At 45.7% G+C, this 72,089-nt stretch overlaps 1 long non-coding RNA gene across 1 annotated transcript; it reads left to right on the top strand.

Moving 5' to 3' along the window:
* Positions 1-24,254: 24,254 nt before the first annotated feature.
* Positions 24,255-70,026, top strand: LOC149447450 (uncharacterized). Its single transcript, XR_016305877.1, has 2 exons — positions 24,255-24,403; positions 69,468-70,026. It is a non-coding gene; the product is annotated as an uncharacterized LOC149447450 (long non-coding RNA).
* Positions 70,027-72,089: the final 2,063 nt, after the last annotated feature.

Raw genomic sequence — 72,089 nt, 5'->3', positions numbered from 1 at the left:
AATTTCATTTGAGTGCAGCGTTGCATGACCGTGCAATTGTCAGTTAAAGTAACAACACTGTATCGCATAAAACGGCCTGGTCAGGAAGGGGGGGTAAATCCTCTGGAGGGCAAGAGGTTAAAAAAAAACAACAGAGTGAAGGCAGTTTTTGGTTTTCCTGGGCTGGGCATGCTCAGTAATGTCACTACTGAGATGTCTGAACTAGGTGAAGTCAATGCCTGTTTTGATTTTTTTGAAATATATATATATATATTTATACAGACAAATCTAGAATTGTTTTAAAGCAGTTATTCTTAAACATGTCCAACAGATGTATAAGAAGTATAAATTGCTTGAGATCATGTCATTAAAAAGATTTTTCTCTGCTGTTCACCTAGTTCTTAGAGGTGAACTCGTTTAGACGGAGTGGAGGAAAGGACATCAGAGGAAAACACACATACCTGGATATTTGAACATCACAGAATCTGAAGTGCACTTGACTTGCATTTATTTGGTGAGTGTGGGCACAAGAGGGGAGCACGATAGCGTGTCTACACTGCACAGGAGTCGTTCATTTCAGCACAAGAGATTGCACTTTAAAGTCATATTGAAAAGTAATATGGATGGACTGGTTGTGAAAGATCATCTGTTTTGCATGTATTGATATGGTATTTCAAACAATACTGAATAGAAGGAGAGCTGTTTATGATATTGTCAATTATATACAGTATGCTGTTTGACCTTGTGCATATTTAAAGGGGTAATGTCACGAGTGACACACATGGTATTTAAATATATCACATGAATGAGGTGTATATATAATAACACTCAAATTTAGTAGATAAGGAGTTTAGAGGGGTAGCACTGTGAACATTTTTTTGTATATCTTACAAACCACTCCTGTGTCTGTGATACGTAGGGCACAGATGAAGAAATTCAGAGAGTTAGCCTGGGTCACACTGATGCGGTGCAGAATTCTCAGCGTTTTCTGTGCAAATTCCTCACCGCATCACAATCGCACCCCGTTCATGCGAACCGCTGTTGGTGTGTAAGTTAACAAAACCCCGAAATAGGTCCACAAAATGCAGTGCGATGTGCAGAATCAGATCACATAGGTGTGAATACTCATGCAATCCGATTCTAGTGCGGACCAAAAAAAGGGTCCTGCACCTTTTTGGTGCGGGTGTGGTGCGATTTGAGCCATACAAAATGTATGGTTCCAATTGCACCGCACACAAATCGCATGTGATTTGTACAGGAATGCGGTGCGGTTCCTGTGCGAATCACACGTGATATACCGCACCGCACGAGTGTGAACCCAGCCTTCCTGTTAGCTTGTATATGCAATGTAATCTAACTTTTGTATTGCTGTGTTTTTTATCAGTTTGTACAAACTTGACATTTTGTACCCAAAAAAATTGTTAGTTCATCTTTACCAAACAAATTGTCCATGCAGATAAGGGGTGTCTGTAGATAAAAACAAGCTGTGCAGCTTTGACCAAAGTTGATTAACGGCTTCTGCGTCACCCCGCAACAGATATACTGCTACAGGATGGCACAAATGCACAAAATCACGTGTGTGTGTGTATATATATATATATATATAGATAGATAGATAGATAGATTTTGCAGTTCCAGGTAGGGGGCGTGCCACCATTAGTGGCTTCAGCTGTCAGTCATCGGGTCCTGGCCTGTGATTCCCCACCAACACCCTGCGATCTCTGAGAATTTCAGATGGGGGAGAGACCTGTATGTAAACAATACAGATCTTGCCCCTGTCAGCTCCTGCACACTGCATAGCAGAGCCATACACACAGCCCACATAGTAAAACAGCATACAGTTAACCCTTTGATCGCCCCAGATGTTAACCCCTTCCTGCCCAGTGCCATTAGTACAGTGTCAATGCTTTTATTAGCACTGATCACTGTATTGGTGTCACTGGGAATGTCAGTGACACCAAGTCAGTTCCCCCCAGTGTCAGAATGCCCGCCGCAGTCCCACTAGAAGTTGCTGATTGCCGCCATTACTAGTAGAAATAGAAAAAATTCCATTATATATACCGCCATTTGTAAATGCTATAACTTGCATGTAAACCAATTAATTTACACGTATTGGGATTTTATTTTAGCAAAGACATGTAGCAGAATACATTTTGGCCTAAATTTATGATGAAATTAGATTTTTTTTTTTTTAACTTTATTGGACATGTTTAATAGCAAAAAGTCAAAAATATAGTTTTGGGTTTTTGTTCAAAATTTTCGGTCTTTTTTTGTTTATAGCACAAAAAATAAAAAACACAGAAATGATCAAATACCACCGAAAGAAAACTCTATTTGTGGGGAAAAAGGACATAAATTTCATTTGGGTGCAGCGTTGCATGACTGCGCAATTTTCATCTAAAGTAACACAGCGCCGTATCGCATAAAATGGGCTGGTCAGGAAGGGGGGTAAATCCTCTGGAGAGCAAGTGGTTAATGCTATAGATGTAGGCCATTTTATGTACCTCATAAAGCATGACTGGAGAACTCCCACGCTCAGGATATTGCTAGAACGTTGCTAAGGTAGGTCCAACTATAAATATTCACTATCACAGGAGTGAGCTCTCAAACTCTTGGTTGCATTAGGGGAGAGAAAGTGCATGTGAGGGAGTTTGATTCAGAGAAAGAGATCACTCATAGGATCATACTAAACAGTCTATAGGTTCAAAGATATCAGGGGCAGCTCCTCAATGAGACTGAATTAATCCTCGCAATATAAAAAGGAATCATTGGAGGGCATGCTGTTATCTTCATGCATCTTGTGAGTTGCCACTTGCATCTTCTGCTGTTTCCTTTTCATTTCTGTAAAGGTGAATTTTCCACTCTGAGAACATTTTGCATTCATTCAGATAATGGAAAATTTCAAATGTATAAATTATACCATACCTGGAATTTATCTTTAACCACATGCTGACCACACTATAGCCGAATGACTGTACAGATCGTTCATTCAGTTCTGGGAGGGCGTCATATGACATCCTCCCAAAACCACACCCGTCGCATGCCAGCCGTGGTGTGCTCTCTGTGATCACCTGTCACTGTAAATGGCCAATCACAGCGGCCTTTTACCACATGATCAGCTGTGTCCGATCACAGCTGATCACGATGTAAACACACTTGCCGGTTATCGGAAGCACTTTCCTCACACTGTCACAGAGTGAGGAAAGTACTGTCGATAACTGGCAAGCATGAAAGGAGACATCTACACTGATAATCAGAGCGCTGATTATCAATGCCCTGGTTATCGGTGCAGCCCCAACTGGGTGCAGCAGTGCTGCCCATCAGTGCCCAGCAGTGCTTCCAGTCAGTACCCATCAGTGTCGCCAGTCAGTGCCACCTATCAGTGCCTTTCAGTGCTGCCTATCAGTGCCCATCATTGCCACCTATCAGTGCTGAATATTAGTGCCCATCAGTGCTGCATATTAATACAGGCTCATCTGTACTTCCTCATCAATGCCCATCAGTGCCACCTCATCAGGGCCCATCAGTGCAGCCTATCAGTGCCCACCAGTGCTGCCAATCAGTTACCTTCAGTGCAGCCTCATCAATGCACATCAGTGAAGGAGACAAATTACCTGTTTGCAAAATTTTATAATAGAAACTAAGAAAAACATTTTGTTTCCCAAAATTGTTGGTCTTTTTTAATTTTTTTAGCAAGAAATAAAACACCAAGTGGTAATTAAATACACCAAAAGAAAGCTGTTTGTGTGAAAAAATTATAAACATTTAATATGGGTACAGTGTTGCATGACAGCGCAATTGTCATTCAAAATGCGACAGAGCTGGAAGCTGAAAATTGGCCTGGGCAGGAAGGGGGTATAAGTACCAGGTAGGCAAGTGGTTAAAGGAGAACTAAAGTCAAAAGTTTTTTTTTTTTAATTTTGGATAGAAGGTGGCTTATAACCCCCGTCAGTTTTTTCTGCCATCTGAGCACCAATAAGATTTCTATTCACTTCCTGTCCCATAGCCACAGCAGGAAGTACATACAAAGTGAGGAAAATCCTTGTTTGTTAGCAAAGTCACCAGAATTATGTCCCTATTGGAAGATTTCTCCTCTGTTTCTGTTCTGGCGATTTGGAATTTCCCTCACTTGAAAGTGAGGGAACTCAGTGGTTATGGTCACCAGGACAAAATGAGAAGGTGAATCTCCCTATAGGGACAAGGACAGCAATAAAAACGTGACAGGCGCTTTAATCCAGCTTAGTCCATAAGAAATAACAACCCTCTGGACAAGGATCCTAATAATATTTCCATGGGTTGGGTTGTCTTACTATAGAGCCATCAGGTCTCCAAGTGGCCACTGAATAGCTGCGACTTGGCTGTCCATCCTTCATCACCACCACCTGGTCTTTGTGAATGGCTCAGCCTTTGCTCCATTCTCTTTTTATGTCCTGAAAGCTGGCACAGGGTCCTTCCAAGTGTGGCCCTCTCAGGTGTCTGGGGACATGCATATGGTCCCAGATCAAGACCTCCTCCCATTGTGTTCGGGACTTTTTGACTAGGTCCATAATGTCTTGGGGGACATAGGATTAATCCAGCCCCCACACTTACGCTATACTCCTCTGTATTTCCTATTGCAGATGGAAGAAGAGTAGCAGGCTTCTCTTGTCCCCCAACCCAGGTTGTATGCAGGATTGTGGCAAACAGATAACCCACTCCTGCACATCAGTGTCTCCAGCCCTGGTACTAGGCCAAGGTGAAGTAAAAGATTTAGATTGTGGGGCTTGGGAGAAAATTCTGACAGGCTCTGACTGACAGGATTGTCCAGCAGGATCTGGTGTGTATGGGGGTTCTGACGGTCCTGTCAGTGAATCCAGCTCTACTGTGGTTGTAATGGAACCAACCCAGACTGCGCTTGAATACTTCCATTAGAATACCGCTTCCCCGTCCGGACACCGACAACAGACACCACAGCCGACCATATAAGACTACTTTATTTGAACACAGATACAAAATATATACACTCAGGGGATAATCCCCCCTCCCTGCATAATGACACAGGGCGGGGCAATCTACATTTAGTAACAAGAGACACACAGGTATTCAAACTTCACACCAGCAGACAGTCCCATCAGGAGGGAGGGCTGCTGGAGACACCCCCACCACTAAGCTAACACACATACATCCCATAATAGTTTGCTCCCAAGCCAGACAAACAATAGAACAATGGGATGCAGCCACCTAACATTAAACAATCAACAACCCCACCCCACCTATCTCCTAAACATGTCTACACCGTTTGAGACAAAGCCCACACAATATTAGGACAGATCACCCTTTACCCCTAACAGGCACAGGGTGATTTACACATAAGAGGGATATGGGGAGCTGAGACAGGGGGTCTCCCCACCTCTCCAAAGTGAGCTGGGTTCCATGGGCCCCCCACCTAAAGTGACTCCCATCACAGTGGTATCTCCCCAGTCCCATTCTTCCTCTATCTCTTCCAGGGACCACCCCTTCTGCTCAATCTCCAGGGGCCTGAACCTCGCTAGCAGCCTTGGCGACTCCCTATCTACCTCTCCGCCACTAACACTCTCCATTGGCTCACCAGAAGACTGGTCATCCCCAGAGCTAGGCTCCTTCTAAGTAGAGAGCTCAGGGCAGGGTGGTCCGAAGCGTTGTCTGATTCCTGGTGTACAGTACTTGTAGACACCGGCCCTCCTGCATCTTCAGGCAGGCAGAGAGCGATGGTGTGATACCCTTCTCTGTTGTGAGGGTCCACAACGGTGGTGGGGGATTCGTGGTCCCAGGACATGACTCCGCTTGGTATAACAGGCTCTATACATACTTCAGCTTTCCAGCTTTTCTGTACAGTCCCATCTGCAAATACACAGTGTAACTACAAGGTGCCATTTCACTAGGCAGAAGTCAGTTCAAAGGTTTGCACCTGGCCTAAGTTCAGATCAATGCAGTCGGCCTCCTGCACTCAGGAAAACTAAGCATAGCTTCTCAGTGCCCTCGGTCATTCAACTGTGCTCAAAGCATACTCCCATGTTCACCAAAGTCAGTTTAAGTTGATATACTTTGGAGTATACCGGCAAGATGCCCTCCATCTGTCTCCACTTGTGCTTTCTCTCCACATGGTGGGTGTAGAGGGCAGCCTTCAGGGCAGGTGTATGGGCGTATACTTGATCGTGCTGGTGGGCATTGCCAGGCCACTTCTCATGATCTCTTGCTGCCAGCCAGACTGCCGTACAGGGATTTTCCTGCCTCTGGATTAACCCCCAATTCTCTGGCTCGAACTGTGTATACTGGACTGCAGATACGGTTGTGGCTGTATCCTGCTGGCAGGGCATAGACAGTTTGCTGGCTGGCACTGGACATTGATTTCCAGCCATTGTTAAATAGCTGGGTAGTGCTAGCAACATAAGTGTTGGAAATGATACTGCTCTGCAATGGTTACCATGGACAACAGTGGGATGCAAAGCATACCGTGCGCTGAATGCAAAGTCACCATTAAAGTCACTCCGTTCCATCAATACAAAACAGTAACACAATTGTAATCCACTAGTCACACTGGACAAGCAGATTACTGTTAGGACAAAGTCGTTTGTAACCGCCCCCTGTTGAGCAGCACACAGACTGATATGCAGCACTGAACTGTCCGAGTTGCTCCGGGCGATGGCTAGCACATGAACAGTAGATATTACACTGTCCCATACAGTCACATAGTCTCTATTAGTAGCCACCTGGGGAGCAGCAGAGGGACATCTGTGGACTGATGAGCCATCCTGGTTGCTCTGGGCAATGGCAGGCAGGGCAGCAAACATGATGGATGTTGCACATTTGTTCGGAATCACATACAAGGCCCAGTCTTTATTAGGAGCCACCTGGGAAGAAGCACAAATACTCTTAGATGGGTCCGGCATAGCTGACTAAGTTCGATGGCACTTTTCTTCTGCCTTGTTAGTCTCTAGGGGTAGCGGCAGCATGAATGAATGTATTTGGGTCCCCCTATAGTCCTGCACAGCCAGGCATTGCAAAATTGTCCACACAAGCTTGCATTGGTGTCAGAAAATCAGTCCTTGAGCTGCTTTTATTTTGTTGAGGGGATTAGAACTTGGATAGAGTAAAGGAGGTATAGACTGCCCAAGGGAACTGATAACTGAGGACAACTTCCTGAACTATTCACAAGCTTCTCCTCTGTGACACAGTCTCTGCTGCAGTGCTAGTCAGCATCTCCTTGTTGTACCACCCCATATTATTCCTGAGCAGGGGATCTGGCTCCTGTCCCTTTTAATTGAGGTGAACAGTCACTAGTAGGTGGCTAATCTGGTTTCACACCAGAGCAGGGGCTGACTGACAACTCATGGGGCCCCCAGGCAATAGGGGATCATGGGCCCCTGTGTTCTTGCCCAAACTCAAGCCTATGAAAAATGTACCAGGGGCATCTCATGGGGCCCCCTACTAATGGGGCCCTCAGGCAGTGCCCAAGTTTCCAAATGGTCAGTCCGCCCCTGCACCAGAGTGCTCCTTCCGCTATCCACCCAGGTGGTGCAGGCGTATTCACTCAGATTCTCTCCTGTACCACTTGTGGGTTGGCTGCTGCCAATACTGTAATACAGGTGGTCCACACTCAGGGGGCCAGTGAGCTGTGAGTTTTCTGCCTCTCCAGCTCCAGGCTCGCAGGCAGGCCGCGTCCCACTAGGCCTCCTTGCAGCCTTCCTCCTCCAGCCTCACATCTTTCTACTCTTCTTCCAGTCGACTCCTCACACTCCTGCTACTGAACAGGCTTTTACATTTTTAAGGGAGTCCCAGCTCCTTGCCAAGCATTCTGTTGGGGATTGGCTGGGCTTCCTCAAGAGTGCAGCCAGCCACTCCTCAGATCCACCCACTGCCTCCAAGGCCATCCTCCAAGGCCTCGAAGCAGGGGGTAATTCCAGAAGAGCTGACCTGCAGAGTCTTTCAGCCCTGACCACAATTTGACCCTCTGGCTATTACACCTGAGCTGCTAACCAGCTCCAATCTAACCATTAGGATCTAGCTCCCCCTAGCTAAACTAGGAGGGTGCTACACTAATGTACATGCCTTCTCGCTAGTGCTTGTTTGTTTGGTAGGCAGGGGCGGATTCAAGCAGTGTGACTTTGTGCTCAGATAGTCCAGGAGAAGTTCTGTTTTACCGTGTGGCCGGCTTTATACTTTTATCAGCAAAATGTGATTGGTGATCCTCCTGTGCTTGTACATGAAGTATATTTTACAAGAGAAGAGTTTGTAAGTGCAATTTCCATGGTTCTAGCTGCATTATGTTATGTATTCCTTCATTCCTATCATGTTTCCTGGATGATATGCCCACCATGAGAAAGGAGAAGCTGTGTGGTGTTCACTATAGTGAAGTGGCTGAGTCCAGAGCTCTGCATGCCGATCTCAAGAAAGAGAGGCTTTTTTTAACGGTGAGTAGCTGTCTGATTTTTGGCAAAGAGAAACACTGAAAACAGGTGGGCAGAGACACTTTTCAACTTGAGGAACTGTTTATTCGGTTTGAGACCCCATTCACACTTAAACAATTTGAAATCACAGGAAGAACTGGCGCAATTCTGCTCATGATTCCACATCAAGCTAAAGTTTGGAGCAAAACACTCAAAACATCATCTTTAATGGCACCCCAAACACAATTTTGCTGCAAATTGTTGTGCAACAAACCATGCATGTAAAAACACACCTGTCTCAAGGCAACACATACTCAAAGGGCTCTCCATTCAAGTGAATGCTTGACACTCAGAATCATGTGACAATCGCCCACACAAAATCACGCAAGGGAAGCCAAGTTCCTGCTATGCAAAATGTGAGTGGAGCACTGGGAACACTGGGAACAGTATATTTACTTTGGAACACTGGCGATGTGTTTTTATATGCTTTGTCAGAAGATTGGAAGGATTAGTAAAGCTTAGTAAATATGGTGAAGCACTGCTGATTTCCATCATCTTGTACAAGAAAAAATGCTACAGAATGGTATATAAATATTGAGGCGAAATCAATGTGTAATCTTGTGAAAAGAAAGTAGAAAAAAGGATATTAAAAGAGAAGGAGGGTAATAAAAATGAAAACATACATATTAACCTGGATGGCTGCAGCACTGATCTGAACTGTAGCTGTCCCCCGCCAGCTCTAAGACCAAGAACTAAGTGATCACATGACCACTGTCAGTCACCAGCTCTCTGATCTGCCCCTCCACTAGAGCACCAGGCTGTGGAGGTGTCAGGAACAGCTAATTCAGGCTCTCAGCGGCATGCTGGGAGGCACAGCCAACTGTTGTTTAGGCATCTGGGCGGATCCTGACATTATTGCCAGGATCCCTGCAGAGCCTGGACTGGCTCTGTGATGTCAGCTGACTGAATCTGGGTCACAGAAGTGCACAACTAGTTGCACTCCTGTGACCCACAGGAGAAGTATAGACAAAGGAGCATTGGCTATAATTATCCTTTAATTTAGGATTACTTAGTTTTCTTTTTATGAAAGACTAGAATGAGGAAGAGAAATGAGCACAGTGACAGGCAATTTTGGATGCAGAAAACAATAAAAGTTGGAAAAGATATGAAGGATGGCACTATGCTTTAAGTCTGGAAGTCAAAATATGATCCCAGTAGTGACAAATTAAAAACAACCTGCAGCACCTCATTACCCCCTAGAGCAGTGTTTCTCAATCTTTTTTCAGTCGGGGAGCCCCTGTAAAGTATTTTAAGTCTTAAGGCACCCCTGTCCAAGGCTTGGTTCATGTTATTGCTTGTCGTGGAACGCATGCAAAAGTTTGCTCGTTCATGATATGCAGACAAATGCTCTGCTCTTTGTGAGTACCAGTAATTGTTAATGGAACCCCACACATTGGCAAACAGAGGGTGTTTTTGTGTGGCACAATTTTAAAAAAAAAAAGGGTCGGGGACTTCTTTCCCAGCATTCCTGTGGATAGAGCAGCCCATTGAAATGAATGGGCTGCCCTACATGCAGCATGCAGCCACACAGATGTGAACCAAGGGCTTGTTCATATGTGCAGTTGGGGGTGGTAAAAACACGTGGTTGAGCTGTTTTAACCACTCTCAATTGCTCCCCCTTTAGCTACAGAGGCAGCAGCTGGGAGTGTACACATGATGTTGCCATGGCTGGAAGTATACCCCCTGGTGAATGGAGCTGCACTGCAACCACCCTGCAACTGTGTGCATTGCATATGGTTGTGGTGTGGTAATGCTGTATTTATGGGGTTAAAGCAGGTGGTGAGGAAGTAACACATTGCCTTTTTACCACCTGTCAAAAGCCTCTGAAAAGTAATCTGAGCATGGACTGCTTTTCAGACGAGCAGCAGTCCATGTTGCTATTATGAACAAGTCCTAAAAAAGGAGTTCTCTTAGTAAAGGAATAGGGTGTCCGGATTAAAAGTAATGTGCATACACACATACATATATACAAACACATGTACACACAAACATACACAGATATATGTACATACATACATACATACAGACACATGTATACACACATACAGATACACAAGGACACTTGTACACACACACACAGACACATGTACACACCACACACACCCTCACACGTGTACACACGTTTCATAGGAAACCACAGGTACGTGTACAAAAAACAGTTACCCTGTGTTGCACCCACATGGTAGCCAAACTGTAGCAGGGCAATGTGTAAGAAGCATACAAAACAAAAAGATGTGCAGTACAACGTTTAGAAAGTAATGAGAACCACATAGTAAACAAAAAAAAAACATATATATATATATATATATATATATATATATATATATATATATATACACAATATATATTGCCAAAAGTACAAAAGTATTGGGATGCCTGCCTTTACATGCACATGAACTTTAATGGCATCCCAGTCTTATGCAGGCCATAGATGGGTCGAAAATCGGCCGATTTTTCTTTTAAAAAAACGAACAATCGGTCGTTCAAGTGGCCGACGTTACCACCAATGGTAAAAAAAATCGGCCGATTTTCATCCCGTCTACAGCCGGCAAAAAGTGTCCCTGCAGAGAGCTCTGCTATTTCTGACAGTTCTCTGACAGTTCCTTGACATTTACAGCAGTTGCAACATTGTATCTATTTGTTTCCATTTAGGATACAGATGTTTTTATTCGGAAACAAATAGATACAATGTTGCAACCGCTGTAAATGTCAAGGAACTGTCAGAGAACTGTCAAAGAAATAGCGGAGCTCTCTGCAGAGACACTTTTTGCTGGACTGGAATTCCTCTTATTTTCATCCTACTTCTTCTTCATCCTCATCCTCTTCTTCTTCATCCTCTTCTTCTTCATCCTCTTCTTCTTCATCCTCTTCTTCTTCATCATCCTCTTCTTCTTCTTCTTCATCCTCATCCTCTTCTTCATCCTCATCCTCTTCTTCTTCATCATCCTCTTCTTCTTCATCCTCCTCTTCTTCTTCTTCTTCTTCATCCTCTTCTTCTTCTTCTTCTTCTTCTTCTTCTTCATCCTCATCCTCTTCTTCTTCTTCTTCTTCTTCATCCTCATCCTCTTCTTCTTCCTCATCCTCATCCTCTTCTTCTTCATCCTCATCCTCTTCTTCTTCATCCTCATCCTCTTTTTCTTATTATTCATCCTCATCCTCTTCTTCTTCATCATCCTCATCCTCTTCTTCTTCATCATCCTCATCCTCTTCTTCTTCTTCTTCTTCTTCTTCATCCTCTTCTTCTTCATCATCATCATCTTCATCCTCATCTTCTTCATCCTCATCCTCTTCTTCTTCTTCTTCTTCTTATTCATCCTCATCCTCATCCTCTTCATCCTCATCCTCTTCTTCTTCTTCTTCCTCATCCTCTTCTTCTTCTTCTTCCTCATCCTCTTCTTCTTCTTCTTCTTCTTCTTCATCCTCATCTTCTTCTTCTTCTTCATCCTCATCTTCTTCTTCTTCCTCATCCTCCTCTTCTTCTTCTTCTTCTTCTTCATCCTCTTCTTCTTCCTCTTCTTCTTCTTCATCCTCTTCTTCATCCTCTTCCTCTTCTTCTTTTTCTGCTTTTTGTCTTCCTCTTGCAGGTCACTGCTCATGCGCAGATTTTTTATCGGTAAAAAATCGGCCGATTAGCCCATTATTGCCGTGAAAATCGGCCGATCGGCCGATTTTTTTCCAACTTTACCAAAAAAAAAAACGGCCAAAAGCCCGAAAAACGGCCGACCAAATAGCCCACTAACGATCCAAAAATCGGCCGATTTTATTTTCGGCCGAAAAATCGGCCGATTTTCGACCCATCTGTGGCCTGCATTAGTCTATAGGGTTCACTATTGAGTTGGCCCACCCTTTGCAGCTATAACGGCTTCAGCCCTTCTTGAAAGGCTGTCCATAAGGTTTATGAGTGTGTCTATGGGAATGTTTGACCATTCTTCCAGAAGCACATTTGTGAGGTCAGGCACTGATGTTGGATGAGAAGGCCTGGCTCGCAGTCTCCACTCTAATTCATCCTAAAGGTGTTCTATCGGGTTGAGGTCAGGAAATGTGCAGGTCAGTCAAGCTCCTCCACCCCAAATTTGCTCATCCATGTCTTTATGGACCTTGCTTTGTGCACTGGTACTCAATCATGTTGGAACAGGAATGGGCCATCCCCAAACTGTTCCCACAAAGTTGGGAGGATGAAATTGTCCAAAATGTATTGGCATGCTGAAGCCTTAAGAGTTCCCTTCACTAAAACTAAGGGGCCAAACAACCCCACACTATAATCCTCCCTCATCCTAACTTTACACTTGGCATAATGCAGTCAGGCAAGTACCATTCTCCTGGCAACTGGCAAACCCAGGCGTGTCCACTGGATTGCCAGAGAGAGAAGCATTATTTGTCACTCCAGAAAACACGTCTCTACTGCTTTAGAGTCCAGTGGCTGTGTGCTTTACACCACTGTATCCGACACTTTGCATTGCACTTGGTGATACAAGGCTTGGATGCAGCTGCTCGGCCATGGAAACCCATTCCATGAAGCTCTTTATGCACTGTTGTTGTGCTAATCTGAAGGTCACATGAACTTTGGAGGTCTGTAGCTATTGACTCTGAAGACAGTTGGTGACTTCTGCGCAATGTGCGCTTCAGCATGCCCTGACCCCGCTCTGTCATTTTACATGGCCTACCACTTCGTGGCTGAGTTGCTGTTGTTCCCAGTTGCTTCCACTTTGTTATAATACCACTAACAGTTGACCATGGAATATTTAGTAGCAAGAAAATTTCATGAATGGACTTGCACAGATTGCACAGGTGCCAACCTATCACGGTACCACGCTTGAATTCACTGAGCTCTTGAGAGCGACCCATTCTTTCACAAATGTCTGTAGAAGCAGTCTGCATGCCTAGGTGCTTGATTTTATACACCTGCGGCCATGGAGGTAATTGGCACACCTGAATCCAATGATCTGGAGGGGTGTCCCAATACTTTTGGCTATATAGTGTATCTTGACTTGATTACAGGAAAACCAATCACCAAATCTTCAGTCACCATCTCTGCTACTATCACAAATAGTTTGCACCTCCTGATATGCAGCTCAGCGATGAAAAGCCTTCTCCCTGTGTCTTTTTCTGTCCTCTCACATTCCAGCATGTGCTGCCTCAGCTGCCGACATAGGAGTGCTGTCCATCACCGCAGATAGAGCAGACTGCTAGCTGCATGCACTCCCAGAAAGCCACGTGGGACATGATGACATCATCGGTTGGCAGGACACAGGCAGGTTGCCCACAGAGCTTCCTGAGTGCCAGTGATATCTGCATGCGCTATTTACTCAGCGGATCGGCACCGCTGTAAGGAAAATACAGTACTGGTGGCGAGAACAATCTATTTTGCATGGATTGGGGAATTTTTTTGCAATTTTCCTGGAGATTCTTTGTGGCACCCCAGTTGAGAAACTCTGCCCTAGTGGCCAGCCAGGGGTCAGGTGAGCTGACCTTTTACTTCAAGGAAGTGGAGTTGTGGACAGAGGGGCATATTGTTGGGCATATTGTGGTTGTTGACAGATTGACACGAAAGTGTCCAAATTTTTTTTAAATCGTTTTTATGCAACCAGGGTTAAGGCCTTGGGCACCCATAGGACAAACAGAGGACTCCAAAGAAAATTCATACCCATAGTCTTAATAGGTAGAGGAAATTACAGGCAGACTAGAATCCCGTGATTCTTGAGCACCTGGAAGTACAGACACAGCAATAATCTCCCTAGGGAAGGCACTCCCTGCGAGGTCCAAACCCAATTCCAGCCTCTTGAGCACAATAAGCCTAAGTTTCTCCCTGGTGATCTTCCCTAGAATTGGCTCCACTCCCTGCAGCAAGAAAGTGTTAGCTTAGGCTCCAAACTCAGGCCTTGTCTCACAAGCCCATTGTGATGGACTCCCTGGCACCCTTCTTGGATTTCCGTCAGAGTACTGCTTCCTCATTGCTGGGACACAGGAACAAGGTATTATAGCTGGGCATTGCACCCAAGACCCAAAGCAACACTAGCTTAGGTGCAAAACTGGAACTCTTTAGTGAACAGAAATACAAGTTTTTATACATTTCAGAAATAGGGGCAGTCCCCACATGAAGAATAAAAACAAATATTACACATTATGATAAACATCCTACACTGATTAGGTAAGAGCTTGATCATATTATCCTAAACAGTGCAAACAGTAAACCGTATAGCCAACAGCTAATAGTTATCTAATTACTGTTCAGTAATCTAATCAACAGCCAGGAACTTAGGCCATCCAGAAAACCACCCCAGACAGCCCAGCACCTCCAACCCTGAATACACACAGTATATTACACATGCGGTCTGTCAGGGGACTGGCCTCCACCTGTGCAATTTGCCCATCAGGAGACAAAACTCATACAATATTCCAAGAATTTAACTAAAAATTGGCAGCACCTACCTGAATAAATGTGCCTAAAACATAGGATTAATAGATCAAATACCAAATTATTGTAATAAATCAATATATAGTTCATAAACGTGTTCCATAAACAGGATCAGTCCCAGTCTTCAAAGTTGACACTTGTTTTTTTTCAATGCGTTAATTCACCATCAGGGGCAGACTGACAACTGATGGGGCCCCTGGGCAATAGGGGATCCTGAGGCCCCTGTGTCCTTGCCCACACTCAAAAAAAGCCTATAAAAGGTACCAGGGGCATTTCATGGGGCCCCCTACTGACCCCGGGCCCTCGGGCAGTGCCTGAGTGCTCGAATGGTCAGTCCGCCCCTGTTCACCATCATACGTGTTCAAACAAATCATAAATAAATGCAGTGCAGTAATTCCCACCACCATTCGAAGATGTGCTCACCTTCCAATATGACCTGTCCTGAGACCCCTGAGGAAATTATGTGACCATGATGACACGCCTTGGGCGGAGCCAGGTGTGAATGCTAGAAGTGACGTGGGAGCAATGGCCCCACTGTCTGGGATTAAGTTTTTAGCTTGGCAATCAGTCTTTTATGTGAGTGCAATTATATTTTTTATAAAATTGATGTTTACTACTGCACCATGAGATCTTTTGTTCCATATGTTCTGGTTGTAGAGTGGCTACCATGGATTTAAAGGGCCATACACCTGAAAGTGTAGAGGTTCTGAAAGTGACTGGGAGATGATCTATTCATAGAGGAGCATTATCAGAGCCCCACTCGAAGTTGGGAAAGGCATTATTAGACCTGGTTTCTTACAGGTCGTATTGGAAGGTAAGCACATCTTTGAACAGTGGTGGGAATTACTGCACTGCATATATTTATGATAGGTTTGAACACCTATGACAGTGAATTAACACATTGAATGTATTGATGAAGAACAAGTGTCAACATTGAAGACTGGGACTGATTTCTGTTTATGGAACACATTTATGAACTATATATTGACTGTATCACAATAATTTGGTATTTGATCTATCAATCTTTTGTTTTAGGCACATTTATTTATTTGGGTAGGCGCTGCCAATTTGTAGTTAATTTATTGTTCAACATAGTGAATGTGAGCACTTTTATTGGTAGCAGCCACTTGTAGTTCACTCTGTATGAAGGTTCAGCAGGAATTGTCAATTTACATTTTAGAATCACTGTGGTAGCGCGGAATACATTATTTATTAGTTAAATATTCCAAGAATCTGAAAAAGTGTAATTTATTTATCTTCATAGATTTCTTGAGGGAGATTGTTGATAAATATTTCTATCCCAAGTAGAGGAGCTTCTCCAACCCAGTCTGCAGGAGGGCCACCATATTTCCTCTGACCATTTAACCTGTACCAGATTAATATTACACCTTCCCATCCACTCCAGAAGGGAAGCTGGTATTGGCTGTAATCAGAGAAATAATCCAACCCCCCACAGTCCGTGTTCATCATGCTATTATCCATCATCACAGACTTAGTGATGTGATCAGAGGCTGAACTAAGCTCTTTTCCATGCTCTGACCAGGAGAAGCAGACAAATCCCTGGTCTCCTCCATGGGCCATAATCAGTGGGTAGAAGGCTAGACCCTTGTCTCCTCCAAAAGCCCCTAAACCAGTTGGGTCTGTTATACCCATGGTTACTCAGCAGGTCTAGGAGGATGATACATCCAGCACACACCCTGCAACAGACAGGAGTCCAGGTGCTCAACAAGGTCACCCAAAAATGAACTGTACTGTATATCCTTTCCCAACTAGCACCTCTGACTTTAAACATCCTAGTCATTAGCCAGGGGGATGAATATTCCTAACTCAGCATTATTGTATCTTCTTGCACTACCATCAGTATCAGGCAGCAGCAGACAACTCTGGGCTTTAAAGAGTCACTCCTGCCTAAAACAGGGTGGCTATAAACACTAGGATTAGAAAGTCACATGGGAATTTTTTATATCATGTATAAAAAGGCAGACACAAATTATTTGGAAAGAAATACTGTTTTAGGCCTTCCCTGCCAATAACTGGTATACGATATCTATGGGCCACTGCTGGATATAAGATGTGGCTGCAAGGCATGACCATGTAATGTGCCTGGTGGAGGTGTATGCAGCTCCTTAAAGCTGAGCTCCACCCAAAAGTGGAAGTTCCGCTTTAAGGACTGCTCCCCATTAAGGATTGGCACCTTTGGGGGGCGGGTACCTGAATTCGACAGGTACCCTCTCCCACTTCCGGTCCGATCGCCTTGGCAATCAGAAGCGGAAGGTGTCCTCCCTCCCTGTAGTCTTATGGGACATCTGAGAGGTCCCGGAAGACTACAGGACCATTCATGAAGCGCAGCACTACTCGCACATGTGCAGTGGGTACCTGGCTGTGAAGCCGCAAGCTGCACAGCCAGGTGCCCACACTGAAGATGCTGGCCTCCTGGAATACAGGACGGCCAGTGAAAGACTGCGGGGATACACCGCGGGACCGAGGGACAGGTAGGTGGCTGTTTTTTAAAAGTCAGCGGCTACAGTTTTTGTAGCTGCTGACTTATTTCTTTTGACAGGGTGAGTGGAACTCCGCTTTAATGACATTTTTCTACTTTCTCTTATTGTTCCAAAATCTAACAAAAGTTTTTGGTGAACTGACTCCACAAACTTTGCACTTTTCCAAGTGCTTCTGTCTTGCTCCTGGTCAAGTACTCCCAGCTTAAACAATGTTCTCAAGGCCTTAGCTTCTCATTGATTCCAGGTTTAACCCATAGAATCCCATCCAACACCTGAGGCCCATAGCAATGAGGTGCTCGGACAGCGGGCATGTGTGACCGCGGAAACTTCCTGATCATTGCCACTGATGGACTATCACTAAACCACCACTCAATCCCAATCCAAACCAGGTGCTGAGCAAACTGTTGGCACTATATAAATCCGGTATAATAATAATAATAATAATAATAAAAGGTGCTAATCTCCTAGGGTATTGGCTGTGCACTTATATCTGCCAGAGACCTTACTACCAGTCCAGCATATTTAACAGCAGCATCACTCACCAGACCTGGCTGCTGAAAGGATTCTATCCAGACAAGCTTCTAAAATGCTGATTGTCTTCATGTCAACTACATTGTTTATTTTAATGCCTTTTTACCTAGCAATGTTATTGTTATACAAAACAAAGAATGGCTTAGGCCTTAAAAGTCACAGTCCAAAAGTCCAAAAAGTATTACATAACTGAGTCCCAAAAATATTGTAATATATATCTCAAAAGATGAAAATAGTTTTATGTAACTAGACCAGTCCATCAGGGGTCTTAGGAGGAGTGCTCACAGTTCTGTAATGAGAGGAGTACTCCTTGGCCATTTCTCTTCCCTGCTGCAGGCTTGAAGGCTCCTTATGTGCCCCCAAAGAGGAACACACGCTTGAATCACAACCACTGCATCTCCTGGGTGGGAGTTCTTTCTAAAGAACATGGGGTGGTTCTTCCCCCTGGCAGGCAAGAAGGTGGGTGGGATCAGCTGACAGGAAGTAACCGTCCATAACACACAGGAAATGGCATTGATTTACTAAAAAAGAAGAGACTATGCACTTAGAAAAGGAATAAAGTGAAGCTATGATCACTTTTAAATTAGGAGGATTTTTTCCGGCACATATAGCTCCATCTTTTACACTAAGCTAACCTTTCCTAGCAGAATTCTGATGATTTGTTAACTGTAGATGTAAGAATTGTTAAGTACCCAATTGCTTGAGGTGATTGCAGCCATATGTAACTGTTAGGTCTTCCAGAGCCTACAATTCCTGACCCGGAGAAACGGCAAGAAACAAGAGGAAGTCCCTCTAAAGTAAAAGAAATTCTCTCTTCGTCATCACATGAAGAAGTGTCCTCACTGAAAGCTTTCCTTATTCGCTACCAAGCCGACTCAAAACGCTCGTCAGCAAAACACTGGTTATATGCACCATTCCCTGCAGACCCTTGGGATCCCTGACTTCATCCCTGAACCCTTTCCCCTCCTAGTCCTTCTTTCTCTCTTCCTCCCCTCTTCTGTTTCTTCTCTGTTGAAAGGGATAGTTCACCTTTACCAAAAAGCTGCCAATGCAGATAAGGGGAGTTTGTAGATAAAAATAAACTGTATAGCTCTGACTAAAATTGAATAATGCCCTTGCTATAGGTGTAGGCCATTTGCATACCTCCTGAATAGGGTTGCCACCTCATCCCTTTAAAACCAAACACATTAATTACACAGGTTCTGTAGCTGATTAAGGTGTTAGATAAACTCCATTGGTGCCTTATCTACATTAAATTAGCCTCAGAACCTGTGTAATTAATATGTGTTCAGTTTTAAAGGGATGTGGTGGCAACCCTACCCCTGAAGCCTGACTGGGAAACTCCAAGGGCATTGCTAGGTGAGGCCTAGTCATTACCTTGTAAACCTCCACCATCACAGGAGTGAGCTCTCAGATACTGAGCTTAAAGCTACTGTATCAGGGGAGAAAAAGAGCATGTGAGGGGCTTTGATTCAGAGAAAGAGCTCACTCATGTGATGGTGGAGGTGAACTGTAATGACTAGGCCTCACTTAGCAATGTCCTAGCAATGTCCTGGGAGTATTCCAGTCAGGCTTCATGGGGCACATAAATGCATTACGCCTATAGAAAGGCTATTATTCAACTTTAGTCAGAGACACACAGTTTGTTATTATCCACAGACACCCCTTATCTGCATAGGCAGGTTTCTGGTAAAGGTGAACTAACACTTTAACTGTAGGTGGTATGGGTTATCATCTTAGCTATTTAATAATCCTGTGAATTTTTTATTCATGGCCAAAGGCAGACTGACAACTCATGGGGCCCCCGGGCAATAGGGGATCATGGGGCCCCTGTGTCCTTGCCCAAACTTAAAAAAGCCTATGAAAAAGGTACCAGGGGCATCTCATGGGGCCCCCTACTAACCCCGGGCCCTCGGGCAGTGCCCGAGTTTCCAAATGGTCAGTCTACCCCTGTTCATGGCTGACCGCACATATACTCCTGCTACTTATGCTTATACCATTCAGCTCTTAAGCAGGTCCTTTTTGATCTTGAGTTTCCGTCAATGTCTGAAAGCCTACCTATGTCGAGCAACATTGAACACTTCTTTACCTGGTGTTTATTACATGTGTTAATCTTTGTTATCAATCTGACCTTTAAAACTGAGCAGTTGTTCTATACACTTGTAACCCATATGTCTATCAGCTATTGTAATTTGACTAGAATCCAATAAACATTTTGAACAAGAAAGATTTCCTTATTCTTCCTTCTCCTGACAACTTTTGAACTTTCCTTATCTTTTAGTGAAAGACAACTAGACCCAATAATTCTGTAGTATTACTCCCTTGAGGGTTGCTAAGAGATTTGGGTCCCCCTATAGTCCTGCACAACCAGGCAATCTGCATTCTCCACACAAGCTTGCATTCAAAGTCAGAAATCAGTCCTTGAGCTTTTATTTTGTTTTTTATTAAGGGGATTTAGAACTGGGATAGGGTAAAGGGGGTAATGGATGCTCGAGGGAATCAACAACTGAGGACAAACTTCCTAGAACTATTCACAAGTGTTTCCTAGATTGTAAGCTCGAAAGAGCAGGGCCCTCGATCCCCTCATGTTTTGCATTGTATTGGTATTGTTCTGTCACATGTTCTGTCCCCTTTTGTAATGTACAGCGCTGAGCGAACTATTGGCGCTTTAAAAATACTGTATAATAATAATAAAGTGTCTCTTCTGTTGGAGAGCTAGCCAGCATCTCTTTGATGTACCATCTCAGACCCTAGATTAAATTCTCCTCTTTACCCAGCAATCGGGAGGTTTTCCTAAGCAGAGGATCCCCTTTAAATGGGTGAACAGTCAATAGTAGAGGGCTAATCTGGTTTCCCACCAGATTGCTGCTCCCTCCTATCTGCCAAGGGGGTGCAGGTGTACTCACTCTCCTCTCCTGTACTGCTTGCAGGTTGGCTGCTGCTACCAGGCCTATCATTTGGGCTGATCCTTCCCTGCCACACAGGTTGTCCTCTCTCAGGGGGCCAGTGAGTGCCAAGTTTTCCTCCTTTCCAGCTCCAGGCTCGCAGGCAGGCCCCATCCCACTTGACCTACTGGTAGCCTCCTTCCTCACAGACTCACATCTTCCTCTCAACTCCCCCCACTCCACACTCCTGCTACTGAGCAGGCTCCAACACTTTTATGGAAGTCCAAGCCCCTTGCCAAATCTTCTGTTGGGGATTGGCTGCAGTCCTTCGAGAATGCAGCCAGCCACTCCCACCCACTGCCTCTAAGGCATTCCTCCAAAAGCCTCAGAGCAGGGGGAAATTCTTTAGGGGCTGGCCTGCAGAACCTCTCAGCCCTAACCACAATTTGAGTCCCCTCTGGCTATTACACCTGTGCTGCTACTCAGCTCCTGCAGAACCATTAGGATCTAGCCTCCCTAGCTAAACCAAGAGGGTGCCACAATTCTCTTTTTCAGGGACAGAAATAAAAACCTGACAAATGTTCTTAAACATCAATGCTCTATCAAAAAATTATTAATTAAAACAATGCTGGCTTTAAATTCACTTTAAACTGCTGATTTCAGTCCTCCCTCCCCCACACCCAAGGTTGCCATGACTGGCTATGCATGCACAGCTCAGTGTTGTCTCGGCACGATTCTGTGCCAAGACAAAGTAACTCCCATGATCATGCACAGGAGTTAGGGTCACCACCTGTATGGGATTTACCTGGACAGTTTGGGTTTTGAATCATGCGTCCGGGTTTCAAACAATCTGAAACCTGGACACATTATTCAAAGTGTACTTTGGCTCATTGGCTCTCTTAACCTCCCTAGCGGTATGATTCCTTCCGATTTTTTGTGCTGAAAGCGGTACCATTTTTTCGCATGGAAATAGTTTTTTATTGTAGGCTGTAATTTTTAGGAAAATTTCCCCGCAAATCATTATCACTCAATTCTGCAAGTGGCTCTGATTTACTATCGCTGTTCTCTAGCCGGTTTAAAACCGCTTTTGACGTAAAGGGACGCTTTTTGGACGCCATGGACTTTTCTAAGTTTCCAGGCAGAAAGAACAGACAAAATGCAGGCAGGGCACAGGACAAAGCACTAGGGACAATATGTATGTGAAATGGGATGAAACAGCAATGTTTTACTATTTAAAATTGAAAAAAAAAAAATGACATTTTTAAATTTTTTAAATTTCCCGCCGGCGCCGGCGCCCGTACGTCCCGACGTCACGGGGACGCCGGCATCGGCCGGAGGAGATGGCCGGGGACGCTGCAGGGGACACATCGTGGGAACGAAGGACAAGGTAAGTGCTGCAGGGACCCCCAGAGCAGCGCCGCATGGTAAGCCCGAGTGTAGCTCGGGGTTACCGCTTGTGGTATAGAAATTCTACCCCGAGCTACACTCGGGAAAACCGCCAGGGAGGTTAATAACTGAGTACCACAACCGCCAAGTGCATAGGTGTGTGCATGGGATGGGCCTAGGTTGCAAACGGGGGCTGGTTGCAGTTGTCTAAGCTGAGTGTCTGTGACATTCTCTCTCACACTACCCAGAGCCAGCGTAGTTGACCCCCTGCACAGATGGGAGAGATGAGAGGGTGTAGTAGCAATATTTGGAAATTCAGGCAAAACTCAGGACTTCGGACATCTAAAGGAAGCAACTAATTTATTAAAAACAGCACTGTAGTGACCCAGCAGACAGCGAGCCACTTTCATCTGCTAAGTGAGTTGTAGAAAACTTCTTACAAGTGTATATACCAGGGCTTGAAATTTCCACTCGCCTGCTCACCAATGGCGAGTGGAAATTATGGTGGGGGCGAGTGTATCCCCCAGGGACGTCTTGCTGAGCAGGCTCGGAGCTTAGGCCGGATCTGTCATTGGCACTGGGAGCCGTCAGACTGCTCAATAGCTGAGCGCAGTGAAAGCAAAGCAAGGAGTGTGTGCTGTGCTCTCTGCCTCCCCCTAGAGTGCAGTTCCCAGATCTGTGAGTGAACAACGAAGTACTGCAACTTTTTATGGGGGGGTGGTGGTGTGTGTATGTGTGTGTGTCTGTGTATGCATGTACAATTGTATATGTGTCTGTGTGTATGTACATGTGTCTGTGTGTATGTACATGTGCGTATCTGTACATGTGTCTGTGTGTATGTACATGTGTCTTTGTGTGTTTACATGTGTCTGTGTGAATGTACGTGTGTGTGTGTGTATGTATGTACGTACATGTGTATGTGTGTACATGTGTCTGTGTATGTATGTACATGTGTCTGTGTGTGTACCTGTGTCTGTGTGTGTGTGTGTATTTCTGTGTATGTTCATGTATCTGTGTGTAAACATGTCTGTACGTGCCTGTGTGTGTATACATGTGTCTGTATGTGTGTGTGTGTATGTACATGTCTGTGTGTGTGTGTGTGTGTGTGTGTGTACATGTGTCTCTGTTTGTGTGTGTTTGTTGGTGGCGAGTAACTCTAAAGCCTGGCTAGTAGCTCAGGACTTGAAATGTTAAGCCCTGGTATATACCAATGATTACGTCACAAGGCATACATTCCTTTCCTACTTTCTATACACTCAAAAGGCTTCCTAAACTCTACAAAATAACCTTGGCCAGCAACTAGAGATAAGAAAATACCAGCTGCAGACCCCTACACAGGAAATAAGGGAGGGGGGAAGATGAGCCAAAAACCTTGCTTCTACAAACATAGGCTGCTAGAAGTGTTAGAGTTTAAAGGGGAACTCTACAACATCTGGGTCCTACCATAAGGGCTCAATCTACTCCTTCTTCTCCTGCCCCTAGCCCTCTGTCTGCAGGGATGTGTAGGTGGGAAATTTGAAGCACAGCAGCAAGCAGATATATGGTGGACAAAAGGGAAGATGCCTGAGCCTCCATCATCGGGCGAGTGAGCTCACCATCCACTGTCTGTGACTGAAGTCTTCCTCCCTCCCTTCTCTCTCCTGCCTTGGAGCGAGTAAGTACACTAAGGTAAGGGGTACTCAGATGTAAGGGGTGCTGTACGGACTCTGATGTAAGGGTGGCTTTGGGAACACTGATTTAAGGGGGAATGCTGGGAACTCTAATGTAAGTGGGGGCTGTGGTGAGCAGAAAGCCCCTTAAATCCGAGTTCGCCTAGGAGAGGAGAGCATCACTATTGCAGTGCTGGAGACCTTACATTGAGCAGTGCGTGCGCAAGCCGGTATACACTTATAGAAAAAAATGCTGACAGGCAGGTGGAGGCTATGGCAGAAAAAAAAACACACAGTCTCCTCCATCATAAAGGGCAGCCTGTCAAAAAAAAAAAACATTCTTTACTTCCTTTTTAAGTGCAATAACCTTTTACAGCCCCTTGGATTAGTTTGCTTTCATTTTCAAGGTTGTTCATTTTATTGCATTCTGTGTGCACCACCTTCTTCCTGGACTTTATAGACTTTGATTCAAAAGTCAGCAGATTGTGGGCAGTGTTAAACGGCAAGAGTAAAAATAGGTACTTATCAGAAAGTGTATAATATTCAGATATTTGGAATATGCACCTTATACACTAGATTCTTCAGCTGCCTGGTAAGTACCTTGAGTAACATGTGTTCTGTGTATTGAGAAGTAGTTTGTGCAGTAAAGGCAACGTTGTGTCTCTGATACTTAGGATATGACTCAAGATATTTAGAGTTGCAATGAATATTTCACTGTCGTACTTACAACTTGACGTAATGCTTTGTCAGTGACAGTTTCAGCCAACCTAAAATTAAGAATGCATTGTGGAGTCTTAAAATTTAATAATTTTCTTCATTTGCATATCATTGAGTTCTTGATTTATTCTTTTTGGGTCACCTACATTTTAATGAAACATTTGACTTTTAAATTTAGTGAAATATGTATCAAAAAATGGTGACATAATGCTTCCTTCCTGCACCCACAGTTATTAATTGTTATTATAAAGTAGTACAAATGGATTGGGTTATCCAAGGAAAATTTGTAATATTTTGTAACTGGATAAAAGACTGAGTCAAACCAATAACTAGTTACAATTTATGAAGCAATAATAATAACTAAAATGTCCCTCATTCAGCAACATATGATCCCAGTAGTGGAAAAATGAAAAATACATGAAAAAAAGATGAAGTCGTCTATTACTATAGTATCTAATTTTATTATGTATAACCGAACACATCCTCAGTGTGCACAAATGCAAGTACACAGGCTACAGAGAATATGCGCCAAATTTATTAACAAGGCGGGTTCGCTATAAAATTATGCTCCTGGGTCTTACACCAGGTGAGCTGTGGTTGCCTAAAACAAAAGTATGATTTTCACTACAGTTTTTTGTTCTAAGTACTGTTAGCATTCTTAACTCCTTCCTGCCTGCCCTGTTGTCCCTTTTTAAAAGTTCTTAACGGGCAGAGGGGCAGGAAGAATTGGCAATGTGACCACTGTGGTCACATGATTAGAAGCCAGTCCCACCTGCTACCAATATTTTCCAGGACCCAAAACTGTTTTTGGCACCTCGGTCTTGGTGCTGGGAACATGCAGCAAGGCACACCCAACACATAAACATTGCCTGCCCTGCGACACATATACTATATTGCCAAAAGTATTGGGATCTCTGACAGTAAACACACATGAACTTTAATGGTATCCCAGTCTTCAATATTTTATTGGCTCACCCTTTGCAGGTATAACAGCTTCAACTGCTCTGGGAAGGCTGTCCACAAGATTTAGGAGTGTGTCTATGGGAATGTTTGACCATTCTTCCAGAACAGCATTTGTAAGGTCAGGCAGTGATGTCGGATGAGAAGGCCTGGCTCACAGTCTCCACTCTAATTCATCCCAAAGGTGTTCTATCGGGTTGAGGTCAGGACTCTGTGCAGGCCAGTCAAGTTCCTCCACTCCAACCTCACTCATCCATGTCTTTATGGACCTTGCTTTGTGCACTGGTGCGCAGTCATGTTGGAACAGGAAGGGGCCATCCCCAAACTGTTCCCAGAAATTTGGGAGCATGAAATTGTTCAAAATGTCTTGGTATGCTGATGCCTTAAGAGTTCCCTTTACTGGAACTAAGGGACCAAGCCCAACCCCTGAAAAACAACCGCACACTATAATACCCCCTCCACCAAACTTTACATTTGTCACAATGCAGTCAGGCAAGTATTGTTCTCCTGACAACCGCCAAACCCAGACACATCCATCAGATTGCCAGACAGAGAAGCATGATTTGTCACTCCGGGAAATACGTCTCCACTGCTCTAGAGTCCAGTGGCGATTTACACGACTGCGTCCAATGTTTTGCATTGGACTTGGTGATGTAAGGCTTTGATGCAGCTGCTCAGCCATGGAAACCCATTCCATGAATCTCTCTACACACGGTTGCACTAATCTGAAGGCCACATGAAGTTTGGTTATTGAGTCTGCAGACAGTTGCCGACTTTTGCGCACTGTGCTCTTCAGCATGCGCTGACTCCACTCTGTCATTTTACGTGGTCTACCACTTGGTGGCTGAGTTGCTGTTGTTCCCAGGTTCTTCCACCTTGTTATAATACCACTAAAAGTTGACCGTGGAATATTTAGTGGCAAAGAAATTTCACGGATGGACTTTTTGCACAGGTGGCACCTATCACGGTATCACGATTGAATTCACTGAGCTCCTGAGAGCAACCCATTCTTTCACAAATGTTTGCAGAAGCAGCCTGCATGTCTAGGTGCTTGATTTTATACACCTGTGGCCATGGAGGTGATTGTAACACCTGAATCCAATGATTTGGAGGGCTGGCCCAATACTTTTGGCAAAATAATGTATGTGCAGTGTGAGGACATTAATGCCCAGCTTTTGCTGCTGAACATATGGGTTACTAGGGTGTATAAAACTGCATTAAGTGCACACTGCTATCAAAGAAGGAGACCAAAACCCTAATTTTTACAAATAAAAAAATTCAGGAAAACATTTGCTGGGGGGTATTGTGCTGCTCATGCTAACGCTGGCATGCTAAGTTCTACTTTAAATTGTTACTTGCTATGCATAGAAATATTTAGCAGGTTAATGTGTTTTAAAAGTGTATGTAAATAGTAGAAAAAGGTGAGCGTTGGCAATGTTTGGAAAGCAGCTAGCACAAAAGGCAAGTAACAATCCCCACAAATGAATAAGTAAGCAAGTGCAGCGCTGAAATTACTAATAAATAAAGTGGAATAATAAAGTGCATCACATAAAAAATATATCACGAAGGAGAAAACAATAAAAATAAATTGAAATATATAGTGCATCATAAATTATATGTACCAAAATGGAACAATAAAGTGCATCAAATGAGAGTGCAGCAAATCTTCAGTAAATCAAATGTTAAAATGGAACAGTAAATGCATCAAAAACTGAATGGATAAGACTGAACAGCAAAGTGCATCATATAAGATTGCAAAAACCGTTAAGTGAATCAACTTCAATAAATATAAAGTGCCTCATAAATATATAGGTAATGTGATGATGTCCGTAGTAATGTGTAATATCAAATGTAATATAGATAAAAATATTACAGAATTATACGGTTGATAAAACAAATAACATCCGTGATTGGATGTGATCCATGTAAATGTCTGTGAAACAATAAGGTGCAGTGAAATAAAGTGCTGGGTGCAAGTGTGATAATAATCACGCACGCAGGAGAATCCGCCACCTCTAATGGATGTACATTCACCAGAATGAAACTGGTAACAGGCATTTCAAACATAACACATCTTGAGGTAGGGGGCAGCCAAGAGGTTCAGATGGAATGTCATCTAGGGCACTGGATGAAAAGGAAGCCTTTGTCCTGAAGAAAACAGCTCACCACAGGAGCCAGAAAGTTGTATATAGTGTAGTAATTATTGCATGTATTTAAATATAAAAGCATCCACGTGGAGACAATAGTAAAATGTAAAGGAGAAATACCAAAATGGCCGCAGCTCCGTCCTTCGGCAGCAGCGGAGTGACGTCAACAACAGGCTCCACCCGACGCGTTTTGTCTCCCAGGGCGTACCCCTGAAGACGTGTATGCGCACGAAACGCATCAGGGCCTCTTGCTGACGTCATGCTGCCGCTAACCTCTTTGCTGCCCCTACCTCAAGATGTGTTATGTTTGAAATGCCTGTTACCAGTTTCATTCTGCTGAATGTACATCCATTAGAGGTGGTGGATTCTCCTGCGTGATTATTATCATCCTTGCACCCAGCACTTTATTTCACTGCACCTTGTTTCACGGACATTTACGTGGATCACACCCAATCACGGACATTATCAGTTTTATCATCTGTATAATTCTGTAATATTTTTATCTATATTGCATTTGATATTACGCATTACTACGGACATCATCACATGACCTATATATTTATGAGGCATTTTATATTTATTGAAGTTGATTCACTTGACGGTTTTTGCACTCTTATATGATGCACTTTGCTGTTCAGCCTTATCCATTCAGCTTTTGATGCATTTACTGTTCCATTTTATCATTTGATTTACTGAACATTTGCTGCACTCTCTATTTGATTTTTATTGTTTTCTCGTTAGTGATATATTTTTTATGTGATGCACTTTACTGTTCCACTTTATTTATCTGTAACTTCAGCGCTGCACTTGCTTACATATTCATTTGTTTTAAAAGTAGATTTATCTATTTATTTACTAGGAGATTAAGAAATAATGGCACCACAACCATGTTCTGTGTTTTGGTGTGTTTTTTTGCATGTTTGCAGAAACATTGGCAGGAATGCTTGTTTTCTGCTACGCCCAAGTGTGAATAGGGCCTAATAGTTGTATTATAATTCTTGTATGTTTTTGAAGAATTGGTGTCTAAATTATGTTGTTATTATCTTGATATTTAAAGTGGCAGTAAGCTCTGCTTTTTAACTTGTACCTACAGGTAAGCCAATAATAAGTCTTCCCTGTAGGTACAGATATAATCTCCTAAATGTGCACCGTTTATGTGATATTCAGATGTGTAGCTGCCTGTGAATGGATGGCATGTTTGAGTGTGCCATCCATTGAAAGTGCTGTGCCATGACCATGACTCCTGTATGTATGCATGTGAGTGATGTCATCGTGGCTCAGCCACCCAAAAGGCCGGAGCCCGCAAACCCTGAAAGAAAGACCAGGTGAAAATGGAATCCATGTTAGCAATGACAGAGTGCCACTGGAGATATCCCTTTTATAGGTAAGCCTGTCATAATGTGCAAGTATGTGGTGCATACTAGCGCAGTATGGCATTAACCTGAAGAGGGACTAGTTTGCTTTTTTGTTTGTTTTTTTTACAGTTTACTACCACTTATGGCCATAACGCTTCAACAAAAATAATTTTTGTCATCATGTATTATTTATGATGTTTAAGGTTCTGATGTTCAATATCACACCACCCTCTCAGCCCTATCCACGTCACATGTTCTAGCCTTGGCCAAATATAGGTAACTATTAGAGTAAAAGAGTCATATTCTGATAGACCTCTAATTTGCAAGTACAGGAATCTCCAGACTGCAGATTTTCTTTATTTCCCCAATATTGTAATCAATCCATTTTGGAAAATAGTCACACAACTAAGAGTTTAGTCATATTCTAAGCATGATTTTGTTTTTTTAGCCAAGAACAAAAGAAGGCAGCTTTGTTGCACCATTCTGATTATTTTATGATATAGTCAAAGTACGAAGCCATTGAGTCCTGAAGCAGGACTCTTTCCTCCAGTTTGCAGGTACAGTTACTTCCAAAGTTCATCATTTGTTTTAGGGTTTTTTTTGTGTTTTTTTAAAAAGATTTGAATCATTCTATTGTGTGAAATAATCACACAAGAGAATGCTAAAGCCTAGTATGATGAGAAAAGGGAACAGAAAAAATGTTTTCTGAGCAATCGTCCAATAATCCGTTAGTACAGGGTTTTCCAGAGCAGATCACGACAGTTCCTGTGAAATTATCTTTAGGGACAAGCACTAAAAGTTTCTTGTAAGATAAGAAAACAAACAGGCAGAAGAGAGGGGAAGGAGGAGGATTGGGGGAGCAGGGGCGGACTGACAAATCATGGGGCCCCCGGGCAATAGGGGATCATGGGGCCCCTGTGTCCTTGCTCAAACTCAAAAAAGCCTATGAAAAAGGTACCAGGGGCATCTCATGGGGCCCCCTACTGACCCCGGGCCCTCGGTCACTGCCCGAGTTTCCAAATGGTCAGTCTGCCCCTGTGGGGGAGCTTCACATTTTAGGTGAAGGTTAGCTTTAAGGGTCCCAATACCTTTTTTAAATCTGTTGTCTGGCTTAATGGAAGGGCTGAAATGCCGCAATGTTCCACATCCTCCTATGGCATCTGCGCCACTGTAGTCTATGTATGTATTCTTGCTGCCAAGGTATTGAACCAAAACTGCACAGCATGCATACGTCTGCCTTTCCTCCCCACGAGGTCAACTTCTAGCGTCTACCCACAAGGCCCTGGCCCTGCCTGCCTACAGTATTCTAGTCATAGACAGCCATTAATCCCTCCTGCTCTGCACCTGGTCTGTAGGTAACCCTTTCACATATTATCACACTTGCATACTGTTAGTTACCTTCCTAAGCACAAAATAAAGTGGTCCTGCTGGCCTTTCCAGCTCACAATCCACTAACTGTTCTAGGAAAGCTTGAAGAATTTCTAAAGGTCCTGACACAAATAGCCTGATCACTGTTTCCTGCTTAAGCCCACACATTCCCAAAGTGTATGTCCTGTCCCTTCTCTGTGTTTCCTAGGGCTGAATTGTTTGCAGGTATGGCAGAATTCAAGGGCAAAATATCTGTCATGAAAGCTGACTCAGACCACAGGGTTCACAAGCTGCAGAGGCTTCTGCAGTTTTACAGAAAGAGATTTCTTCTGTGAACATAACTCCTATGGGTAGGGATATACTATACTGTAGTTCCTTATCGATGCAGTGCAAATGGTTATAATCATACAGACTGAATTGTCTGAATTCTCTACAATTGTCAGTATGGGCTCCTTTAAAAGCCCCAAACCTGTTCATACTTTTCCAGTGCATCCAGTACTAAAACCTGTTGTGTATGAGATCTGGTCTTCCTCAGGATATATCCTGAGGAAGTCACGTGCTATTAACCGTGACGTAACGCGTAGATACGCCAGTGGGAGGAGCCTAACGGACCGCACGGTGACGTCAGTTCCGGCGTCGGCGCCATCTTGGTCCACCTTTTTTCCTAGTGAGGATCCACACAAGCTAGTACACCCATGGTGTGGTGTAAATGCCTATGTCTAACCACGCAAATGTGAGTAATATTATCAGTGTGGCATCAATAAAGGTGTTGCAGTTTTACACTATGTGGATCTCTTTCTTTGTCTTATGTGGGGTGTTTATGGAGTAAGAGCGTATTAATTATCTGGAGGCACCTAGTGGAAATCAGTACCCACCAGAGGAGGAAGTACCACCACCATTGCTGAAGAGACCCCCAAGGTGTTGTGGGAGGATCACCTAAGAGGCAATTGTCTGGCTCATTTTTCCTGTGGGGCCTAGGCAGGAAGGTGAGGGGGCACCCCTGTCATTGTGGATTCACGCTTGAAGCTGGGAGCACCTGCATGATTTTTTGTGTGTGTGTGTCTCACATTACAAGACGGACTTATATTACTGGGAAGACTCACAGCACTTGTGCCATTTTCTATTTAAGGATGTGGATAGGGCAATTATAGCGCTGCACTGTTTATATATTTTACTCACAAAGAAGGTACCCCCTAACTTCACAAAGTGGGAAGCGTATGTTAGCCTTGTGACTGCATTGACCAAAAGCATCTCAGCTATATGGGTAAATGATGTGATGTCCAAAAGTTACAGATGTGGGAGAATTTGGGTGGAAACGGGGCCTCAAACAAGATTATAGAGCAACTAAAGTATGGAGGACCAATACTCATAGTCTGGATAAAGTTTGTTGTAACTTAAGTGAGCAAGGATAAAATAATATGCACTTGTACAAAATTAAAAGGCATACACACAATTGCTAGAAGTCTGGTTATTTAAAAGGAAGAACTAGAACATCTGACACATGAGGAGGATTCTGATTTCAACTCACATGACTGGCTTGTAACTGTCCTGGAGTACTGTCTCTCTCTATAGAAGAGACAGGGAGACAAAAGGGAGGGAGGGATGTGCCTGTAAGTCAAGAGTGATTTGCTAGTGAATATGAGCAATAACATTGCTAACTGGGGTAGTTAGAAGGTAGTCTTTGTGGCTGAAGCTTCAAAGGGATGAAAAAAGTTGTAAATGATTGTGGGTGTATTAACCACTTGCTGACTGCCCACAATACATTTACTGTGGGTGAGCAACACATACAGGCACCACACAGGGGAAAGTGGATCCTGGACCCATGGATCATGTGATCGCTATGTGATCACATGTTCACAATGTCAACAAAGCTGCTATGAATCAATATGATTCCTAACAGCTTTGCTTCCTTTACTAGTGAGCTGTGATTGGCCCACAGCTATCACATGGTACCTGGGTCAATCACAGCACCTTGGACCATGTGATTAGCTGTAGCCAATCACAGATCACTAATATTCACAGCTGTCATGACCTTAACCCATTAATGGCAGTTTAAAGCATTGCTGGTATAATGATCTTCATTGTACCAGCAATCAAAGTGTAAAAAGAAAAAAAAAATCCCTGATCATCCCCCAGAGTAGCACAATGTTACAATGGTAACATTGAAGTACTCTGATGAAAGTATTTAAAAAAAATAGTATACAAATAAAAAATGTTAAAACATTTTTAAAAATGTAAATATTGTCTACAAATGTTTTAATTTTTTTTTCCAACATGCTGTCACCAGTCAGTATCCCTGATCACCACCACACCAGTCATATCAAGACACTGGACTGTGCTGGTGACAGTTTGCAAAAAAAATTTGAAAAAAAACTAATTTCATTTAATTTCTTCATTTTCCAAAAAAGTTTGACAAAAAATTACCAAATACCTCAGTCTGTCTACTTTCTGAATAGGGGTAATTTTGGGGTGTATGTACTGTCCTGACATTTTAAGGGCCTCAAGAAATGAGATCGGCCCCCAGTACATCAGGATTGATAAATTTTCAAATATATATCCCTTGTTGTGGACACTATAACCTTTTGTTTTTTGTTTTTTTTACCAAAGACATGTAGCAGAATACATTTGGGCCTACATTTATGAAGAACTTAGGTTTTTTTTTATTATTGGATATGTTTTATAACAGAAAATAGAAAATATTGTTATTTTTTCCAAACTTTTTGGTTTATATAATAAAAAAAATCCCAGTGGTGATCAAATACCACCAAAAGAATGCTCTATGTGTGTGAAAAAAGTATATAAGTTTATTTGTATACAGAGACCGCGCAATTGCCAGTTAAAGTAGCGCAGTGTTGAATAGCAAAAAAATGGCCTGGTCATGAAGGGGGTAAAATCTTCTCGAGCTGAAGTGGTTAAACAGCACTTGACACCGCCCTTTGGAACAACAAAAAAAAAAAACACCAAAGTAAGATGACTTAATAAGATATACAAATGAATATATAATATGGAAATAAATTGTGATTTTCTGACTGCAGCCCCCTTAATACAAAACTAATAGAACAAACCAGAAAGTGTTCATAGATTCCAGGGGGCGCAAAACTCTTTTACAGAAACAACATAATAGTCCCAAAAAGTTATCTCATGCAAAAGTCCCAAAAGGGTTCCCCAGATAAGTAGCAGTGCTTCAAACATGTAAGTAGAATTGATAGTGTGAATTCCACAACTTCTTCCATCACCACAAGTGCTTAACCATTCTCACCATGAGTAGCACTCACCAGATGGTTATGCCTCACATAAAAATGATCGTCAAAAATCACTGTATTCCTTCTTACGGTGGTCTTTCAGAAGCTCTGGCATTCAGTAATATTCACTATGGTGGCTCCTCAAATGTTAGGCAGAAAATGAACTGATTACCGTAAAAAACACTTAAAATGTATTAACCACTTGCCCTCCAGAGGATTTACCCGCCCCCCCCCCTTCCTGACGAGGCCATTTTCTGCGATACGGCGCTGTGTTATTTTAACTGACAATTGCGCGGTCATGCAATGCTGCATGCAAATGAAAGTTATGTTCTTTTTTCCCCCTCAAATGGAGCTTTCTTCTGATTGCCTCTGCATTTTTTTTTGCACTATAAACAAAAAAGACAGACAATGTTTAATAACTAGAGATGAGCGAATTATTCAAAAATTCGATTCGACTGATTCGGCGAATTCGTGGAAAAAATTTGATTCGAGTCGAATATATTCGCTGCGAATTTAACTTATAAAAGGGTGTTTCTAGGCTTCAGAGAGCCTTTATATTAGTGCAGAACACTGTACCTTTAATTTAAATGCCCTTGGAGTCTGCTGGGGAAGAGAAATAATACTGTCAGTCAGTATGACATGCAGATGAGTGCCGTCGATCTTAGAATCACCGCACACTTCACTCATTTGGGCAGTCACGGGGCCAAAACCAGAGTGTGGAGCCACAGTGTGGCGGTGGAGGCAGCAGCAATGGGAGGCCATACAGCACCCTATGACAAAATGGAACCCACCAGCAGTGTGAGGAGACCTGAAAGTGGCACATGGCAGAGTGTGGCGATGGAGACAGCAGCAATGGGAGGCCGTACAGGGACCCATGACACACTCTGGACCTGGCAGCAGCATGAGGAGGCGGTACAGGGGCCCATGACAGATTACAGGCCTGGCAGCAGCATGAGGAGTCGGTACGGGGGCCCATGGCAGATTACGGGCCTGGCAGCAGCAATGGGAGGCCGTACAGGGACCCATGACACACTCTGGACCTGGCAGCAGCATGAGGAGGCGGTACAGGGGCCCATGACAGATTACAGGCCTGGCAGCAGCATGAGGAGTCGGTACGGGGGCCCATGACACACTCTGGACCTGGCAGCAGCATGAGGAGGTGGTACAGGGGCCCATGACAGATTACGGGCCTGGCAGCAGCATGAGGAGTCGGTACGGGGGCCCATGGCATATTACGGGCCTGGCAGCAGCAATGGGAGGCCGTACAGGGACCCATGACACACTCTGGACCTGGCAGCAGCATGAGGAGGCGGTACAGGGGCCCATGACAGATTACGGGCCTGGCAGCAGCATGAGGAGTCGGTACGGGGGCCCATGACACACTCTGGACCTGGCAGCAGCATGAGGAGGCGGTACAGGGGCCCATGACAGATTACGGGCCTGGCAGCAGCATGAGGAGTCGGTACGGGGGCCCATGGCAGATTACGGGCCTGGCAGCAGCAATGGGAGGCCGTACAGGGACCCATGACACACTCTGGACCTGGCAGCAGCATGAGAAGGCGGTACAGGGGCCCATGGCAGATTACGGGCCTGGCAGCAGCAATGGGAGGCCGTACAGGGACCCATGACACACTCTGGACCTGGCAGCAGCATGAGGAGGCGGTACAGGGGCCCATGACAGATTACGGGCCTGGCAGCAGCATGAGGAGTCGGTACGGGGGCCCATGACACACTCTGGACCTGGCAGCAGCATGAGGAGGCGGTACAGGGGCCCATGACAGATTACGGGCCTGGCAGCAGCATGAGGAGTCGGTACGGGGGACCATGGCAGATTACGGGCCTGGCAGCAGCAATGGGAGGCCGTACAGGGACCCATGACACACTCTGGACCTGGCAGCAGCATGAGGAGGCGGTACGGGGGCCCATGGCAGATTACGGGCCTGGCAGCAGCAATGGGAGGCCGTACAGCACCCTATGACAAAATGGAACCCACCAGCAGTGTGAGGAGACCTGAAAGTGGCACATGCCAGAGTGTGGCGATGGAGACAGCAGCAATGGGAGGCCATACAGGGACCCATGACACACTGTGGACCTGGCAGCAGCATGAGGAGGCGGTACAGGGGCCCATGACAGATTACGGGCCTGGCAGCAGCATGAGGAGGCGGTACGGGGGCCCATGGCAGATTACGGGCCTGGCAGCAGCAATGGGAGGCCCGTAATCTGCCAGCACCCTATGACAAAATGGAACCCTGGGCTGGGGCAGGCAGAACCGCCGTATCTTTATCACGGTTTTCCCAGGCCACCGAATGGCGACGCTGCATATGCTGACTCAACGCTGTAGTCCCAACATGGGCCCCCTGGCCACGCTTGACTTTCTGGCCACATAGTCGACATACGGCTACGTTTACTTCCTCGGGCGGCTTGACGAAAAATTGCCACACCGCCGAGTAGGAAACTTTGCCCCCGCTACTCCTCACTGGCTGACTGCTACTTCCACCGGCACCACTACTGGCCGTGGTGGTAGGCTGCAGTGGAGCTGGTGCTCTACTCCGTGGCCGTTTGCCTCCACTGACACTGCTGCGACCCTGCTGCCTCCTGGCAGCAGCAATGGGAGGCCGTAGAGGGACCCATGACACACTGTGGACCTGGCAGCAGCATGAGGAGGCGGTACAGGGGCCCATGGCAGATTAGCGGCCTGGCAGCAGCAATGGGAGGCCCGTAATCTGCCAGCACCCTATGACAAAATGGAACCCAGCAGCAGTGTGAGGAGACCTGAAAGTGGCACATGGCAGAGTGTGGCGATGGAGACAGCAGCAATGGGAGGCCGTACAGGGACCCATGACACACTGTGGACCTGGCAGCAGCATGAGGAGGCGGTACAGGGGCCCATGGCAGATTAGCGGCCTGGCAGCAGCAATGGGAGGCCCGTAATCTGCCAGCACCCTATGACAAAATGGAACCCAGCAGCAGTGTGAGGAGGACCTGAAAGTGGCACATGGCAGAGTGTGGCGATGGAGACAGCAGCAATGGGAGGCCGTACAGGGACCCATGAGACACTGTGGACCTGGCAGCAGCATGAGGAGGCGGTACAGGGGCCCATGGCAGATTAGGGGCCTGGCAGCAGCAATAGGAGGCCCGTAATCTGCCAGCACCCTATCACAAAATGGAACCCAGCAGCAGTGTGAGGAGACCTGAAAGTGGCACATGGCAGAGTGTGGCGATGGAGACAGCAGCAATGGGAGGCGCCTGGCAGCAGCAATGGGAGGCCCGTAATCTGCCAGCACCCTATGACAAAATGGAACCCAGCAGCAGTGTGAGGAGACCTGAAAGTGGCACATGGCAGAGTGTGGCGATGGAGACAGCAGCAATGGGAGGCGGTACAGGGACCCATGACACACTGTGGACCTGGAAGCAGCATGAGGAGGCGGTACAGGGGCCCATGGCAGATTAGGGGCCTGGCAGCAGCAATGGGAGGCACGTAATCTGCCAGCACCCTATGACAAAATGGAACCCAGCAGCAGTGTGAGGAGACCTGAAAGTGGCACATGGCAGAGTGTGGCGATGGAGACAGCAGCAATGGGAGGCCGTACAGGGACCCATGACACACTGTGGACCTGGCAGCAGCATGAGGAGGCGGTACAGGGGCCCATGGCAGATTAGGGGCCTGGCAGCAGCAATGGGAGGCCCGTAATCTGCCAGCACCCTATGACAAAATGGAACCCAGCAGCAGTGTGAGGAGACCTGAAAGTGGCACATGGCAGAGTGTGGCGATGGAGACAGCAGCAATGGGAGGCCGTACAGGGACCCATGAGACACTGTGGACCTGGCAGCAGCATGAGGAGGCGGTACAGGGGCCCATGGCAGATTAGGGGCCTGGCAGCAGCAATGGGAGGCCCGTAATCTGCCAGCACCCTATGACAAAATGGAACCCAGCAGCAGTGTGAGGAGACCTGAAAGTGGCACATGGCAGAGTGTGGCGATGGAGACAGCAGCAATGGGAGGCCGTACAGGGACCCATGAGACACTGTGGACCTGGCAGCAGCATGAGGAGGCGTTACAGGGGCCCATGGCAGATTACGGGCCTGGCAGCAGCAATGGGAGGCTCGTAATCTGCCAGCACCCTATGACAAAATGGAACCCACCAGCAATGTGAGGAGACCTGAAAGTGGCACATGGCAGAGTGTGGCGATGGAGACAGCAGCAATGGGAGGCCGTACAGGGACCCATGACACACTCTGGACCTGGCAGCAGCATGAGGAGGCGGTACAGGGGCCCATGACAGATTACGGGCCTGGCAGCAGCATGAGGAGTCGGTACGGGGGCCCATGGCAGATTACTGGCCTGGCAGCAGCAATGGGAGGCCGTACAGCACCCTATGACAAAATGGAACCCACCAGCAGTGTGAGGAGACCTGAAAGTGGCACATGGCAGAGTGTGGCGATGGAGACAGCAGCAATGGGAGGCCGTACAGGGACCCATGACACACTGTGGACCTGGCAGCAGCATGAGGAGGCGGTACAGGGGCCCATGACAGATTACGGGCCTGGCAGCAGCATGAGGAGGCGGTACGGGGGCCCATGGCAGATTACGGGCCTGGCAGCAGCAATGGGAGGCCCGTAATCTGCCAGCACCCTATGACAAAATGGAACCCTGGGCTGGGGCAGGCAGAACCGCCGTATCTTTATCACGGTTTTCCCAGGCCACCGAATGGCGACGCTGCATATGCTGACGCAACGCTGTAGTCCCAACATGGGCCCCCTGGCCACGCTTGACTTTCTGGCCACATAGTCGACATACGGCTACGTTTACTTCCTCGGGCGGCTTGACGAAAAATTGCCACACCGCCGAGTAGGAAACTTTGCCCCCGCTACTCCTCACTGGCTGACTGCTACTTCCTCCGTGCACACCGGCACCACTACTGGCCGTGGTGGTAGGCTGCAGTGGAGCTGGTGCTCTACTCCGTGGCCGTTTGCCTCCACTGACACTGCTGCGACCCTGCTGCCTCCTGGGCAACCCATCGACTGTTTTGCTCGCTGCCAAGCTGGCACCCTCTTCTCCTGATGATGCGGAAGCAATAGCCTGATGACGACGAGGCTGCCAAGTGCGATCAGCCTCCTCATCATCAATTAGGGTCTCCGCCTCACTACTAGCCCCCTCGGCTGCGTGTGGGTCAGGAGACAGACCTGTCTCTAGACCGGCTACCGAGCCACTCTCCTCGCCACTACTTCTTCGCCTGGCTGCTGAAGAGGCGGATGTCTGCCCCCGTTCCTGACCGCCCTCTGTTAGCTCTTCCTCACTGTACAGTGGGGCTGAGCCCACAGCATGCGATACTTCGCTTGGTGAGGGAACACCAAAGGACAGGGGCAGGTAGAGGACACGTGATTTCAGTGGGCTTGCTCCCGGGCCATGCCAACTAACGGTTGTGTCTGACGTACACACCGACCGTTGGCTGTAGGTGTCAGAGGTGACCTGGGAAGAGGAAGACGACCGAGTCAACCAAGTCTGACGGCAGGGTTGTCGGTGGAGACACGACCGCTGGATGACACCGGGAGCACTGGCCTCTGGCTGCGACTAGTGCTGCCTCGACCCCTTCCTCTGCTGCCACGTCTGCTCGCTCCTAAAACATTGCCTCCTCTGCCACTCCTCTGCGTGTTGTCTGACATACTCTTTAATTCAACGATTCTGTGTCCCTGAGTAACGATTCTGTGTCCCTCAGTAACAATTCTGTGTCCCTGAGTAACAATTCTGTGTCCCTGAGTAACAATTCTGTGTCCCTGAGTAACAATTCTGTGTCCCGCAGTAACAATTCTGTGTCTGTCCCTGAGTAACAGTTCTGTGTCCCTGAGTAACAGTTCTGTGTCCCTGAGTTACAGTTCTGTGTCCCTGAGTAACAGTTCTGTGTCCCTGAGTAACAGTTCTGTGTCCCTGAGTAACGATTCTGTGTCCCTAAAGTATCTGTGGCCCTAACTCTGTCCCTAATACAGAGAGGTCTGTCTCTCTTGAATGACCGGAGGCAAATGGAGAATTGTAAGATGGCCGCAATTTATAGCTCCACCATTACACAGTGCTGACTGGCTGGCTGCTGATTGGCTAATGCGATCACATGTCATGAATGAATGCATTATGGGTCAGCGCGCCTTGTCTGCGCGCCTTCCCAGAGATCCCCGCTCCGTCGCCACACATGTCGCCGCCATTTTAGGAAAAATTTCGATTCGCGCATCCGAAGTCTGCTAATTTTCGGATTCGGTGCGAATCGAATTTTTCCTAATATTCGAAACGAATTCCACTTCGCCAAGTTCGATTCGCTCATCTCTATTAATAACAAACAATATTTTTGACTTTTTGCTATAAAACATGTCCAGTAAAAAAATTTTAAAAATCAACTTTCATCAGAAACATAGGCCAAAATGTAATCTGCTACATGTCTTTTGCTAACAAAAATATCCCAATACATGTAAATTAATTGGTATACATGAAAGTTGCAGCGTCTACAAATGGCGGTGTATATATACTGGAATTTTTTTTTTTATACTAGTAATGGCGGCAATCAGCAACTTATAGTGGGACTGCGGCGGGCATTCTGAAACTGGTGGGTACTGTCACTGACATCCCCGGTGTCACTAATACAGTGATTCATGCTAATAAAAAGCACTGACACTGTACTAATGACACTGTGCAGGAAGGGGTTAACATCTGGGGCGATCAAAGGGTTAACTGTGTGTTGTGTGTGTTTTGCTAGGGAGGCATGGTGTTTTGTATTGCTTTCAATACAAAGCAGCATGCTGGAGCTGACAGGGGAGAGATCTGTATTGTTTATATACAGACCTCTCCCCCGTCAGTGATACTCTGCGATTGCCGGGTGCCGGCGGGGAATCTTCGGCTGGGATCTGGTGATTGACAGCTTTAGCCACCTCTACCCGGAAAAACAAAATCACGTATACGGTACAGTATATACATGACTTTGTGCTGCCCTGTAGCAGTATTTGTGCTATAGGGCGGCAGGGAAGTAATTAATCTTCAATTTCACTTGTAGCACTACCCCCTCAGGAGTTGCTGAGTTATTTTTCTGTCTCCCTGTCGCTTTGAACCCCTCTCTGAAAGCCAAACCCCTGCTGACACCACAGTACACTTCTGACCAGATTATCACCAGAAAATAGATTCATACACAGATTAGAGTGAACGGATGTGTTGTTTATATTAAACTTGGCTGTCAACTTGGTAAAACAGCATAAAGCGATATGTGTGCACGTAATGGCAATTACCACTCTTAGGAACTCTAAGCAAAGAAAACAACACATACAGAAAAATCTCAATCAATGCTGGCAGGCCTGTTATTCACAAGTTAACCCAGACCTGTGGTGTTTCTAGTCCCATTAAGCAAGAAAAACTATCAAAGTGTGAACTAGCTCACTTTTGGGCCCTCCAGGTCTGATAGCAGGATTTAAATCTGAGATCGGAAAAGAGCTCTTTAATTAGGGTACTCCATGTCCCTTTAAATGCAGTGAGGAATCTTCTGCACGCTCGGTGGGCCCAGTTGGTGCACTACAACAATCCAGACCTTTTAAGCTGGAAGAGATGAAGGTGACAGCCCATCAAAGGATTATTACAAGGAGAAAGAAAGGAAGAGCAAGTACTATCCCTTTAAGTGACACTTGACTTGGGTGGTGTCCCTTTAATGCACTAAGCAGGATGTCATTTTTAGGCAAAAAGGTGTCAGAAGTTGGCAGAAGCACTTGCTGGCAGAAGGCAACTACTCTCTGGGCTGCAGTAGCCAATGGGTGTATAAAATCAAGCACCTTGGCATGCAGACTGCTTCTGCAAACATTTGTGAAAGAATGGGTCACTCTCAGGAGCTCAGTGATTCAAGCATGGTACCGTGATAGATTGCCACCTGTGCAATAGGTCCATCCATGAAATTTCCTTGCTACTAAATATTCCGCAGTCAACTGTTAGTGGTATTATAACAAAGTGAAAGCAACTGGGAACAACAGCAACTCAGCCACAAAGTGGTAGGCCATGTAAAATGACAGAAAGGGGCCACCGCATGCTAAAGCGCATAGTTCGCAGAAGTCGCCAACTGTCTGCAGAGTCAATAGCTAAAGATCTCCAAACGTCATGTGGCCTTCAGATTAGCACAACAGTGCATAAAGAGCTTCATGGAATGGGTTTCCATGGTTGAGCAGCTGCATCCAAGCCTTACATCACCAAGTCAATACAAAGCATTGGAAGCAGTGGTGTAAAGCACGCCGACACTGGACTCTAGAGCAGTGGAGACGTGTTCTCTGGAGTTATGAATCGCGCTTCTCAATCTGGCAATCCAACAGATGTGTCTGGGTTTGGCAGTTGCCAGGAGAACGGTACTTGCCTGACTGCATTGTGTAAAATTTGGTGGAGGAGGGATTATGGGTGTGCGGTTGTTTTTCAGGGGTTGGGTTTGGCCCTTAGTTCCATTGAAGGGAACTCTTAAAGTGTGAGCATACCAAGACATTTTGGACAATTTCATGCTCCCAACTTTGTGGGAACAGTTTGGGGATGGCCCCTTCCTGTTCCAACATGACTGCGCACCAGTGCACAAAGCAAAGTCCATAAAGACATGGATGAGCGAGTTTGAGGTGGAGGAGCTTGACTGGCCTGACCTCAAGCACTACTAAGCAATTACAGCTCTCTGTTAAGCTGAAAGCCTGATTAGATTTTCCTAACAGTTCTCCTGTTAAGCAGAAGAACCAACTATAGTCTGCTTATCCTAGCACCTATCTAGGAGGGTGATATACACAGAAAGGAGGTATCTAATTAGTTTCCTTGTACATTTTCTGTCTCTTTGATGTCTCTATGCACATTTCTTTTCTCTGAAAAATGATTCTGCTGGAGAGTATATGTATTTTTTTTAACTTGCAGTCCATCTCAAGATTTGTTATTCACTCCCTTGTATCCCACAATGCAATGTGGGGCTATCCTGAGCCATAGAGAAAAGCACACTTTGCATTCTGGGAAGTGACCAGCATGTAATAGACCTTGTGATCTGAAACACACCATTTATGAACAAGGGAGAGTCTCACTGACTTCTGTCCTCCCATTTACAGATGTTGCATTGTTTGATTTACTTCTCTGTTAACATAACAAAATGTGTAAACTGTCTTCTGCTAATGTATCCTGAAAATAGATGCATTGATGTCAGTGAACGCCATAATAATTCCCAGCATTGGCGCCACTGGACACATTAATAATCCCCAGCATTGATGTCAGAGGACACATTAATAACCCCCAGCATTGATGTCAGTGGACGCCGTAATAACCCCCAACACAGATATCAGAGGACGCATTGATAACCCCCACATTGGTGTCAGTGGACGCCATAATAACCCCCCAATACAGATACCAAAGGACACATTAATAACCCCCAGCATTGATGTCAGTGGGCACCATCATAACTCCCAGCATTGGTGCCAGTGGACACATTAATAACTCCCAGCATTGAAGTCAGTGGATGCATTAATAACCCATTGCAGGGGATGGGGGGGTTAAAATTCACTGCCATAAAGATCAATGTAGACGGGGGATGGATTAACTTTCACTGCCACTGACCACCCCATCCTCCACCTAAATTCCAGTTCAAGGATCATTTCCCTACTTTCTGTGCTCTGGCATTGGACAGGGAGCAGGAGAAATGAGATTAAATAGACCCAGTTGAGCTTACCTCAGCACACACTCACTCCTGCTCAGATCACATTTCCCTCTTCCAGGTGGGCGGATGGACAGGCAGGCTGGCGGGGGAGGCAGGTGGGTCAGACAGGCGGGCAAGCAGGCAATTCAGGCAGGTGGGCGGATCGACAGGTGGGTGGGCAGACAATCGGGCGGGATCTCCGAAGCTGGTCACATACCCATCCCACCCATGGAACAAGCAGCCTACAACTGAAACTGCCAAGGAGATGGAGGGAGGAGATCCAGTCCCACAGCAGTAGGGAGTGGGGAGCAAAATCATCCCTCCAGTAGCTATAACAGCCTGCACTGTGCTCTGTTGTGAATGACAGGAGTGACGACAGTGTCACTCCTGTTATTCAGGAATCTAGAGAGCTGAGTGCTCATCTCTCTCAGCAACCCCTCGCCTCTGCTCCCAGAGCATGTGCCCCTTTCACCCATCCCTTGTCCACAAGTACTGAAGCCACTGCAAACAAACAATTAGTAGTCAGCAAAGTAGCTCGCTTTTATGCCACAGCAAGTCTCCTTAAAATAGATCATCTAAAGTTGTCTTTTTTGGCTTTTACCAGGCCTGGAAAAAATCCTGGTTGACATAGTGACTATCTAAGACTCCTGACAATTGATGTATCCTGCCTTTAAACTCCTCTACTCAGATCTTTCCTCATATCATGGGTCAGGCTGGTAAGATGAACCTGGCCTCCTGTGCCTGCTATTTTCATATTTCATATGACCTTCATCTTGCATGACGCAGTAATGTTGAGTGTTGTTGATATTGCAGTTGGAGTATTAAGAGTAATATGCAAAACTGTGCAAAAGTTTTAGGCAGGTGTGAAGAAATGCTGTAAAGTAAAAATGCATTCAAAAATATGTATTTAAATTGTTTATTTTTATCAATTTACAAAATTCAAAGTGAGAGGACAGAAGAAAAAAATCTAAATCAAATCAATACTTGACTATCCTTTGACTTCAAACCAGCATCAGTTCTTACACTTGCACACTTTGTGCACTTGCACAGAGTCAGGGAACTGTAGGATTAGAGTCAGGTGTTTGATTAACCAATTATAACAAGCAGGTGCTAATGATCATTGATTTCATATGTAGTTGTAAACATAGACATTAATTGGGAATGGGAAAAGCTTTGTAAGAGGCTTAAAACTGTTTGAGGAACAGCCAAACTCTGCTACAAAAGTGAGGTTGTGGAAGACCGTTTCATATCACAGGTCATACACCATCGCAAGACTGAGCACAGCAACAAGACTCAAGGTAGTTATTCTGCATCAGCAAGGTCTCTCTCAGGAAAAGATTTAAAAGCAGATGGAATTTCAAGATGTGCTGTTCAATCACAAAGAAATGGGCAATGCTTAGGACTGTTGATGCAGTGGTCTGCCAAGGAAACCGAATGCAGCAGATGGAAGACACATCAGGCTTACTTCCTTTCATCATCAGAAGATTTCCAGCGTTGCCATCAGCACATAACTGATGGAAACCAGTGGGACCCAGGTACGCCCATCTATTGTCTGGAAGAGTCTGGCCAGAAGTGGTCTTCATGGAAGAATTGCAGCCAATAAGCCATACCTCTGACGTGGAAACAAGACTACGCGACTCAACTATTGATGAAAGCATGGGAACTTGGGTGCAGAAAAATGGAAGCAGATGCTCTGGACTTGCAGTTTGTTTGTTGAAGGGCTGGAGAGTAGTACAATAATGAGTGTCTGCAGGCAACTGTGAAGCTTGTAAAGGTTCTTTGCAAGTTTGAGGCTGCAATTCTGCAAAGAGATTTGGAGATTTGGTCCAGATCAATGGTGTCCACAATGCTGAGAAATACATCATGCCATGCCATCAGTGAGGCATGTGATCGGCCCCAAATCTTTTCTGTAGCAGAACAATGACCCCAAACATACAGCCAATGTCATTAAGAGCTGTCTTCAGCCTAAAGAAGAACAAGGAGTCCTGGAAGTAATGTGTGGCCCCTACAAAGCCCTGATCCCACCATCATCAAGTTTGTCTGGGATTACATGAAGAGTCAGAAGGATCTGAGGCAGATTACATCCACAGAAGATCTGTGGTTAGTTCCCCAAGATGTTTGGAACTACCTACCTGCCAAGTTCCTTTAAAAACTGTGTGCAAGTGTACCTAGAAGAATGAATGCAGTTTTAAAGGTGAAAGGTGGTTATACCAAATATTTAATTGATTTGAATTTCTCTTCTGTTCATTTACTTTACATTGTGGTAATTGTTAAAAATAAAATATCACTTCTTTTTCTAAAAGCATTCTTAATTTGCAGTATTTTTCACACCTGCTTAAGGCCTGATGCACACAGGAGTAAAAAATGATGAGTTTTTTACTGATCTGAAATTAGATGCATTGTTGTCTATGGGACATTGCACACAGCTGAGTAAGAGCGATGAGTACAGAGCAGTAAAACAAAAATAAATAGTAAATAATAATAAATTGGATCTGCAGCCCAATATTTCCCTAGTGTCCTATGGAAGGGAAAAGAAATGACCCCCAAGAGAGTAGGCCTTACTCTTACATACTGTCTACCAAAATGCTAGTGTGTTGTATTTGAGATCCTATAGCCTAAAATGGGTCTACCATGGTGTGTTTTGGTTAATAGGTAGAAGGTAGATGTGCGTGGGTGTTAGATAAAATATTCTAAAGTTTCACAATCGATCAAGGCAGTAGTATATACTCTGTTGGTGATCTGCACAAATTCATCCTGAAACGTCATAATTCTTGTTGTGGAATCTTCTTATACCACTCTTTTTTTGTTAATGATTTGATTACACATGTTCTCGTATTGCAAATGCTCACCACATGGTTTTATGAGAATTTCAGGTATTGTTGCAGATTTCTCAGGACTTGACATTGCTCACATGTTAAAGAAGGCATTTTTTACATAATTACATTGTCTAGCATGGACCAACATAACTTTGCATATATCATAACGATGGGATCCCTATAAAAGCTGGAAATCACTGTGCTACACTGGGAACACAGGAGGTCATCTGCTTGGCATGGCACCATTCAGTGAATACTTTGCATCTTCTCAATGAATGCAAAGCATCTTCTGATTGGATGAGCTGGAGAGGGTAACATCACCGCCCTGCTTCCCAAACTCATCCAATCAGAGAGCGCTTTGTATTAATTGAGAAAATGCAAAGCGATCTTTCTATCCAATTCCCTCTTGGGGGATCAGGAAGGATTTTTTTCCCCTGCTGAAGCAAATTGGATTAAGCTTTATTGGGGTTTTTTTTTGCCTTCAACTTTGGGTATAGGATTGAATATATAGGATTGTATATTTTTGTTCCCTTTTATGGGTTGAACTAGATTGACTTGTGTCTTTTTTTTTTTTCTTTCAACCAGACTATGTAACTATGTAATGGCAACCATAAGTAGTGGCCAACCTCCTGTGTTCACAGTGTAGCAAAGCAGGCGCTCAGCAAGGAATCAGAAAGCTGGTGGAGATTACTAGTTTAGCAGTATCTGCTGCAGTGATTTACAGCTTCTAGAGGGATCCAACAGGTATGGTATATGCATAGTTATATTTGTCCAAGCGGGAACAGTGTAGCTATGTAAAAAATACCATAGCTAGAATTTTTCTTTAACCACTTTAAGTCCAGACACTTTTACTCCCTCAGTCCAGGCCAATTGCCAATCTGCTGCAAACAGGTGACTATATCTTTTTTTCTGAAACTAAGAGCTACACACAGTCACTAAGGCCCTGTACTCAGGACATTTACTCATGATGACACAGGATTATCGGTTGCCTCCTTACAATATCCACTGGCGCTTTCCAGCGAGGGAGACCCAGATTTAGACGCTACCAAAGGTCAGCTGGACACTCAGTCGTCCAACTTCTTACTGGTACTTTCCAGTAAGCTTCTCCAGACCCAAACCTGACTCAAGGACCAGACTTAGCAAATAGTCCCCCAGCTTATGATCCAGCTGGGACATCAATGTCTTCTGAAAGGCACCTCCAGCAATCCTTCCCCCCAGGGGCAGAGCCTGTGCACAGGGGTCTCCTCCAGCAGGACTGGACCCAGGAACTCCTCACCCCTGCCTCAGGCTTCCAACTATTTATGGGCGCTCCAGCCACCTACTTAGCAGCCTCCTTAACCCCCCAGGGATTGGCTGGATCTCTATAAATATTCAGGATAATTATTTTATGCTTTCTCCCACTTCAATTCTAGAAACCTCTAGAATACAGGGGAAAAGCAATCGGAGCAGCAGCCTGTGAAACATTGTGCAAGCCAGAATAATTAACCCCTGCCCCACTGATTACAGAGGAGTTGTACTAAGTTTATCTAACAGCCTGCACTAACTAGGAGGGTCCTACATACATATAAGGGGGACAGAACACTCCCTGCCTTAAATCTTAAGATTTCACTATACCCAATGTAAGTCCTTAAGGGATGGCTTGCCCTTGAACTTAAAAAGAAACATGAGAGGGAGATCATGCAAAATGTACTGTATATATACACACACAAGTCCAAAAAACATCTAGGATGATATTCATACTGAAGTCTAGATGCCTGAAATAGTCCTAGAAGATATGAAGTCATTTTCCATGGTTGGAAAGGCATGACCATTTAGAGGTTGGAGTGGAAAAGTATCTCTGATTGATCTGAAGGAACACTGGATGATTCTGTCCTCCTCAGGAGGCTCTGATTTTGACCTGTGACATTTAAGAATGCTCTTGTTTGAAGATTAGGGTAGGAGACTTGGTTGAACTTCTCAGGCTGCTAACTGCTTGCAGGATTCATGGTGCATTGCTCGAGCTGCTAATCATATTGCTTGGATCTTAGTGCAGAAATATACAGCTTGCTAATTGCAAATTGCAGCTTAGGTTAAGTCTTCTTTGCAGCAATGAGCAATCAAAGGCTTTGCAGCTCACACTGGACTCTTTTACGTGTTTTGAAGATGCCAGGTATAGTTCCATCTGTGACAAATGTGGTGTCAGACCCCAGCCACCTTAACTAACTTGTGACAAACGGGTGGCTAAACGCATACCGTACTGTTACTGATATGCAACAGTGACACGCTCAGCCTCACAAAGATATTCCAGCTCGTAGAACCACATTCTAAACGCCAGCAGACTGAGAGTGAAAATCACAGGATGTGGATTAACAACACCGTTAATCTGGTACCTCCAAATCACTGCAAACAGATAGCTTATTGGCCTATAAAATGTTCACACTAATATCTGTAATACACACAGACAGGAAAATCTCAGAGATTTACAGTATACTGGCATTCTTCAAAGAGACATGAATTCTTTAGGTTCTAGCTTAGTGTATTAAAGACAATATTAACGATTTTCAAAATATTGTTTTATAATAGAAAAAGTTAAACAGTACAATTAAAGTATATACAGAAAAAGGGGTATTATAAAGAAAAAGAGGGAAAATAATGCAACAGAAAAACAAGGTTTTAAGAGTGAAAATATTTATCACAGTCCTGGTGCTGTGAGTTCAGCATAGTCCTGTCAGTGAGTATAAGAATGATCGGTGTGGATCTCATAAAGACATTTTATTGCACACCATGTACCCCTAATATATGTATTTACCCTGAGGTCTGTATAGTGGCAAAAGTGGAATGCTTTACAGCTTTACAATACCTGATCCTAATACCCTCAATGGGAAATGCTGATAACCTTTCTAGATGTTTATTCCTAACAAACATTAGGAAATGTCTCCTGATATACTGCAGTATTCTCTTCTAAACCTCCTGTTAAAGCATTCAATTAGTTATGTATAAATTTAGCAAAATCCTGTTTATTAGTTATCTGCTAATAATGTTACAGCAGAATGGTTAATGGCCATTCCTAAGATATTTTGAAGTGTTAAGACCCTTGGTAAAATGTTTACTCAAATTAAAGGGCTATGGAGATGCACTCCTGAGGTTATAGTCCTGGTCTGGAAGTGGGGGGCACTGTTGCTCTGTCTCCTTGTCTAAAAAATGGCATGGCTGACTTATGAATTGCAAACATGGCTGACCTGTGTCTTCTCACACAGTTTTTAGGGTGCCCAGTAATCGCACCATCAATTAAAGGACTAGCCTGAGCTTGTAGCTGGTTCACATTGAGCAACTCTGTAGTATCCACTGAAATAGATGGCGATTAAAAGTTACTAGTTACACAATCAATGACCTGATGAACATCAGTATTGTGGTGCAGGTTCTTTGCATTATTGTATTCCTATACACCTATTGAAAGTTCAGTCTTGTTGCCATCAGTAGTAGGCTGTTGTTTACTGATTCTAATGTAAAATACTTCTCTGATCGCTTACAGGAAGTCTTGTTGGAGTGGCTATATATATTGAGTATTGAGAGATGAATGAAATGACTTGAATTCTCTAAAGCTTTTTGGCCATAAGGATTGTTACTAAGATCACATGTGCGCTCTTCTTGTACCTTGTGGACTTTCGAAATGTCACTTCCCATTAGAAGCATGATTTTGGCGTTATCTTCCAAAAGTGGAATGTATACTTGGCTTGAATCATATGTGTAATATGTGTCTTTCAGTGTAGGGATTTCCTTTCCATCATTAGGTATTTGATTGCACTTGATAAGTGTAGGAGGATAAATTCCTTCAGTCCCTTTTAAGTCTGAAATAATAAATTCCTCATCGAATGAGCAGGGCAATTTCTTCTGAGGTTTCTTATGTGCTAACTAGAGATGAGCGAATCGAACTAGGCGAAGTGGAATTCGTTTCGAATATTAGGAAAATTTCGATTCGCACCGAATCCGAAAATTAGCAGACTTCGGATGCGCGAATCGAAATTTTTCCTAAAATGGCGGCGACATGTGTGGCGACGGAGCGGGGATGTCTGGGAAGGAGCGCAGACAAGGCGCGCTGACCCATAATGCATTCATTCATGACATGTGATCGCATTAGCCAATCAGCAGCCAGCCAGCCAGCACTGTGTAATGGTCGAGCTATAAATGGCGGCCATTTTAGAATTCTCCATTTGCCTCCAGTCATTCAACAGAGGCAGACCTGGCTGTATTGAGGGAGAGAGTTAGGGACACAGAAACGTTACTTAGGGACACAGAAACGTTAGTTAGGGACACAGAAACGTTACTTAGGGCCACAGAAACGTTACTTAGGGCCACAGAAACGTTACTTAGGGACACAGAAAAGTTACTTAGGGCCACAGAAACGTTACTTAGGGCCACATAAACGTTACTTAGGGACACAGAATTGTTACTCAGGGACAGACACAGAATCGTTACTTAGGGCCACAGAAACGTTACTTAGGGCCACAGAATTGTTACTTAGGGACAGACACAGAATTGTTACTGAGGGACACAGAATTGTTACTGAGGGCCACAGAACCGTTACTTAGGGCCACAGAAACGTTACTTAGGGACACAGAATTGTTACTCAGGGACAGACACAGAATCGTTACTTAGGGCCACAGAAACGTTACTTAGGGCCACAGAAACGTTACTTAGGGCCATAGAAACGTTACTTAGGGCCACAGAATTGTTACTTAGGGACAGACACAGAATTGTTACTGAGGGACACAGAATTGTTACTGAGGGCCACAGAAACGTTACTTAGGGCCACAGAAACGTTACTTAGGGCTACAGAAACGTTACTTAGGGCCACAGAATCGTTACTTAGGGCCACAGAATCGTTACTTAGGGCCACAGAAACGTTACTTAGGGCCACAGAAACGTTACTTAGGGCCACAGAATCGTTACTTAGGGCCACAGAATCGTTACTTAGGGCCACAGAATCGTTACTTAGGGCCACAGAATCGTTACTTAGAGCCACAGAAACGTTACTTAGGGCCACAGAAACGTTACTTAGGGCTACAGAAACGTTACTTAGGGCCACAGAATCGTTACTTAGGGCCACAGAATCCTTACTTAGGGCTACAGAAAAGTTACTTAGGGCCACAGAAACGTTACTTAGGGCCACAGAATCGTTACTTAGGGCCACAGAATCGTTACTTAGGGCCACAGAATCGTTACTTAGGGCCACAGAATCGTTACTTAGAGCCACAGAAACGTTACTTAGGGCCACAGAATTGTTACTTAGGGACAGACACAGAATTGTTACTGAGGGACACAGAATTGTTACTGAGGGCCACAGAAACGTTACTTAGGGCCACAGAAACGTTACTTAGGGCTACAGAAACGTTACTTAGGGCCACAGAATCGTTACTTAGGGCCACAGAATCGTTACTTAGGGCCACAGAAACGTTACTTAGGGCCACAGAAACGTTACTTAGGGCCACAGAATCGTTACTTAGGGCCACAGAAACGTTACTTAGGGCCACAGAAACGTTACTTAGGGCCACAGAATTGTTACTTAGGGACAGACACAGAATTGTTACTGAGGGACACAGAATTGTTACTGAGGGACACAGAATTGTTACTGAGGGACACAGAACCGTTACTTAGGGCCACAGAAACGTTACTTAGGGACACAGAATCGTTACTTAGGGCCACAGAAACGTTACTTAGGGCCACAGAAACGTTACTTAGGGCCACAGAATTGTTACTTAGGGACAGACACAGAATTGTTACTGAGTGACACAGAATTGTTACTGAGGGACACAGAATTGTTACTGAGGGCCACAGAACCGTTACTTAGGGCCACAGAAACGTTACTTAGGGACACAGAATTGTTACTCAGGGACAGACACAGAATCGTTACTTAGGGCCACAGAAACGTTACTTAGGGCCACAGAAACGTTACTTAGGGCCACAGAAACGTTACTTAGGGCCACAGAATTGTTACTTAGGGACAGACACAGAATTGTTACTGAGGGACACAGAATTGTTACTGAGGGCCACAGAAACATTACTTAGGGCCACAGAAACGTTACTTAGGGCTACAGAAACGTTACTTAGGGCCACAGAATTGTTACTGAGGGCCACAGAAACGTTACTTAGGGCCACAGAAACGTTACTTAGGGCTACAGAAACGTTACTTAGGGCCACAGAATCGTTACTTAGGGCCACAGAAACGTTACTTAGGGACACAGAATCGTTACTTAGGGCCACAGAAACGTTACTTAGGGCCACAGAAACGTTACTTAGGGCCACAGAATTGTTACTTAGGGACAGACACAGAATTGTTACTGAGTGACACAGAATTGTTACTGAGGGACACAGAATTGTTACTGAGGGCCACAGAACCGTTACTTAGGGCCACAGAAACGTTACTTAGGGACACAGAATTGTTACTCAGGGACAGACACAGAATCGTTACTTAGGGCCACAGAAACGTTACTTAGGGCCACAGAAACGTTACTTAGGGCCACAGAAACGTTACTTAGGGCCACAGAATTGTTACTTAGGGACAGACACAGAATTGTTACTGAGGGACACAGAATTGTTACTGAGGGCCACAGAAACATTACTTAGGGCCACAGAAACGTTACTTAGGGCTACAGAAACGTTACTTAGGGCCACAGAATTGTTACTGAGGGCCACAGAAACGTTACTTAGGGCCACAGAAACGTTACTTAGGGCTACAGAAACGTTACTTAGGGCCACAGAATCGTTACTTAGGGCCACAGAAACGTTACTTAGGGCCACAGAAATGTTACTTAGGGCCACAGAATCGTTACTTAGGGCCACAGAATCGTTACTTAGGGCCACAGAAACGTTACTTAGGGCTACAGAAACGTTACTTAGGGCCACAGAATTGTTACTTAGGGACAGACACAGAATTGTTACTGAGGGACACAGAATTGTTACTGAGGGACACAGAATTGTTACTGAGGGCCACAGAACCGTTACTTAGCGCCACAGAAACGTTACTTAGGGACACAGAATTGTTACTCAGGGACAGACACAGAATCGTTACTTAGGGCCACAGAAACGTTACTTAGGGCCACAGAAACGTTACTTAGGGCCACAGAATCGTTACTTAGGGCCACAGAAACGTTACTTAGGGCCACAGAAACGTTACTTAGGGCCACAGAATTGTTACTTAGGGACAGACACAGAATTGTTACTGAGGGACACAGAATTGTTACTGAGGGCCACAGAACCGTTACTTAGGGCCACAGAACCGTTACTTAGGGCCACAGAAACGTTACTTAGGGACACAGAATTGTTACTCAGGGAAAGACACAGAATCGTTACTTAGGGCCACAGAAACGTTACTTAGGGCCACAGAAACGTTACTTAGGGCCACAGAATTGTTACTTAGGGACAGACACAGAATTGTTACTGAGGGACACAGAATTGTTACTGAGGGCCACAGAAACGTTACTTAGGGCCACAGAAATGTTACTTAGGGCCACAGAATCGTTACTTAGGGCCACAGAATCGTTACTTAGGGCCACAGAAACGTTACTTAGGGCTACAGAAACGTTACTTAGGGCCACAGAATTGTTACTTAGGGACAGACACAGAATTGTTACTGAGGGACACAGAATTGTTACTGAGGGACACAGAATTGTTACTGAGGGCCACAGAACCGTTACTTAGCGCCACAGAAACGTTACTTAGGGACACAGAATTGTTACTCAGGGACAGACACAGAATCGTTACTTAGGGCCACAGAAACGTTACTTAGGGCCACAGAATCGTTACTTAGGGCCACAGAAACGTTACTTAGGGCCACAGAAACGTTACTTAGGGCCACAGAATTGTTACTTAGGGACAGACACAGAATTGTTACTGAGGGACACAGAATTGTTACTGAGGGCCACAGAACCGTTACTTAGGGCCACAGAACCGTTACTTAGGGCCACAGAAACGTTACTTAGGGACACAGAATTGTTACTCAGGGAAAGACACAGAATCGTTACTTAGGGCCACAGAAACGTTACTTAGGGCCACAGAAACGTTACTTAGGGCCACAGAATTGTTACTTAGGGACAGACACAGAATTGTTACTGAGGGACACAGAATTGTTACTGAGGGCCACAGAAACGTTACTTAGGGACACAGAAATGTTACTTAGGGCCACAGAAACGTTACTTAGGGCTACAGAAACGTTACTTAGGGCCACAGAATCATTACTTAGGGCCACAGAATCCTTACTTAGGGCTACAGAAAAGTTACTTAGGGCCACAGAAACGTTACTTAGGGCCACAGAATCGTTACTTAGGGCCACAGAATCGTTACTTAGGGCCACAGAATCGTTACTTAGGGCCACAGAATCGTTACTTAGAGCCACAGAAACGTTACTTAGGGCCACAGAATTGTTACTTAGGGACAGACACAGAATTGTTACTGAGGGACACAGAATTGTTACTGAGGGCCACAGAAACGTTACTTAGGGCCACAGAAACGTTACTTAGGGCTACAGAAACGTTACTTAGGGCCACAGAATCGTTACTTAGGGCCACAGAATCGTTACTTAGGGCCACAGAAACGTTACTTAGGGCCACAGAAACGTTACTTAGGGCCACAGAATCGTTACTTAGGGCCACAGAAACGTTACTTAGGGCCACAGAAACGTTACTTAGGGCCACAGAATTGTTACTTAGGGACAGACACAGAATTGTTACTGAGGGACACAGAATTGTTACTGAGGGACACAGAATTGTTACTGAGGGACACAGAACCGTTACTTAGGGCCACAGAAACGTTACTTAGGGACACAGAATCGTTACTTAGGGCCACAGAAACGTTACTTAGGGCCACAGAAACGTTACTTAGGGCCACAGAATTGTTACTTAGGGACAGACACAGAATTGTTACTGAGTGACACAGAATTGTTACTGAGGGACACAGAATTGTTACTGAGGGCCACAGAACCGTTACTTAGGGCCACAGAAACGTTACTTAGGGACACAGAATTGTTACTCAGGGACAGACACAGAATCGTTACTTAGGGCCACAGAAACGTTACTTAGGGCCACAGAAACGTTACTTAGGGCCACAGAAACGTTACTTAGGGCCACAGAATTGTTACTTAGGGACAGACACAGAATTGTTACTGAGGGACACAGAATTGTTACTGAGGGCCACAGAAACATTACTTAGGGCCACAGAAACGTTACTTAGGGCTACAGAAACGTTACTTAGGGCCACAGAATTGTTACTGAGGGCCACAGAAACGTTACTTAGGGCCACAGAAACGTTACTTAGGGCTACAGAAACGTTACTTAGGGCCACAGAATCGTTACTTAGGGCCACAGAAACGTTACTTAGGGACACAGAATCGTTACTTAGGGCCACAGAAACGTTACTTAGGGCCACAGAAACGTTACTTAGGGCCACAGAATTGTTACTTAGGGACAGACACAGAATTGTTACTGAGTGACACAGAATTGTTACTGAGGGACACAGAATTGTTACTGAGGGCCACAGAACCGTTACTTAGGGCCACAGAAACGTTACTTAGGGACACAGAATTGTTACTCAGGGACAGACACAGAATCGTTACTTAGGGCCACAGAAACGTTACTTAGGGCCACAGAAACGTTACTTAGGGCCACAGAAACGTTACTTAGGGCCACAGAATTGTTACTTAGGGACAGACACAGAATTGTTACTGAGGGACACAGAATTGTTACTGAGGGCCACAGAAACATTACTTAGGGCCACAGAAACGTTACTTAGGGCTACAGAAACGTTACTTAGGGCCACAGAATTGTTACTGAGGGCCACAGAAACGTTACTTAGGGCCACAGAAACGTTACTTAGGGCTACAGAAACGTTACTTAGGGCCACAGAATCGTTACTTAGGGCCACAGAAACGTTACTTAGGGCCACAGAAATGTTACTTAGGGCCACAGAATCGTTACTTAGGGCCACAGAATCGTTACTTAGGGCCACAGAAACGTTACTTAGGGCTACAGAAACGTTACTTAGGGCCACAGAATTGTTACTTAGGGACAGACACAGAATTGTTACTGAGGGACACAGAATTGTTACTGAGGGACACAGAATTGTTACTGAGGGCCACAGAACCGTTACTTAGCGCCACAGAAACGTTACTTAGGGACACAGAATTGTTACTCAGGGACAGACACAGAATCGTTACTTAGGGCCACAGAAACGTTACTTAGGGCCACAGAAACGTTACTTAGGGCCACAGAATCGTTACTTAGGGCCACAGAAACGTTACTTAGGGCCACAGAAACGTTACTTAGGGCCACAGAATTGTTACTTAGGGACAGACACAGAATTGTTACTGAGGGACACAGAATTGTTACTGAGGGCCACAGAACCGTTACTTAGGGCCACAGAACCGTTACTTAGGGCCACAGAAACGTTACTTAGGGACACAGAATTGTTACTCAGGGAAAGACACAGAATCGTTACTTAGGGCCACAGAAACGTTACTTAGGGCCACAGAAACGTTACTTAGGGCCACAGAATTGTTACTTAGGGACAGACACAGAATTGTTACTGAGGGACACAGAATTGTTACTGAGGGCCACAGAAACGTTACTTAGGGCCACAGAAATGTTACTTAGGGCCACAGAATCGTTACTTAGGGCCACAGAATCGTTACTTAGGGCCACAGAAACGTTACTTAGGGCTACAGAAACGTTACTTAGGGCCACAGAATTGTTACTTAGGGACAGACACAGAATTGTTACTGAGGGACACAGAATTGTTACTGAGGGACACAGAATTGTTACTGAGGGCCACAGAACCGTTACTTAGCGCCACAGAAACGTTACTTAGGGACACAGAATTGTTACTCAGGGACAGACACAGAATCGTTACTTAGGGCCACAGAAACGTTACTTAGGGCCACAGAATCGTTACTTAGGGCCACAGAAACGTTACTTAGGGCCACAGAAACGTTACTTAGGGCCACAGAATTGTTACTTAGGGACAGACACAGAATTGTTACTGAGGGACACAGAATTGTTACTGAGGGCCACAGAACCGTTACTTAGGGCCACAGAACCGTTACTTAGGGCCACAGAAACGTTACTTAGGGACACAGAATTGTTACTCAGGGAAAGACACAGAATCGTTACTTAGGGCCACAGAAACGTTACTTAGGGCCACAGAAACGTTACTTAGGGCCACAGAATTGTTACTTAGGGACAGACACAGAATTGTTACTGAGGGACACAGAATTGTTACTGAGGGCCACAGAAACGTTACTTAGGGACACAGAAATGTTACTTAGGGCCACAGAAACGTTACTTAGGGCTACAGAAACGTTACTTAGGGCCACAGAATCATTACTTAGGGCCACAGAATCCTTACTTAGGGCTACAGAAAAGTTACTTAGGGCCACAGAAACGTTACTTAGGGCCACAGAATCGTTACTTAGGGCCACAGAATCGTTACTTAGGGCCACAGAATCGTTACTTAGGGCCACAGAATCGTTACTTAGAGCCACAGAAACGTTACTTAGGGCCACAGAATTGTTACTTAGGGACAGACACAGAATTGTTACTGAGGGACACAGAATTGTTACTGAGGGACACAGAACCGTTACTTAGGGCCACAGAAACGTTACTTAGGGACACAGAATTGTTACTCAGGGACAGACATAGAATTGTTACTGAGGGACACAGAATTGTTACTGAGGGACACAGAACCGTTACTTAGGGCCACAGAAACGTTACTTAGGGACACAGAATTGTTACTCAGGGACAGACACAGAATTGTTACTGAGGGACACAGAATTGTTACTGAGGGACACAGAATTGTTACTCAGGGACAGACACAGAATTGTTACTCAGGGACAGACACAGAATTGTTACTCAGGGACACAGAACCGTTACTTAGGGCCACAGAAACGTTATTTAGGGACACAGAATTGTTACTCAGGGACAGACACAGAATTGTTACTGAGGGACACAGAATTGTTACTGAGGGACACAGAATTGTTTCTGAGGGACACAGAATTGTTTCTGAGGGACACAGAATTGTTACTGAGGGACACAGAATTGTTACTGAGGGACACAGAATTGTTACTGAGGGACACAGAATTGTTACTCAGGGACAGACACAGAATTGTTACTGAGGGACACAGAATTGTTACTGAGGGACACAGAATTGTTACTCAGGGACACAGAATTGTTACTTAGGGCCACAGAAACGCGTTACTTAGGGCCACAGAATTGTTACTTAGGGACAGACACAGAATTGTTACTGAGGGACACAGAATTGTTACTGAGGGACACAGAACCGTTACTTAGGGCCACAGAAACGTTACTTAGGGACACAGAATTGTTACTCAGGGACAGACACAGAATTGTTACTGAGGGACACAGAATTGTTACTCAGGGACAGACACAGAATTGTTACTCAGGGACAGACACAGAATTGTTACTCAGGGACAGACACAGAATTGTTACTCAGGGACACAGAACCGTTACTTAGGGCCACAGAAACGTTACTTAGGGACACAGAATTGTTACTCAGGGACAGACACAGAATTGTTACTGAGGGACACAGAATTGTTACTGAGGGACACAGAATTGTTACTGAGGGACACAGAATTGTTACTCAGGGACACAGAATTGTTACTGAGGGACACAGAATTGTTACTGAGGGACACAGAATTGTTACTCAGGGACAGACACAGAATTGTTACTGAGGGACACAGAATTGTTACTGAGGGACACAGAATTGTTACTGAGGGACACAGAATTGTTACTGAGGGACACAGAATTGTTACTCAGGGACAGACACAGAATTGTTACTCAGGGACACAGAATTGTTACTCAGGGCCACAGAATCGTAACTGAGGGCCACAGAATCGTTACTTAGGGCCACAGAAACGTTACTTAGGGCCACAGAAACGTTACTTAGGGCCACAGAATTGTTACTTAGGGACAGACACAGAATTGTTACTGAGGGACACAAAATTGTTACTGAGGGACACAGAACCGTTACTTAGGGCCACAGAAACGTTACTTAGGGACACAGAATTGTTACTCGGGGACAGACACAGAATTGTTACTGAGGGACACAGAATTGTTACTGAGGGACACAGAACCGTTACTTAGGGCCACAGAAACGTTACTTAGGGACACAGAATTGTTACTCAGGGACAGACACAGAATTGTTACTGAGGGACACAGAATTGTTACTTAGGGACACAGAATTGTTACTCAGGGACAGACACAGAATTGTTACTCAGGGACAGACACAGAATTGTTACTCAGGGACAGACACAGAATTGTTACTCAGGGACACAGAACCGTTACTTAGGGCCACAGAAACGTTACTTAGGGACACAGAATTGTTACTCAGGGACAGACACAGAATTGTTACTGAGGGACACAGAATTGTTACTGAGGGACACAGAATTGTTACTCAGGGACACAGAATTGTTACTGAGGGACACAGAATTGTTACTGAGGGACACAGAATTGTTACTGAGGGACACAGAATTGTTACTGAGGGACAGACACAGAATTGTTACTGAGGGACACAGAATTGTTACTGAGGGACACAGAATTGTTACTGAGGGACACAGAATTGTTACTCAGGGACAGACACAGAATTGTTACTCAGGGACACAGAATTGTTACTCAGGGACACATAATCGTTGAATTAAAGAGTATGTCAGACAACATGCAGAGGAGTGGCAGAGGAGGCATTGTTTTAGGAGCGAGCAGACGTGGCAGCAGAGGAAGGGGTCGAGGCAGCACTAGTTGCAGCCAGAGGCCATTGCTCCCGGTGTCATCCAGCGGTCGTGTCTCCACCGACAACCCTGCCGTCATCGTTTGGTTGGCTCGGTCGTCTTCCTCTTCCCAGGTCACCTCTGACACCTACAGCCAACGGTCGGTGGGTACGTCAGACACAACCGTTAGTTGGCATGGCCCGGGAGCAAGCCCACTGAAATCACATGTCCTCTACCTGCCCCTGTCCTTTGGTGTTCCCTCACCAAGCGAAGTATCGCATGCTGTGGGCTCAGCCCCACTGTACAGTGAGGAAGAGCTAACAGAGGGCGGTCAGGAATGGGGGGAGACATCCGCCTCTTCAGCAGCCAGGTGAAGAATTAGTGGCGAGGAGAGTGGCACGGTAGCTGGTCTAGAGACAGGTCTGTCTCCTGACCCACACGCAGCCGAGGGGGCTAGTAGTGAGGCGGAGACCCTAATTGATGATGATGAAGCTGATCGCACTTGGCAGCCTCGTCGTCATCAGGCTATTGCTTCCGCATCATCAGGAGAAGAGGGTGGCAGCTTGGCAGCGAGCAAAACAGTCGGTGGGTTGCCCAGGAGGCAGCAGGGTCGCAGCAGTGTCAGTGGAGGCAAACGGCCACGGAGTAGAGCACCAGCTCCACTGCAGCCTACCACCACGGCCAGTAGTGGTGCCGGTGTGCACGGAGGAAGTAGCAGTCAGCCAGTGAGGAATATCGGGGGCAAAGTTTCCTACTCGGCGGTGTGGCAATTTTTCGTCAAGCCGCCCGAGGAAGTAAACGTAGCCGTATGTCGACTATGTGGCCAGAAAGTGAAGCGTGGCCAGGGGGCCCATGTTGGGACTACAGCGTTGCGTCAGCATATGCAGCGTCGCCATTTGGTGGCCTGGGAAAACCGTGATAAAGATACAGCGGTTCTGCCTGCCCCAGCCCCCGCTCCATCACCCGCTCCGTTACTTGCTCCGTCACCCAACGTCAATCGCCCTCTATCAGCCAGTCAAGGCTCCAACACCTCTGCTGAGGGCAGTTGTCGCTCGTTGGCATCTTCCGCTCGTTCAGATGCTCCTTCTCCTGCTACTCCTCTTCACGTATTCCGTCAGCAGTCTTTCTTGGAATCCGTTTCCAAGAGACAACAGTTTGCGAGCACGCACCCGACGGTGCAAAAGCTGAACGTCCTCCTGTCCAAGTTGCTGGTGCTGCAGTCCCTCCCTTTCCAAGTGGTGGACTCAGCACCTTTCCGAGAAATGATGGTTTGTGCCGCGCCGCGGTGGAGAGTGCCAAGCTGTCATTTCTTCGCCAAAAAGGCAGTGCCAGCCCTGCATTCACATGTAGAAGAGATGGTGGGCCAGTCTTTGAGCATGTTGGTCTCTGCCAAAGTGCACGGCAGCGCCGACGTGTGGAGCTGTAACTACGGTCAGGGACAGTACATGTCATTTACGGCCCACTGGGTGAACGTGGTGCCGGCACAGCCGCACCAGCAACTTGGACAGGTCACGCCGCTGTTGCCTCCACGTTTGCATGTCCTTGGTCCACAAAAAATGTCCGCCTCTACCACCTCTTCTTCCGCCGTGTCCTCAGCCGCCACCCCCGTGCCAAGTCCCATTACCCGACCGGCATATCACATGTGCAGGGCGCAACGGTGTCACGCTGTGCTGCACCTGGTATGCCTTGGCGAACGTAGTCACACAGGGGAGGAACTTCTCAGTGTAATGAACAGAGAAATCGACAGATGGCTGTCTCCGCGCAAACTGAAAATCGGAACCATGTTGACCGACAACGGAAAGAACATGGTGTCTGCTCTGCGTCAAGGAAGGTTGTGCCATGCGCCATGCATGGCTCACGTGTTCAATCTGGTTGTCAAGCGGTTCCTAAAATCCACCATCCCACTGCAAGACATCCTTAAAATGTCACGTAAACTTTGCATGCATTTCAGCCATTCCTACACCGCAAAGCACACCCTCCTTGAGCTGCAGCGTCAGAATGGAATTCCACAGCATCACCTGATCTGCGACGTTGCAACAAGGTGGAATTCAACCCTACACATGTTAGACCGCCTTTACGAACAGCGAAAGGCCATCACCGATTTCCTGATGTTACAAGCGGATAAAGGTACTCCCCTGTGTAACTTCGATGTCAGCCATTGGCAGCTCATGCGTGACACCTGCCGCTTGCTCAGGCCCTTTGAGGAGGCCACGCTATTTGTGAGTCGGCAGGACTATGGGATGAACGACGTCATTCCTCTGTTGCACGTCCTGGAACAAATGCTGTTAACAATGGCTGGTCAGGGTGCGGTAGACATGGCGCACAGATCTCAACGCCACATGACCCCTGTGGGGGCAGGACAGGAAGAAGAGGAGGAGGTAGAGGAGGACATTTGTGCTCAGGAATTATTGAGTGAAATGGGTGGTTTTTCCACTCAGCGGACAGGAGTGGAGGAGCAGGAGCATCTGGTAGAGGAGGAGGAGGAGGAGACAGAGGACCCAGACGCACCGTGGCAGTATGCTGTGGAGATGGAGGCAGGGAGTCCCTCGCATTCCTTGGCACAAATGGCCCATAGCATGCTCGGTTGCTTGCGTAGCGACAGCCGAATAATAACCATCAGACAGAGGGATGACTTTTGGCTGTCCACCTTGTTGGACCCTCGCTACCGTTCCAAAATGGTGGCCTTTTTCACACCTGCTGAGAGGGAGGCCAAAATAACGTACTATAAAAACCACCTATGTAGTCAGTTGGTCTCTGCCTTTGTGCGCCAACGTCCATCCTCAGACACTGTGGGCCCTGTGCGCTCGCGTTCTGCTGCCATGGCAGCAGGGGAGGGGTGGGGTGGTAGGAGCAGTGGCAGCTCCACCAGCAGCGGCTGCCTCAGTCTGCAGTCGATGATGAGTAGCTTTCTTCACCAGCGCAGTGAGGAAACTACTAACCAGCCGCAGCACAAGCAGCATCAGGTGGACCTGGAGCAGGACCTCAAACAACAGGCTTGGGCCTACTTGGACAGCACCCTGCCAACCGAGGTAGACAATCCCCTTGACTACTGGGCAACGAAACTTGACCTTTGGCCCCAACTAGCTGAATTTGCCCTTGAAAGGCTGTCATGCCCGGCTAGTAGCGTGGCATCGGAGCGCGTGTTTAGTGTGGCAGGAGGTATTGTAACTCCGCGGAGGACACGACTGTCCACCCAAAGTGTGGAGAGACTCACGTTTGTGAAAATGAATCAAGCGTGGATTAGTCTGGATTTAAAACCACCAGTTCCTGACACAACTGACTAAATCCGCCATGAATCATGCCCCAAACATGTGCCACTTTCAGGTCACCTCACACTGCTGGTGTGTTCCATTTTTTGTCATAGGGTGCTGGCAGATTACGGGCCTCCCATTGCTGCTGCCAGGCCCCTAATCTGCCATGGGCCCCTGTACCGCCTCCTCATGCTGCTGCCAGGTCCAGAGTCTCTCATGGGTCCCTGTACGGCCTCCCATTGCTGCTGTCTCCATCGCCACACTCTGCCATGTTCCACTTTCAGGTCTCCTCACACTGCTGGTGTGTTCCATTTTTTGTCATAGGGTGCTGGCAGATTACGGGCCTCCCATTGCTGCTGCCAGGCCTGTAATCTGCCATGGGCCCCTGTACCGCCTCCTCATGCTGCTGCCAGGTCCAGAGTCTCTCATGGGTCCCTGTACGGCCTCCCATTGCTGCTGTCTCCATCGCCACACTCTGCCATGTGCCACTTTCAGGTCTCCTCACACACTGCTGGTGTGTTCCATTTTTTGTCATAGGGTGCTGGCAGATTACGGGCCTCCCATAGCTGCTGCTAGGCCCCTAATCTGCCATGGGCCCCTGTACCGCCTCCTCATGCTGCTGCCAGGTCCAGAGTCTCTCATGGGTCCCTGTACGGCCTCCCATTGCTGCTGTCTCCATCGCCACACTCTGCCATGTGCCACTTTCAGGTCTCCAAACACACTGCTGGTGTGTTCCATTTTTTGTCATAGGGTGCTGGCAGATTACGGGCCTCCCATAGCTGCTGCCAGGCCCCTAATCTGCCATGGGCCCCTGTACCGCCTCCTCATGCTGCTGCCAGGTCCACAGTGTGTCATGCCATGTGCCACTTTCAGGTCTCCTCACACACTGCTGGTGTGTTCCATTTTTTGTCATAGGGTGCTGGCAGATTACGGGCCTCCCATTGCTGCTGCCAGGCCCCTAATCTGCCATGGGCCCCTGTACCGCCTCCTCATGCTGCTGCCAGGTCCACAGTGTCTCATGGGTCCCTGTACGGCCTCCCATTGCTGCTGTCTCCATCGCCACACTCTGCCATGTGCCACTTTCAGGTCTCCTCACACTGCTGGTGTGTTCCATTTTTTGTCATAGGGTGCTGGCAGATTACGGGCCTCCCATTGCTGCTGCCAGGCCCCTAATCTGCCATGGGCCCCTGTACCGCCTCCTCATGCTGCTGCCAGGTCCACAGTGTGTCATGCCATGTGCCACTTTCAGGTCTCCTCACACTGCTGGTGTGTTCCATTTTTTGTCATAGGGTGCTGGCAGATTACGGGCCTCCCATAGCTGCTGCCAGGCCCCTAATCTGCCAAGGGCCCCTGTACCGCCTCCTCATGCTGCTGCCAGGTCCAGAGTCTCTCATGGGTCCCTGTACGGCCTCCCATTGCTGCTGTCTCCATCGCCACACTCTGCCATGTGCCACTTTCAGGTCTCCTCACACACTGCTGGTGTGTTCCATTTTTTGTCATAGGGTGCTGGCAGATTACGGGCCTCCCATTGCTGCTGCCAGGCCTGTAATCTGCCATGGGCCCCTGTACCGCCTCCTCATGCTGCTGCCAGGTCCAGAGTCTCTCATGGGTCCCTGTACGGCCTCCCATTGCTGCTGTCTCCATCGCCACACTCTGCCATGTGCCACTTTCAGGTCTCCTCACACACTGCTGGTGTGTTCCATTTTTTGTCATAGGGTGCTGGCAGATTACGGGCCTCCCATAGCTGCTGCTAGGCCCCTAATCTGCCATGGGCCCCTGTACCGCCTCCTCATGCTGCTGCCAGGTCCAGAGTCTCTCATGGGTCCCTGTACGGCCTCCCATTGCTGCTGTCTCCATCGCCACACTCTGCCATGTGCCACTTTCAGGTCTCCAAACACACTGCTGGTGTGTTCCATTTTTTGTCATAGGGTGCTGGCAGATTACGGGCCTCCCATAGCTGCTGCCAGGCCCCTAATCTGCCATGGGCCCCTGTACCGCCTCCTCATGCTGCTGCCAGGTCCAGAGTCTCTCATGGGTCCCTGTACGGCCTCCCATTGCTGCTGTCTCCATCGCCACACTCTGCCATGTGCCACTTTCAGGTCTCCTCACACTGCTGGTGTGTTCCATTTTTTGTCATAGGGTGCTGGCAGATTACGGGCCTCCCATTGCTGCTGCCAGGCCCCTAATCTGCCATGGGCCCCTGTACCGCCTCCTCATGCTGCTGCCAGGTCCACAGTGTGTCATGCCATGTGCCACTTTCAGGTCTCCTCACACTGCTGGTGTGTTCCATTTTTTGTCATAGGGTGCTGGCAGATTACGGGCCTCCCATAGCTGCTGCCAGGCCCCTAATCTGCCAAGGGCCCCTGTACCGCCTCCTCATGCTGCTGCCAGGTCCAGAGTCTCTCATGGGTCCCTGTACGGCCTCCCATTGCTGCTGTCTCCATCGCCACACTCTGCCATGTGCCACTTTCAGGTCTCCTCACACTGCTGGTGTGTTCCATTTTTTGTCATAGGGTGCTGGCAGATTACGGGCCTCCCATAGCTGCTGCCAGGCCCCTAATCTGCCATGGGCCCCTGTACCGCCTCCTCATGCTGCTGCCAGGTCCAGAGTCTCTCATGGGTCCCTGTACGGCCTCCCATTGCTGCTGTCTCCATCGCCACACTCTGCCATGTGCCACTTTCAGGTCTCCTCACACACTGCTGGTGTGTTCCATTTTTTGTCATAGGGTGCTGGCAGATTACGGGCCTCCCATAGCTGCTGCCAGGCCCCTAATCTGCCATGGGCCCCTGTACCGCCTCCTCATGCTGCTGCCAGGTCCACAGTGTGTCATGCCATGTGCCACTTTCAGGTCTCCTCACACACTGCTGGTGTGTTCCATTTTTTGTCATAGGGTGCTGGCAGATTACGGGCCTCCCATTGCTGCTGCCAGGCCCCTAATCTGCCATGGACCCCTGTACCGCCTCCTCATGCTGCTGCCAGGTCCACAGTGTCTCATGGGTCCTTGTACGGCCTCCCATTGCTGCTGTCTCCATCGCCACACTCTGCCATGTGCCACTTTCAGGTCTCCTCACACTGCTGGTGGGTTTCATTTTGTCATAGGGTGCTGTATGGCCTCCCATTGCTGCTGCCTCCACCGCCACACTGTGGCTCCACACTCTGGTTTTGGCCCCGTGACTGCCCAAATGAGTGAAGTGTGCGGTGATTCTAAGATCGACGGCACTCATCTGGAAATAGGCTATTTCTGACAGTTCTGTGACATTCACTCCATACAGCGGTTGAAACATTGTATCTATTTGTTTCCATAAATGGATCCATTTATGGAAACAAATAGATACAATGTTTCAACCGCTGTATGGAGTGAATGTCACAGAACTGTCAGAAATAGGCTATTTCTGACAGTTCTGTGACATTCACTCCATACAGCGGTTGAAACCGCTGTATGGAGTGAATGTCACAGAACTGTCAGAAATAGCGGAGCTCTGCAGATACACTTAGCGGAGCTCTGCAGATACACTTTTTGCCGGCTTGGAATTCTTCTTATTTTCATCCTACTTCTTCTTCATCCTCATCCTCATCCTCTTCTTCTTCTGAGGATGAGGATGAGGATGAAGAAGAAGAAGAAGAAGTAGGATGAAAATAAGATTAATTCCAAGCCGGCAAAAAGTGTATCTGCAGAGCTCCTCTAAGTGTATCTGCAGAATAGAGGAGCTCTGCAGATACACTTTTTGCCGGCTTGGAATTATTCTTATTTTCATCCTACTTCTTCTTCTTCTTCTTCTTCATCCTCATCCTCAGAAGAAGAAGAAGAGGATGAGGATGAGGAGGAAGAGGAAGAGGAAGAGGAAGAAGAAGAAGAAGAAGAAGAAGAAGAAGAAGAAGAAGAAGAAGTAGGATGAAAATAAGAATAATTCCAAGCCGGCAAAAAGTGTATCTGCAGAGCTCCTCTATTCTGCAGATACACTTAGAGGAGCTCTGCAGATACACTTTTTGCCGGCTTGGAATTATTCTTATTTTCATCCTACTTCTTCTTCTTCTTCTTCTTCTTCATCCTCATCCTCAGAAGAAGAAGAAGAGGATGAGGATGAAGAGGAAGAAGAAGAAGAAGTAGGATGAAAATAAGAATAATTCCAAGCCGGCAAAAAGTGTATCTGCAGAGCTCCTCTATTCTGCAGATACACTTAGAGGAGCTCTGCAGATACACTTTTTGCCGGCTTGGAATTATTCTTATTTTCATCCTACTTCTTCTTCTTCTTCTTCTTCATCCTCATCCTCATCCTCTTCTTCTTCTTCTGAGAATGAGGATGAGGATGAAGAAGAAGAAGAAGAAGTAGGATGAAAATAAGAATTCCAAACCGGCAAAAAGTGTATCTGCAGAGTTCCTCTATTTCTGACAGTTCTCTGACAGCTCCTTCACATGTACAGCGGTTGAAACATCTGTTTCCGAATAAAAACATCTGTATCCTAAATGGAAACAAATAGATACAATGTTTCAACCGCTGTACATGTGTTCCTTCTGTCAGAGAACTGTCAGAAATAGCGGAGCTCTCTGCAGGGACACTTTTGCCGGCTGATCGGGAAAAATCCGATTCGCGCACCCGAAGTAGGCAAATATTCGGATTCGACGCGAATCGAATTTTTCCTGAAATTCGTATCGAATTCCGGTTCGCCTGGTTCGATTCGCTCATCTCTAATGGTCACCTTATTTCTGTATGCTATTTAAATGTTTAGATAAAGATTATTTAAAATAACTGCTGTTATTCAAATCTTTAATACATTGTGCTCACACTTTCTTGCTCATAAAAGTGCCAAAATGTGACCCTCAACAATGCTCATTCTCCCATATGCTGAAAAACCTTACTCCCAGCAACCCCTATGACACAGGGTTGGGTGATTTTGCTTGCACCAAGCTGCTATGCATCCACTCGCTCCACATACAAATACAAATCCTCAAATCCCCATCAGTAAATTGCAGGAAGGACATAGACTGAGAAAGAAGACTAATAGTGCAGAAAATCCCACTCAAATTGCATTTATTATATTGAAAATGCTCACCTTGGCAGGTCGTATATCACTTCCAGTAACCAAGATGGCACTTCCGGTTCTGGCTGACATCACTTCCTGACATGTTTCGACTGAATGACTACTTCAAAGGATCCTTCAAGAAACTCATTTAGACAAAACATGAGGGGAGTAGAAGGTGGAGGATCCAAGAGTGCCTGCTAGGGACCCACAAAGAGCAGAATCGGGGCTGCTCTATGCAAAACCATTGCACAGAGCAGGTGAGTAATACATGCTGCTTTTTTTTTTTTTTTAATCTGAACCTTTAGTATTACTTTAAAAAAGACATGGAGACATTGGAGTGAAAATGGAGCGGTGTATGGGTGGAGAAATCTGGTAAGAATCTTTGAGATTGAATCCACTGGAAAATAGACTTGATTGTTGATTGATTGAAGACACAATTGGTTATAATTAAGCAATAGACATTTTGAATTTACATACAGAAATTTACCAGGGAGTGTTATTATGCAGTCTAGAAGCTGATTGGGGGACACTTGAGCCCTTGTTAAAGACTTTTATTATTGTGGATCTCATCAGAGCCTTGGCCGACATCAGTGACGTAAGCCAACAGCAGGCTTTAGACCAATGTCAGCTGAATACAGGTCACAGGAGTGCAGGACTAAGTGCACACCTGTTGCCCACCAAAAGAACCAAAAGATCTTTGGCCCTACTTCTCCTTTAAACTAGCTCAACATTTTCAATAGCACCTTAGCAGCGATGTGGTGGATGTCTACCACCCCATTTGCTATCAAAAAGCATAAGTATCGAGGGCTGCAGAGTACTCTAAGCACCACATCCCATGCTCAAATTCCAAAAATAAAGGACACAGAAACAAACAGGCAATACTGTTAAGAAATTAAAATTACATGTTTATTTCTACAGTGTACAAGTACTGAACCGGACCGCACTGCTCGGAAATGAGACAGGACTCTTTTTCAGTCCGCACTGAATCCACACTGCCAGTGCATCGGACGTATGTGAACAGGCACCATAGGAAGTGACAAAAAGACAAAACAGATGACAAAATATTTGTAATCGCCTACAATTATTCTGGTTGAACAGGTCAGAGGCACTGATTGAGACAGGAGTCCGCAACAAAAGATAAGCCAGGGAAAGGCGTTGAAAGAAAGCTATCACAGCAAGTATGGGAAACATTGAGTTAAAGCTAGATTTAATCCGTATGGATTTTTTACACCAATTAAAAATTACGTTTATAAAACATACCGAGAAATAAATTCACCATTTTATTTTAGAATTAGCTATCCCATACCTTATCGACATGACTGCTGTTAATGTTATAAAAAATTAATATTTTTATTTATTTTTCTTTCAGAATCAATGGGCAGTAACTCCAATGAATTCGTACCTGGTAGGAGGTACTATGTCATGTACCATGGCACTGATTTTGATTCAGCTAAATACATTGTCCAGTATGGATTTCGTCAATCATCTGATGGCATGTTAGGAAGAGGAGTTTATGTTACTAGAGATGAACAAAAAGCTCGTCGTTACCCATTAAATGATAAAAGTGAACAGGTTGTTTTGAAGCTCAGAGTGAGAGTTGGTAAGGTAAAAAGAATTGATACAGGACGTGTTGAGCTTGCGAAGACATGGCATGATCTTGGTTATGATACAGCATGGGTACCTCCAAACTGTGGCCTTGTTCCAAGTGGCTTAGAGGAAGACTGTGTTTGGGATCCCAATAGGATCAAGGTGACTGACATTTCCTATACCGCTATTTCAGAGCATATGCAACAACTTAAGGAATTACTCGCAGAGAATTCATAATGAAAAATAAAGATAAATGTATTATGTGACAGAACATAACATTTGTTATGATCAAGAATGTAAAATTTATTTTCCTTGCAGTAAATAAAATAAATGCAATAAAATATCTGACAATAGATCAATATCACAAAATTATCTGACAACATGTATACCATAGTAAGTTATAGTGTTATAGCGAAGAAGGCAAATAATCACTTATGACAAAACATTGTGGGGGAGATTTACTAAAACTGGAGTTTCTTAAAACTTAAGTAATTATTCAAGAGAATAACTAAAACTAGAGCACTCAGAATCTGGTGCAGCTGTGCATGGTAGTCAATTAGCTTCTATCTTCAGCTTTTTCAATTAAGCTTTGACAAAAAAACCAGGAAGCTGATTGGTCTCTATGCAGAGTTGCATGAGATTTTGTACACTCCAATTTTAGTAAATTTCCCCCTATATGTTCTTCTTCTTAAAGTGATTGTAAAGCTTGTTTCTTTTTTTTTAAGAAAAATAACAAACATGGTATACTTACTTGCTCTGTGGCTTTGCATAGAGCAGCCCCTATCCTCCTCTTCTGGGGTCCCCCACCGGTGCTCTGGGCTCCACTTCCTTGCCGAGTGCCCCCATAGCAAGCCATTTGCTATTGGTGCACTCGTACATGCTCACTCTCAATCCATTTTGTGTGTCCATAAGACATACAGAATGGTGTTTGGGCCCCATCCCCCCACTCCTCATCACTGGCTCGATTGACAGAAGCAGGAGCCAGTGGTTCCTGCTGCAATATTTGAGCCAATGAGGAGTGAGAGAGCCCAGAGAGCCTTAGCTCTCATGCACATTGCTGGATATGGCTCGGGGGCTCGGGTATGTGTTTAAGGAGGCTGCAGGAGAATCTGCATGCAGAAGGTTTTTTACCTTACTGCATAGAATGCAGGTTAAAAAGAAAAACCTTCTGCCCTTACAGCCACTTTATTATATATTTTATATAATTATAGATATATATAGCACCAACAGATTGCACAGCGCTTTACAAAATGAAGGTAGACATTACCGTTACAATTCAATTTGGTACAAGAGGAAACAGAGGGCCCTGCTCGTTAGAGCAAGTCTAAGATTACTCAAAATGTTTTGTTTTTAGGTTGAATGGGGACAGGGTTCAATCTACTGCTAGGCCTCTACAGTTTCAATGAACCTCAGAGGTGTGACCTTCCCACATATTCAGCACAGCTATTACCGCTGTTGCTTAGCTGTTAAGCTGAACTTTCTGTGTCATTGGTCAATGGAAAGAGTTTATATATACTATGGAGTGAGCAAAAGACACAACAACACATTATGTTAATTGGGTTTACGTTTACCTTTAGAGAATTCTGATAGAAATGTGTGGTTGGTTAATTTTGTCCAGTAACATAGGAAGCTCTGCTGAAAAGTTTCATGCATATGTCATTTGTGAGGTTGGGGATCAATGTAAGAGGGGCTTCATGGTTGGATGAATTTGGCTCCAAAGCACAAATCCCTACCCCCTCTCCAGCCCTGCTAGAACACTGTCCCTCCTGCTGAGGCCACACCCTCCGCCATCTTGTGCCATGTTCCCTGTTATAGGCCTCCACATGACATTCCTGACCCTAGACCTTTGAATCCTAAAGGAACGAATGTCCACACAAAAAATATTTTTCTGCACTTTACTTGTGTGTTCAGGAAACAACTAGTCAGGTTTTTAGGCAAAGGCTGATCAGCAGCTTGGAATGAGTCAGACTGGGTGTGAGTCAGCCAGGTTACATTCGGCCAGGGCTGATGGCTTTGCAAATCAGTTTCCTGATACCTCCCTCTGTTGTAGAAGCTTGAGAAGTTTCTAGAAGGCAATGAGTAGGGGTGAGAAGGGGCTGATCTGCATACTTAAGGGATCTTGGCCAATCCCCAAGCAGGAGGCTTGGCATGGTGGCATGGGGTCAGGACAGCCCTTAAATATGAGAGGGCCTGGTCAACGGGGGGGGGGGGGGGTTTGGGTAGTGTCAGGTGGAAGACGGAGTAAAGGCTGGAGTATGGAGCCTGGGAGGGGGCTCGGGGATGGGCCTACCTATGGGCTGGTGCTGAACAAGGGAGTCTCTATTGTACCACCATCTTACAGGAAGGACAACCTGAACAACAGGGAAGGAGTCAGCCCAGTGAAAGGCCTGAAGGCAGCCACCTA

Source organism: Staurois parvus, unplaced genomic scaffold (genome assembly GCF_062004578.1).
Source record: "Staurois parvus isolate SC_StPar_1 unplaced genomic scaffold, SC_StPar_1.0 ptg000686l, whole genome shotgun sequence".
NCBI classification, from domain to species: domain Eukaryota; kingdom Metazoa; phylum Chordata; class Amphibia; order Anura; family Ranidae; genus Staurois; species Staurois parvus.
The sequence above is the reverse complement of the archived record's forward strand: the minus strand, read 5'-3'. Positions and strand labels throughout refer to the sequence as shown.